The 72,089-nt window shown below is 44.1% G+C and overlaps 1 protein-coding gene across 1 annotated transcript; it reads right to left on the bottom strand.

Moving 5' to 3' along the window:
• Window positions 1–13,755: 13,755 nt before the first annotated feature.
• LOC122920749 (3-galactosyl-N-acetylglucosaminide 4-alpha-L-fucosyltransferase FUT3-like) lies at window positions 13,756–29,452 on the bottom strand. The gene is made up of 2 exons (XM_044270463.1): window positions 29,351–29,452; window positions 13,756–15,829 (listed from the first exon to the last, which is right to left on the bottom strand). The coding sequence occupies exon 2, from the start codon at window positions 15,820–15,822 to the stop codon at window positions 14,770–14,772; it is 1,053 nt and encodes a 350-aa protein (XP_044126398.1). The 5' UTR covers window positions 15,823–15,829; window positions 29,351–29,452; the 3' UTR covers window positions 13,756–14,769.
• Window positions 29,453–72,089: the final 42,637 nt, after the last annotated feature.

Below are 72,089 nucleotides of genomic sequence, written 5' to 3'. Positions count from 1 at the left end.
AGTTTAAAGGAATGTAAAGGTAGAGCACAGGTAAGACTTTCTGATATAAAATTCATTTTATGGTATTAGGAACTGCAATAGGGGAAGAGTTTGTTCAGTTCTGTCAGTCTCATATCTACAGCCAAATTTATGTAGGTGTTTGCCGACCATGTTATAATGCAGTTTATATTACAAATGCAAATACTCTTCTTACAGTTAATAAAGTGTGTATAATCCCTTTGACTGCTCAATAAAAATGTGTGATGGGGTTTATAAATGACAGAAATCTATAGAGAAATAAGGCCATAGATTCTGGTGTGTACATGGGACACTTCTTTACCAGTATCTGTGTGTTATCACTGCTATGGCATTAATAAAGTCTTTCAGATCCTTGATATTGTGTTGTTGTCTTAATTCTAGCATTTGTGTTGTTGTCTTGATTCCAGTAATTGTGTTGTTTTGATTCCAGCATTTGTGTTATTGTCTTGATTCCAGCATTTGTGTTATTGTCTTGATTCCAGCATTTGTGTTATTGTCTTGATTCCAGCATTTGTGTTGTTGTCTTGATTTCAGAATTTGTGTTGTTGTCTTGATTCCAGCATTTGTGTTGTCTTGATTTCAGCATTTGTGTTGTTGTCTTGATTTCAGCATTTGTGCTGTTGTCTTGATTCCACCATTTGTGCTGTTGTCTTTTTTTTTTTTTTTTTGAACATAATTTTTATTGTTTTCAGAAGAAAAAGAACTTGTGCTGTTGTCTTGATTCCACCATTTGTGTGGTGTCTTGATTCCAGCATTTGTGTTGTTGTCTTGATTTCAGAATTTGTGTTGTTGTCTTGATTCCAGCATTTGTGTTGTTGTCTTGATTTCAGAATTTGTGTTGTTGTCTTGATTCCAGCATTTGTGTTGTTGTCTTGATTTCAGAATTTGTGTTGTTGTCTTGATTCCAGCATTTGTGTTGTTGTCTTGATTCCAGCATTTGTGTTGTTGTCTTCATTCCAGCATTTGTGTTGTTGTCTTCATTCCAGCATTTGTGTTGTCTTGATTCCACCATTTGTGCTGTTGTCTTGATTCCACCATTTGTGTGGTGTCTTGATTCCAGCATTTGTGTTGTTGTCTTGATTCCAGCATTTGTGTTGTCTTGATTCCAGCATTTGTGTGGTGTCTTGATTCCAGCATTTGTGTTATTGTCTTGATTCCAGCATTTGTGTTGTTGTCTTGATTCCAGCGATTGTGTTGTCTTAATTCATTTTTGCTGTTATGATAAAGGTTGTCAGATGAATGGGAATAGCCGTTTTGATTATAGTGGTATTTGAACCAGAATCATTTATGGTGAATTCATAAGAACATTGTTACAGGAGTCACATTGGGGACTATGAAGCTGAGGGCAAGAGGAAACCAGAGTTTTAGTTGCTCTTAAGAGGATACACTTCTTTATACTTTATGAGAGAAACAACCAAATGCCCATATACTAAAATGGAGAGTACACCGACTGATTTTTGGTCCTTCTCTTACTGATGCGTACAATGGGATTTCAATTCTAGTTGTAGGTTGGAATCCCAACTGTTGAACCTGTCAAACATTTGTGGCATATCATATATTCATGGACAAAGAAATGGTGCTCTAAATCGCTTGAATTGTCACTATTTACTTCTTGCTGGTGTGTGTTTACAGTTTTAAGACCCTCTCACTTTTTTTCACCTTTTGTTATGTTGTGGCCTTGTGCTAAAATACAAAAAAAAAGTTCCCCCATCAATCTGCGCTCAATACCACATAATGAGAAAGTGAAAATGGCATTTTACAAATGTTGGCAAATTTATTCAAATGCAAAAACTAAAGTTTCCCTGGAGGCATTCAGACCCTTTGCTAGGACACTTGAAATTAAGCTCTGGGGACCTCCCATTGCTCTTGATCATCTTTGAGATGTTTCTACACCTTGATTGGAATCCACTTGTGGTAAATTCCAGTTTGGAAAAACACAACCCTGTCTATATAAGGTCTCACAGCTGACAATGCATATTGGAGCAAAAACCAAGCCATGAGAAGGAAGGAACAGCCTGTAGAGCTCAGAGACAGGATTGTGTGGAGGCACAGATCTGGAGAAGAGGACAAAAAAATTGCTGCTGCACAAAAAATTCCTAAGAGCTCAGTGGCCTCCATAATTCTTAAATGGAAGAAGTTTGGAACAAGCACTTTCACAAGTGTATTCCACGGACCAAAGTAGATTACACAGTTATTCATAAATCCATTTGATATTCCATAAAATGATAAAAATCAGTAATACGTTTCATATTCTTTTCTGCCATGTTTAGACTACTGCGTCTCCGTCCGTTACAATCCATGTGCACTCAGTCGGCATTTCTACTCAGATGTTTGGAACAATCAGGACTCTTCTTAGAGCTGGCCGCCCCACCTAAGTAATCTTGGCTCTCTGTCTGAGCTCCAAAGATCCTGTGTACAGATAGGAGAATCTCCTAGAAGATTGACCATCACTGCAGCACTCCACCAATCTAGGCTTGATGACAGAGTGGCCAGAAAGAAGCCTCTCCTCTGTAAAAGACACAGGAAAGTGCAAAAAAGCACCTAAATGACTCTCAGACTGTGAGGAACAAGATTCTCTGTTCTGATAAAACCAAGATTGAACTTTTTGGCCTCAATTCTAAGCGTCATGTGTGGATGAACTGCTCATCCCCTTCCCAATACCATCTCTACAGTGAAGCATGGTGGTGGCAGCATCATGGTGTAGGGGTATTTTTCAGCATCTGGCACGGGGAGACTTGTCAGGTTTAAGGGAAAGCTGAATGGAGCAAAGTTTTCTTAATAAAACTCTGATCCAGAGTGCTTTGGACCTCAGACTGGGCAAAATATTTTCCTTCCGAGAAGAAAATGACACTTAGCAGACATACGGTACCCCAGACCTGGGGGTCTCTGCAATGTCTGGTTTGTTATGCAATGTTATGTAATGTTTTGTAACGTTAATGTAATGCATCTTACTTCCAGTGTGTCTAAGCATGAGACAGTCATGGTCAGAGTTAACTATCCTGGCCCAGTCCTTTGCAGAGCTCAGGGTGCGGGCTGGCTCCACCCTCTAGTTCTCTCCTCCTGACTCCATTTCAGAGCCCCGGAACCCGGTCACCTTCACTAGCTCCAAAAGTTGAAACCAAGCAAGAGGATTTGCATGGCTACAGAGAGAGAGAGAGAGAGAGAGAGAGCGCAATATTATCCAGTTTGAAGAGTTTCAGACCCTGCTGCTGCAAAGGGGAAACAAGGCACCCTATGCACCCCGACTAGTGGACCCTACAGCCATGGTGGCCAGATTGTAGTTGTTAACCAGAGATCCCAGTAACAGGGACTTTAGCAAGAGAAGGAGTCGCCAGAGGCTATTGCTGCAACAACCTGTCCAGCTCATGCTTGGACTTCTGGGACGAAAATTGCACTTTGCACAAATAACTGCTGGATATACTACAACTCCTATTATGCTCACAGTTAAGAGAGACTTTTGTTAAGTTCATACTGGCCTAGTTCCTGACTCTCTTAACACAACAGGCTGGCCATTTCATTTCTATCACGTGCCCTGCCTAGTACCCACATGGGTGCTAACACCATAGGCACCCTTGAACTACCATCAGGCAGGGTGCTCATGGTTACAGGGAGTGCCCTGAGGGAACATAGGGTGCCCCTCCTTCACTGCACCGTCCCCAAAGAACGACGGCCTGAGGGAGTACACCATGACACTTTATGGTCATCAGGGCCACTCCCACCCTCCCGCTCCTCAGAAAATTGAATGATGAAGATTACTGTATAAGTGATACATGTCTAGAACTCAATACACTGCTAAGAACTCATTACCAGCATTTACAGTGAGCTGTACAATGATGATAATTAACACCAAAATAATCTAATCCAGGCATGCTCAACCTGCGGCCCTCCAGCTGTTGCAAAACTACAACTCCCAGCATGCTCGAACAGCCTACAGCAGGGCATGGTGGGCATTGTAGTTTTACAACAGCTGGAGGGCCGCAGGTTGAGCCTCCCTGTTCTAATCTAATCTACCACCAGCCTCAAAATAATCATGGACACGTCAAACTTTTTTTGGGAAGGACACAGGAAAAAAGTTGACACAACAAAGCAGCAGCCAATATATACCCTCGGGTGACAGGTTTCTCTTTATTAATTCAGCCGACAGAAGGGGCGCTGCAGTAGACAGCATCTTATCTATTATCTATGGAAGTGAAGAACTAATATTTGTTACATTGACTCTTTATATTTCTTTGCTGACTTTCACACAGTCAGCATTATTTATTAGTAATATTTATAATCCCAATCAGGAGCAGGTTCAAACCACAGAAGAGGCTCAAAGCTTTCCATTATACTTTTCTTACTCCTGGTTTTGGCTGATAAAAGTTACTAACCAAACACTGACCTTGTGAAAGTGACCTTTTGGAGAAATCTTTTCACTTTGATTATCAGTAAAAGCAGTTAAAAGGTTTCGAGTAACTTTATCTCGCTTTTATAGACTGATATGACTCCTACACGTTTACTTCTAAGGTGATCAGTGACAAATGATCACACCCTCTACTGTAAAAGTTCCACAATAAGCAGCAATAGTTGAATAAAAACTCCTGGACACACTCTATGGTTTTATCCTTTTTGTGAGAAGTTTTGCTAAGCATGCCTTAAACACAGAAATCAGCCCCAACATTAAACCCTAACACTATGTGCAGGTGGGTAATTTTTGGGATAATCCAAACGAAAGATGATCCCCCAGCACTCCATGAAAACGTAGAAAACTTATTGTCACATCCCTAAAAATTTCACAAGAAGAAGCAGTAGATACTCACGCGTTCCGGACAAAGAAAGACACTCTTAAAATGTACCTAAACTTTTAAATAACTTTCTCTATATTACTCTAAATAACCTATTTTTTTCAGGTTTTCCTTGCAAAATAGACACCAAGTTCAGGTATCTATTGTGTTTTGGAATCCCTACATTCATACATGTCTGACATGTCAAAGGTTCTCTGGTGTATGGATTCCACTGGAGCCGCAGCAAGCGCTGTACAGGCAGGAGCACACATCACTGCTCCTGCCTGTGCCTGCCCTGCTAAAGCTTGGTATACATTATCTCACAAGTAGTCCACCTCTCACATTTTTGTAAATATTCTATGCTATCTTTTCATGGGACAACACTGAATATATGACACTTTGACACAATGTACAGTAGTCAGTGTACGGCTTGTATAACATTGTAAATTTGGTGTGCCCTGAAAATAACTAAACACACAGCAATTAATATCTAAACCGCGGGGGGAAAAAGTGAGTACATCCTTAAGTGAAAATGGCCAAATTGTGCCCAATTAGCCATTTTACCTCCCCCGTGTCATGTAACTCAATAGTGTTACAAGGTCTCGGGTGTGAATGGGGAGCAGGTGTGTTAAAATTGGTATTATCGCTCTCACACTCTGTCATACTGGTCAATGGAAGTTCACTATAGTGCCTCATGGCAAAGAACTCTCTGAGGATCTGAAAAAAAGAATTGTTACTCTACATAAAGATGGCCTAGGCCAGTGATGGTGAACCTTTTAGAGACCGAGTGCCCAAACTGCAACCAAATACCCACTTATTTATCGCAAAGTGCCAACGCGGCAATTTAACCTGAATACCAATATAGTATATCTTCCATGTACTTTATCATTTAGCTATAATAGCTTAATAGCCTACATTCAGTGCGCTGCCCGTGCTGTTCATAGTGCGTCCTGTGCTGATGAATGGCAGGAAAAGTCTAAAGCATATTGGTACACCATAGACTTTTCCAAGGCGCGGGTGCCCACAGAGATGGCTCTGAATGCCGCCTCTGGCACCCGTGCCATAGGTTCGCCATCACTGGCCTAGGCTATAAGAAGACTGACAGCACCCTGAAACTGAGCTGCAGCATGGTGGCCAAGACCATACAGCAGTTTAACAAGACAGGTTCCACTTAGAACAGGTCTCTCCATAGTTGATCAAAGAAGTTGGGTGCACGTGCTCAGCGTCATATCCAGAGGTTGTCTTTTCAAGACAGACGTATGAGTGCTGCCAGAATTGCTGCAGAGGTAACAGGGGTGGGGGGTCCGCCCGTCAGTGCTCAGACCATACGCCGCACACTGAATCAAATTGGTCTGCATGGCTGTCATCCCAGAAGGAAGCTTCTTCTAAAGATGATCCACAAGAAAGCCCGCAAACAGTTTGCTGAAGACAAGCAAACTGAGGACATGGATTACTGGAATTATGTCCTGTGGTCTGATGAGACCAAGATACACTTATTTGGTTCAGATGGTGTCCTGTGTGGCGGCAACCAGGTGAGAAGTACAAAGACAAGTGTGTCTTGTCTACAGTCAAGCATGGTGCTGGGAGTGTGATGGTTTGGGGCTGCATGAGTCCTGCCGGCTGTAGGGGGCTACAGTTCATTGAGGGAACCATGAATGCCAACATGTACTGTGACATACTGAAGCAGAGCATGATCCCCTCTCTTCAGAAACTGGGCTGCAGGGCATTATTCCAACATGATAACAACCCCAAACATACTTCCAAGATGACCACTGCCTTGCTAAAGAAACTGAGGGTAAAGGTGCTGGTCTGTCCAAGCATGTCTCCAGACCTAAACCCTATTGAGCATCTGTGGGGCATCCTGAAATGGAAGGTGGAGGAGCACAAGGTCTCTAACCTCCACCAGCTCTGTGATGTCGTCATAAAGGAGTGGAAGAGGATTCCAGTGGAAACCTGTTTAGTTCTAGTGAACTCCATGGTCAAGAGAGTTAAGGCAGTGCTGGAAAATAATGGTGGCCACACAAAATATTGACACTTTGGGCACAATTAGGCCATTTTCACTTAGGGGTGTACTCACTTTTGTTTCCAGCGGTTTAAACATTAATGGCTGTGTGTTGAGTTATGTTGAGGACACACCTAATTTACACTGTTATACAAGCCGTACACTGACTGCATTACATTGTGTCAAAATGTCAGATCTTCAATGTTGTCCCATGAAAAGATATAATAAAATATTTACAAAAATCTGAGGGGTGCACTCCCTTTTGTGAGATACTGTAGATGTGTTATGCCAGGCTTCAGAGGAGTGGGCAGGAGCAATGATGTGCTCTAGAGAGCTCGCTTGATGAATAACATTACCACATGATCAGTGGTGCAGTTATTGAATGATTTAACTATATGTTTTTGGCCAGTTCTGAAAGGGACTGGGACATATTTACTATTGAAAAAAAGGCACCATTTTTGCATCACATTTACCAACTGTTTTACACATTTCGAAGGTTTTTACAGCTCGCCCAAAAAGGGGACATGGCTTTGCCTGAGAGGGGGTATGGGCTATGTACAACTCCACGAGCCAAAAAATAAAGCTGAAAAATTATACCCAAGGAATGTAATTGCATTTAGCTAGAAATGTAATATAGCCAGTGAGGTATTTAATAAAATGTATCAGTATAGCGCCACCTGCTATTTGTTCTTTTCATTTTGTTTCCATTCGTTACATTTTTCATTTGATGCTACTGATTTAGTGTATTTAATTTCTTATAATGGTTGTGGAGGTGTGTGTGTGTGTGGGGGGGTGCAGCACAGGGCAGCATGTAACCTAAGACCGCCCCTGTTCACTATACCCCAAATTGATTGTCCACGCCTGTTTATTTCCATATTTATGTCTTATAACTGTTGCCTATAAACACTCAAATGGTTTTCCCTCTTATGAAATATTACCAGGATATAACTCAGAATCCAGCCGTTGGGAGAATGAGCACGCCTGATCCCAAGTCTGCAAACCAAGGTGACCGGCAGCAGATAGAGAAGGAGGAGACGCAATGTAGAAATGGACACACATGGGCTGTTGTCTCTATTGAAATGTTAAAGACTAAATAAACTTTTGTATACATTTTTGTTAATCTGTCCCTAATGCCCTAATAATACTTTTTTTGTAATATAGTTTGTTAAAGTTTTTTGGGTTTTTTAATATACTTTTCCCTCCTTAAAGTGCACGTTTTGCTATGCGCTTATCTGCTCAGCGGTGAATGGGGCTGCAGCAGCAGTGTGTACGGGCAGGAGCGCACATTGCTGCTCCTGCTCGTGCCCCCCGGAGGTTTACTAAATCTTGGCATAGCACATGGGTACCCTGTAACCATGTACTATGCCAGGATTAGCTGAGCGGAGCGGGCTCCTGCTTCTGCCTGCTCCACTGAGCTAGAGTCCTGCATGTCAGCACTGAGCTTAGCAGAGCAGGCAGAAGCAAGAGCCCGCGCCGCTCAGCTAATCCTGGCATAGTACATGGGTAGAGGGTACCCATGTGCTATACCAGGATTTAGATAACCATAAGGGGGTATTGGTAGGAGTAGCAATATGCGCTTCCGCCCGTACTCACTGCTCTGCAGCCCCATTGATAAAATCTCTGTACTCTGTACACCGCTGAGAGGTCCGCAGTGTACTGAAAAGTAGATTTTAAGCGCACAGCGAAACGTGCGCCTTAGGGAGGGAAAAGTCTATTAAAAATACAAACAACATTTATAAAGTACATTACAAAAACTGTTATTATGGCATTAGGGACATATTAGCAAAAATGTATACAAAAGTTTAATTACTCTTTAAGGATATTGGATAAGAGTTGACCATTTACTTTGTATGAATACAGTACCTACCGACTACACTGGAGTGGATTGGAGGAGAATCCAATAAAATAAGATTGGATGATTCCCAGCTCGTGGATCCAGACTGCAGTCTAAAGTTTTTAAATCCTTTTTGTTGCGATCTTTTGACATGTTCAATGATCCTAACTAGTGTTGAAGAAATCAAGCTTCGGATCCTAGATCTGAAGTTGCTTCGTTCAAAACTTTGGATTAATACTGTACGGAGATCCATTTCCATACAGCATTAAAATTTATGGGCTCCGGCGAAGTGAACAGATTTATCACTGAAATCTCGTGAAGTCTAACTTCGGGCAACGATTTTTAAACTTTAAAACCATTTTAAAACATGGATCTGATGTCGGCTTCGGTATCAGCTGGTACCAAAGCCGACTTCGGATCCATGTTTTAAAACGGTTTTAAAGTTTAAAAGTCAAATCCCAAAGTTATTCACGGAAGTATCGCAAGGCTTTGGTGATAACGAATTTGCCTCGCCGGAGCCCATACATTGGAATGCAGTACGGAGACGAATCTTCATACAATCTCGAATGGATTGACTTTGGATCTAGGATCCCAGGCTCGATTCTCTCAACGCTAATCCAAACGTGCATGGGAGCTGTCAGACACCATTATCTGCCCCTGTGTCAAGATGGTGGGCTTAAATGTTGTCTGAGAACATATGGGTGGATAAAACAAGACTGCTTTTCAACAGTTTTGGAATGCTGTTGTTTTTTCTTTATCAAAATTTTTAGATAAAGTCTGAGCCAGATCCAGTGCGCGAACACCCTGGATTATATAATTTGTTGCTGCTTATATTTTTCTGTTTTTGCCAGCTAGATTGGCACTGTTCCTACTTTCTTATCCTCTTTTTATTACCACTAACTTGTGTGAAAGTATACTTTGTGGAAAGTTAAATAAAGGTCTGAGCTGGTTTAGGCAATGGATGATGAGAACCAGATGTATTCTTGTCGCACCCAAGCTAAACTAATTTCTGTGGCCAGCCCTTCCATTGGAGCTTTGACGGACAGGACCAGACAGTGGCAAAACAGTGAGAGAGGGGCTGGTCACAGAAAGGAGCCGCGCTTGGGTACAACAAGCACAAGACCGACAGGGTCACACAAACAGAGGTCCCCGAATGCCCCATAAGAATAAAGCATTGGTGCGATTTGTGCAACCATTACTCATCTTGCTTCTATTGGACTGCTGAGTACAGTACTTGCAGCAGTCCCATAGAACTGAATAGAGCAGTGATCACGCATGGGCACCATCCCTCCATTCTCATGGGGCACCTCTGCTTCTTAGTTTCAGCTCTGTTACGTGCCAGTATTCTGTGTGTTTTAGAGTTTATTCTTTGAACCCTTTCAGAACCCCCCAGCAATGCATGGATTATTCCCTCTTGCTCTGTGTGCAGGTGCTAGGCTGTGTGGTGCTTATTTGCTCTGCTGTAAATGTTTGGCTGTTTGTTCCACCCTTTGCCTGTGCCACCTTACAGTTACTCAGGTTCTGACTGGTCTTTCTAGTCTGCTTGATCCTGTGAAGTTGTTATAATCCATTAGTCTGTCTGTGAAGTGTGTACTGCATGACTCCCGGGCCGAGTCTGTCTGTCTGTCGCCTCACCTGATCTGTGCCAGTTACGCTGATCTGTTTGTCTGCCTGTGCTCTGTCTTGTGCCTGTTACCTGGATTCTGACTTTATGCTACCTGTTCTGATCCTGGGACTGTTTCTCGGATTTGTATGTACTCTGCCTGACCTCGGCCTAGTTCTGTGTGTGAGTATTGCCTGATCCCTTTGGTGCATTTCACCAGTGTCTCTAACTCCCTTGGATCAGCTGTGAACTACACTGAGACTATTCCAAGAGGTAGCAGCCTGGTGGCTCCCCTGCAGCGAAGACAAGATTAAACCAGTTTGTTCCACATCCATTGTCTGTTTCAAGCTCCTTCAGTTTGCTGTGCTCTGGATACCTCCTTATCAACTTCTGGAGTGGAGAGGGGTCACGTGTCACTGCAGCCAGTGACTGGCTGTAGCAGTGACATGTCGCCCTAAAGCAGTGGAGCTGAAAGTGACCTCCTTCGATAATAACTACATTGACACTTAAGCTGACCATACACTTCAGATAGCCAATTGAATGCTTGTTTGGCCAACAGTTATCTCTTCCAACCCTAAACCTCATCATCTGAATAAATCGCCCATAGATCTATAAACATAGACTAAGCAATGGGAAAGTCTTTATCAAACATCCATAATATTGATCAGGTATTAGAAGGAAAAAGAACACAATGGAAATACAATACAGAAAATATATAATGTGCCCAGATTACCAGACAGAGTAATAATCATCCATCAAAATCATAATAATATGGCCCTAACACTGCACTATCCATGAAAAGCATATCCTATAAATATAAGGGAATTATCCCTCACTATAATTCTACCTCAATATCAATAGATAGTGCAAAAAGACCATAAGTATCAATAGCTGCCAAAATTGTAGACAGATGACAAGCAGGTGTACTTTTTAGAACAAGAGTACGAAGCCTGGTGAGGCGAAACACGTGTCGAGGTGTCAGTACGTGGGGCGACATTCCAGTTTCTGCGAACCATGTCCCTGGGTATGTCTTATTATAGTCAGTCTTATACAGTATCTATAGATGGACATAAAAGGGCAATAAGTGTATTTATGCTGCGGAATTGGAGAGATGTGTCTATTGACATTATATTTAATTTATTACAATGACATTATATACTGTGACAGTATACACAGTGACATAACATACAGTATATACATGTAGGAAACAGATGAAATGGCTGCCTGACCTGGTCTGCAAGAACTTTCTTGACCATCCACAGGAGTGAGGGTTGCACGGGAGGGGAGGATTGCTGGGGAGGGGGTCATAAAAAAATTTGCTTTGAGGCTCAGTCACTTCTAGTTACGCCACTGCTCCCAGATACAGACTGGGAAATTAAAACCAGTGGAACTCATAAAGGAAACTGGTTCAGGATCAGACTGGAGGGGCGGCCATACTGGACTTAGTATTAACCAATAGACCTAACAGAACAAGAGGTGCAGGTTTGGAGAATAGTGACTATAAAATAATAACCTTCCAATTATCATTCAAAAGGGTGTTTCTTCAGGAAGGCACAAAAACCAAACTTCCAAAAAGCTAAATTTGACCGGCTAAGAGGGGCCATTAGTCTCACTAGCTAGGACAATGTCCTCAAAAATAAAAATGCAGACACAAAATGGGATATTTTTTATTGCCCATTTTATATCTCATTTACATCATAAACTCTAATTGTGAGAGGTACATACCTTATAGGAACAAAAGGGCGAGGAACAAGAAGAAAATAATGTGGATACATAGAAATGTAAATGGCCAATAAATAACTAAAATAAATTATTTAAATCACTAAAACAGGAAGGTAGCAAAGAAGCATTGAAAAAATATGATATGTAAAAGACTAATAAAAGCAACCATGCTGAAGACAAAGAGACTCATTGCCAAAGAGAGTAATTATAGGTATCGGACCGCACTGCTCAGAATCCACCGGAGGTGCTCCTCTTTAGTTTGGAGCCATATGCACTTTCAGACATAGAGACACATTGGTATCCACATAAGACGCTCTCTTTATCCTTGAGCAACTCTGTGAATTAGCAAAGGAGTCGCACAAGTGGTGAAGCATCGTCAGCCAGGGACAATTATAAAACGGTTTATTATACTTACAAACGTGAATGAATTTAAAACATCTCATAGAAGATATATGCCCTCTTGTTCTTGCCCGACCCAGGTTTCGCTTGGCGCTTCGTTGAGGCGAACACTCCTTCCTATTTTGGGCTGTCTTTTAAATCCACTTAAATCCCACACCCCCATTGCTCAAAATTAGCATAAACATCATTAATATCCAAATAGTTAAAACATTGGTTTCCCAATCTTATTAAATCACAATTACACACAAATAAAACATAGAAATAGTACTTTGTAGGTTAACTAATTTAAACTGTATCCGACTCGTAGCACTTACTTTTATATCGAACTCTTTCCCTCCATTACTATCCATTCATAAAAGCTACACCCCCGTTACCCATTTAGCCGCTGGGTTCACACCACGTGCTATCCCTCAGCGAGTGAAAGGTTACAACCTTTGGGGGATAACACGTGACGTGGACCCAGCGGCTGAATGGGTAACGGGGGTGTCACTAGTGGGGTACAACAGTGGTCAGTATTGGTAGAGTCACTGTCACCAGTGGGGTACCACAATGGTCAGTATTGGTAGAGTCACTGTCACCAGTGGGGTACCACAATGGTCAGTATTGGTAGAGTCACTGTCACCAGTGGGGTACCACAGGGAGTATTGGGCCCAATTCTCTTCAATATTTTTATTAATGATATTATAGAAGGCTTGCACAGCAAAATATCAATTTTTCTAAATTGTGTAAAGTAATTAACATGGAAGAGGACAGTATACTGCTACAGAAGGGTCTCGGTAGATTCGAGGCTTGGGCAGAGAAGTGTCAGTTATGCACATGGGAAGGAAAAATACATGTCATAGGTACATACTAAATGGTAAAACACTGGGTAACACTGACATGGCAAAAGACCTGCCAAGGCCAATAAGATAAAGGGTTGCATCAAAATTGGCATAGATGCCCGTGACGAGAACATAGTCCTGCCACTTTACAAATCACTAGTCAGACCACACATGGAGTACTGTGTACAGTTATGGGCTCCTGTGAACAAGGCAGACATAGCAGAGCTGGAGAGGGTTCAAAGTAGGGCAACTAAAGTAATGGGAGGACTACAGGACCCAGAAAGATCGCCAAAATTAAATGTATCCCTCCTATGATCTATTTATCCCCAGGGCTGTGACGAAGGGACATCCTCTGCGTTTGGAGGAAAGAAGGTTTGTACACAAACATAGAAGAGGATTCTTTATGGTAAGAGCAGTGAGACTATGGAACTCTCTGCCCGAGGAGGTGGTGATAATATTACAGGTTATAGTTACTAGAGATGGATTGTTGATCCAGGAGTCGGGAAATAATTTCCCCCCTAAAGTGAGTAAAATTGGCTTCGACCTCACAGGGGTCTTTTTTTTTTTTTTCCTCTGGATCATCTTTGCAGGATAATAGGCTGAACTGGATGGACAAATGTCTTTTTTCAGGATTAAAAACTATGTTGCTATGTTTCTATGAAAGTTATGTAGTCAATATGGATAAAATGAGACATAAGTCCATCAAGTTCAACCAAGAGATGCGTTGGGTATGTGACTTTTAGAAAAAGAAGCGAGACCCAGATTTCTACACATTTTCATAAGCATTAATGCTGTTTACTTTTAAGAATACATTTATGGTTCAATCAGTTTTTATTGATTTATCCAAGCAGATTAGCAATAATAATTACCAAGCATTGTAAGAGGCAATTGTGAAAAACACATGAAAGATGTAATATATAAGACACTAGTAATGTTGATTAGTATCAACCTATGAAACATTTGAGAATATGAGTATAATAAGGAGAACTAAAAAAATTATAATAAATAAACAAATATCAAAAATGTAGGAGTAAGGAAACAAGAAGGAGGATAGAAGAGGAGACAAGACACATACATTAGGTAAGGAACACGGATATCGGGAGAATGCATGGAGACAAGATATACCATATCTAAACTAATAACATCAAGAGAACTTAAAGATCATGAAAGAGAGCCATCTCTCAGCCAAGCCGAGAAGCGCGAAGAGGATTAAGAATACATTTAAACCTTATTATACTGTCCACTGTGACCACGTCCTGAGGTGATTATTCCATAGATTCAAGGTTCTTACAGTAAAGAAGCTTTGACGCTTCTGGAGACTGAACTTTTTCTTCTCCAGTCGGAGGCAGCACCTTTTAGGGGATTTTACATGGAACAGCTTTTCACCAAGTTTTTTTATACGGCCATTTATATATTTGTATAGGTTAATAATGTCCCCTCTTAAATGTCTCTTCTCAAGACTAAATAAAGGTAATTCTTTTAAGTTGTAATCATGAATAAGTTTACAAGGATATTCTTCCATCAGCCATCAGGTCCATATAGAGTGAAATGTTCCTTTTTCACCCGTCAATCACTTCAGCAGTGCGGTGTAGATGTTGGCGCATCCATCATGTGTACCATTTAGAAAGACTTGGAATAGTTCGGTATGATGGAGCCTTATGCAGAGCTAAACAGGCTTTGCAGTAATGGATGTTCCATCTGGCATCCCCAACCGGCTGTAGTCTTGACCTCCACCTAAAATACTGTTCATATTTAAGGGGCTGTTTATCCAGTTCTAGCAGATAATCAGCAAGGTCCTTTGCAGTAGGAAAATCATCAACATGAATAAAAGAATCTGAAGGAATAAATTTTTCATAAATCTTTCTAGGTGGGCCTAGAACTACTGGCACAGTTCCAGATTGTAGAGCATTCATCCAGAGTTTTTCAGTGATATAGTCTGTATGTATGGAGTTCTCAAATGACAAGTAGAATTTATAGCTTGATAAGACTGCATTTAACTTGTCCATAGATAAATGTTTGTGTTCTTGACCATAAATTTCTACACTTATGTGATTCTTTAGTTCCTTATAAAACTTAACCCGCTTAGATGTAGGATCCCAGTTACTTATAGTCCATGCTACTAATTTAGACTTTTCTGGAATGGTAAAATTTTGAGATACATCTTTCTTCTGTAGCCAACCATAAGGAGTGAAGATGTCAGAGTCACTTCTGTAGGACATAGTGAGGTTGATGAGATTGTCCATCAAGTCCAAATTTGGACTATGTCTTGGAGATTCCAAGTTAAACCACACCCAGTACTGTCCTTCTGGTCTCGGTATCTGTGGCATTTGACTTTTGGAGCGGCAAACATCTCTGTGGTGGAAAATGACAGCATTTGCTTTCAAATACAGGCTGCGGTCATCGGTGAAGAAGCACCGAGGATTATTAAAGGGTTTTGGACACTGATTTAAGGGGAAGTGATTGCCGAAGGGCAATGTCCATAGCAACACAATCAAATCTGCTTCTGTTTGGGATGGAAGAAGTTGACTGGAACAACGGGATTCAAGGGAACCATATTTATAAATGTTATTAAAGGTAAATAGCAGAAGGGCGAGTAAAGCTAATGTGGGGAATGTTATAATATATTTATGATTCAGTGTAGATTGCAGCACAGGCTTCATATCACATCTGAAACAGAAAGAAAAAGAAAAAATTAACGATACATGTTCTTTTTAGTTTGCAATGTATGGACAATGTATGGTTAGGTAACTTATCATGCAATTCAGATGGCTATGGTTATCGGTTTACAACTGCCAATATTGTGGTCAGTGGGATTTGTATAGTATTTTTTATACAACTTTTTATACTATCAACTCGGCGTAATGTGGTGGTTATCATACTAGGAGGAGAAGTCGATCCCTTATCTGCTACTGTTTGTACATTCTCACTATGATGGTCATGTTCATCTCTTCGCATAAGCTCTCCTCTCGCACTAAGGGCTCATGCACACGACCGTTGGATGTTTTGCAGATCCGCAAAATACAGGTACCAGTCGTGTGCATTCTGCATTTTGCAGAACGGAATGGCTGCCCCTAATAGAACAGTCTTATCCATAATGCGGACAATAATATGACATGTTCTATATTTTTTTTTGCAGAACGGCCATGTGGACATACGGAAAATGAAAGGTGAAATCTGATTGGTTGCTTTGGGCAACTAAGCCAGTTCTACTTTACACCAGTTTGACAAATCTCCCCCTATAGATATATATATATATATATTATTTTTTATTTTTTTATTTTATTTATTTAGCTATGGCAGTTGAAGAATGGAACGGAGCATGTGCGACCACCTCAGTGGGTGGATGCGCAATTATACAGATTAAATACCAGAGGGTGCCAAAATAATGACGTAAAGAAAATATCTCACAACTGGAGTATTTTTGTAACCAAAAGTAAATTAAAAAAGTAACTAGTTTTTCATGCTAAACTATGTTAAACTAACATTTAGTGGTGGCACCACCCCTTTAAAGAGGACCTTTCACCTGAAAATGAAAGTTAAACTAAAGATATAGCCTTACTTACATGCCCCCGGTATTGCTTATTCAGTCATTCATTTTTCAATCAGTGACCCCGTTTGTCCGCGCTGCCCCCCGAAATATTTGCCGCCTTGAATGCTAATAAGCCATTCGGCTCAACTTGGTGGGCCTTCAAAAGTTCTCCTGGGCGTGTCATTCTTCTCCCTGGCATGGAGCGCATCCAATCAGCGCAGGGGGCAGCGCGGACAAACGGGGTCACTGATTGAAAAATGAATGACTGAATGAGCAATACCGGGGGCATGTAAGTAAGGCTATATCTTTAGTTTAACTTTCATTTTCAGGTGAAAGGTCCTCTTTAAGCTTGCATGATGTACAGTTATGTGATAGTGATTGCAGCATTGACTGCCAGCTTGGCTCTTTCTGTAATAGTCAGGATTGGAGATAATGTAGATCCCAACACTTTAACCCCATAGCAACACTGGTTGCTGGTTATAATGCTTTGGTATACTGGATAAACAAATGCATTATATCAGCATTAATCGCTGATTAAATACATTCAATTATGAAATAAATGTTATTAAAGGTTTATTCAAAAAACAAAATGACAGTTAAAAAGTAAAAATGGGTTTATTTTGTAAAAATAGTAAAAATAACGACACACATACACACCTAGTGACCTGGTGGTTCACTGGTAAAGAGGTTAATGGTATTATGTAATGCATTGTATTCCTTAAAAGCTGTATATGGAGTAAGGAATTAATTTACTAACCCTGGATTAAGTTGCTAGGTGTGGGCTGGTCCTACCCTTCTTATCTGGGGGCTACATGTAGCAGCTTGTGAGAATGGTAAGAGGCACAGTAGCAGGCAGGGATACACCAGCCCTGTGAGTCAAGAAAAGGTGACTATAGTAAGTGACAGCCTCTGAGGGAAAGAAGAACTGACACTAATAGAAGGTAGTCAGGCCATTTAAAGGGAGAGTGCATGAACAAGAAGCCAGTGAAGGTAACACATGTGTCAGGCTGTGGACTTCACTGCATTTTGGTTTGGTTCATAGCTTTAGGCACACTTCCATACCCTAGCAACAGACTTGCCACCTTTTACAGGACTACACCCGATATTTGGGCATTGCAAAATTATTGATAAGAAGATAGAGAAATTGCATTGTTTATCTGGAAAAGGACTCAGAGATGGCCTTACCTATCTCCTCCACCTACTCTTTATGCTGGCTTGGAAAAATCAACACCATGGTCACCCCAATTGCCACTAGCAGGACATCCCAAGCCAGAGTTTTCCCCCAAGCAGAAGAACAGGTGCACCACTCCATCCACTGCACAGCTCAGGGACTGTCAGAGTGAGGTCCACCACTGTGAGTACTACTACCACCACCATTATTGCCGCTACCACCATTCCCACCTTCTTTTTTCCCCCTCCCTGGCTTGCTGCACACATACACTCACAGTTGCAATCGTCATGACTCATATAATAAAGTTAGTATGATAATTAAACTGCGCAGTAAACAGCGTAAAACAATTATATTCCTATTTTTCCTATTCCTGCCCCCCCCCAAAAAAATAATTAATTAATTAATTAATCTGTCAGCAGATTTGTAGCTATGAAACTGGCTGACCTGTTACATGTGCACTTGGCAGCTGAAGACATCTGTGTTGGTCCCATGTTCACATGTGCCCGCATTGCTGAGAAAAATAAAGCTTTAATATATGCAAATGAGCCTCTAGGAGCAACGGGGGCGTTGCCGTTACACCTAGAGGCTCTGCTCTCTCTGCAACTGTCACGCCCTCTGCACTGTGATTGACAGGGCCGAGCAGTGTAAATGTGATCACCCTGGCCATGACTTCTCCTAAAGTCAATAAAGTGGAGAGGCCATGACAGTTGCAGAGTTATGAGGAGGCTTATAGGCCATACTTTACACCTCTGGAAAATTGTGTCATTAAAAAATACAACTCATCTTGCAAAAAACAAGCTCTGATACAGCTATGTCAACAGAAAACTAAAACAGATACAGCTGTCTGAAGGGGCCAATTTCAAAACAAAACAGATTTGGACCTTAATGGCAAAATAGGCTTGGTACTCAAAGAAGTATTCCCATCTGGGACATTGATGAGAGATCAGTAGAATAATCCAGCAATGACAGATAGGTGCGGGTCTCACCTCAGGGACCCATTCTTATCTCCAGAACGGGATCCATGAAGTGAAGAAGAGGACACGTTGTGGTGGCCTCCCCATTCACTGCTATGGGACTTCAGAAAAAAACAGCAAGTGTGCTCAGTTATTTTTGGAAATCTCATAGCAGTTAATGGAGAGCAAGACTCCCCACCGTGGCCGTCTTTCTATTCACCACCATGAGACTGCTGGAAAATTAGCCGAGCCCACTCTCAGCTATTTTGGGATCTCCAATCCTAGTGAACGCTCCCACTTCTTTTTGATGGCCCATTTATACCATAAATGTTGAGATGGGACAACTCCTCAAAGAGGTTAGGAAAAGTTTACTTTACTATAGGACAATCTGTCACAAAGACCAGGATTGTCAAACGGTGTGTAGCTCTCATAGTGCGGATTGGGTTGATAGATTACTGGGAGGGGCCAGCGGTTTTGGTACAGATTGGCACCAATGACAAAGTTAGAAGTAAGTGGAGGATCCTTAAAGTCCTTCTGTCAGCAGATTTGTACCTAGGACGTTGGTTGACCTGTTGCACAGTAAAATATAATTTTACTGCAGGCCAGTGGACTAGAGGCACCAAAAATTATTAATTCACCGGACAGAAAAGAACAATTGATAATGTGGCTGGAGGTATTTTTATATGTGACCGCCTAATATACCTTCAGCCACATAATGACTTGATCTTTTCTGTACGTTAAATGCATAATTTTTGGGGCCTGTAATGTAACTGGCCAACAGTAAGATTGCTATACAGTGACCTCCTAATGTACCTCCAGCCACATAATCACTTGTTCTTTTCTGTACGGTCAATGCATAATTTTTGGGGCCTGTAATTTAACTGTTGGCCAGTTACATTACAGGCCCCAAAAATTATGCATTCAACGTACAGAAAATATCAAGTCATTATGTGGCTGGAGGTACATTAGGCGGTCACAGTATAACAATTTTACTGTTGGCCAGTTAGATTACAGGCCCCAAAAATTATGCATTCACCATACAGAAAAGAACAAATGATTATGTGGCTGGAGGTACATTAGGCGGTCACCGTATAAAAATACCTCCAGCCACATAATCACTTGTTCTTTTCTGTACGGTGAATGAGTGATTTTTGGGGCCTGTAGTCCACTGGCCTGCAGTAAAATTGATATCCATTGACCGTCTAATATACCTCCAGCCACATAATCACTTGTTCTTTTCTGTAAGGTGAATGAATAATTTTTGGGGCTTGTAGTCCACTGGCCTGCAATTAAATTGATATCCAATGACCGTCTAATATACCTCCAGCCACATAATCACTTGATGTTTTCTGTACGGTGAATGCCTAATGTTTGGGGCCTGTACTCTACTGGCCTGCAGTAAAATTGTTATCCACTGACCGTCTAAGGGTACTTTCACACTTGCGGCAGAGGATTCTGGCAGGCAGGTCCGTCGCCGGAACTGCCTGCTGGATTAAGTAATCCGGATGCACACAGATGCATTTGTGAGACGGATCTAGATGCGGATCTGTCTCACAAATGCATTGCCATACCGGATCCATCTCTCCGGTGTCATCTGGAAAAATGGATCCGGTATTCATTTTTTTTGCATTTTTAAAGGTCTGCGCATTCCGGCAAGTGATCAGTATTTTTGGCCGGAGAAAAAACTGCAGCATGCTGCGGTATTTTCTCTGTCCAAAAAATGTAAGGACTGAACTGATGCATCCTGATGCATCCTGAATGGAATGCACTCCACTCAGAATGCATTAGGATAAAACTGATCCGTTTTTTTTCCGGTATTGAGCTCCTGTGACGGAACTCAATACCGGAAAACTAAAACGCTAGTGTGAAAGTACCCTAATATACCTCCAGCCACGTAATCGCTTAATGTTTTCTGTCCGGTGAATGCATAATGTTTGGGGCCTGTACTCCCGTGGCCTAAAATAAAAATCTTCTAGGCTTCAACAGGGCACATTTTTGAGAGTTTCCCTTTAAGACGCATACAAATGGCCCCTGATTAAAATACATATTTTTTGTGGGAATTTATGCCATTGATCCCCCTCTGGTATGTCACTGTCCATGTTGTGGGATGATTTGTGCACTTCTAGTATTTGGTGGCTGCAAATATGACCTTAAGGCTTTTCAGGTTTGCCTGCCATTAAAGTGAATGGGGCCTGCCGCGAACTTGCGGTTCGCGAACATTTGATCATGTTCGCGCGATCGTGTTTGCGAATCGTCCCGGCCGATGTTCGTCCATCACTATGGCAGATGAGGTTTAACACTGACAAATGCACTTAGGAATTTTAGTGAACAGCAAACTAAGGGTACTTTCACACTTGCGGCAGGACGGATCCGACAGGCTGTTCACCATGTCGGATCCGTCCTGCGGCTATTTCGCCGTGCCCGCGGACCGCCGCTCCGTCCCCATTGACTACAATGGGGACGGGGGCGGAGCTCCGGCGCATCACGGCGCTGCACGGAGAAAGGCCGCCGGACTAAAATTACTGCATGTCAGGCTTTTTAGTCCGGCGGCTTTCTCCGTGCACCGCCGTGCTGCGCCGGAGCTCCGCCCCCGTCCCCATTGTAGTCAATGGGGACGGAGCGGCGGTCTGCGGGCACGGCGAAATAGCCGCAGGGCGGATCCGACATGGTGAACAGCCTGTCGGATCCGTCCTGCCGCTAGTGTGAAACTAGCCTTAGCTGTAGAAACCAGTGTCAGGCAGCTGCTGCCAAGGCCAATAAAATAATGGGTTGCATCAAAAAGGGCATAGATGCCAGTGATGAGAACATAGTCCTACCACTTTACAAATCACTAGTCAGACCACACATGGAGTACTGTGTACAGTTCTGGGCTCCTGTGAACAAGGCAGACATAGCAGAGCTGGAGAGGTTACAGAGGAGGACAACTAAAGTAATAACTGGAATGGGGCAACTACAGTACCCTGAAAGATTATCAAAATTAGGGTTATTCAGGGGAGATCTAATAACTATGTATAAATATATCAGGGGTCAGTACAGAGATCTCTGCTATGTTCTATTTATATTCAGGTGTGTTGTAAAGGTACTTTAATTAAGAACAATTTTTTATTAGCACATTTAGTAAATGTATTTATTCACTTAGCCTGGGTAAGCTTATTTATTCTCAAATCTTTCGAATTCACATTTTAAAACACCAAGACTGTCATGAGAGGAATTTTTCTACTTCTAGAGGAAAAAAGTTTTTTACACAAGTATTGAAGGCTGCTTGCAGCCTGTATTTGTGGGAGGGGCGCGCTTACCTCATTTAAACCCCCTCCCACAAGCAGAAGGGCGCCCGGCTTCTTGCTTCTGCAGTTTCCAGCGCCTTGACGTCACTTCCGGTCGCGGCTCTGTCGGTTCGTCGTCCCGTTCGTGCGTTCCCCATCATCACCTCGGGAGTATCGTGAGTATCACTGCTGCGGCCCGGCCAGATGCGCCTTGCCACCGGCACCTCGTATCATCAGCAGCCGCCGTCTGACCCGGCGCATCGGGGGGGCGGGGGGGTTGGCTGAACTGACAGCGCGGCGGCTGCCGGTTCCCGCCTTGCGGCTGCGGCAGAGCCACCTGAGCACCACGCGGCACGCCAGGTGAGGCGCCTGCGGGCAGCATGTGGGTTGGGGGGGGGTTTACAACGCAGCGGCGGCCCGGTCCCCGGTATCCATGCGGCGGGGGAGGGGGGCCGGCAGCGGCTGCGGTCCTCCTCTGGCTGGCGGTGTGTGTGTCAGGGGGGATCAGAGATTGAGGCAGTAGGCCTGATCTCCCTGGGTCATACACCTCGGTCCGCAAGTCAAGGTGCCACTTCATAGTATGTGCATGTAAATCTGAGCAATGGTGCTGGGGCAGTATGTCACACATAAGCAAACCAGGATATGATAATCAATGGTGACACGTGCAGGTTGCTTCCAAAAACAGTTACAGTAAACTCTGTCTCAAGTCCCAAGACTAGGATGGCAGAACATGTAGAGACAGGAATGCACTATCCACCTTGTTAAAAAAAAAATAAAAAAAAAATTTGGTCCTAAATCACCCAGACGTGTCTTCCAAAAAAAAAAACGCTCAAGCACAGATGTCTTCCTGAATCACGCAGTCGCTAATGTCTTCCCTGATTCGCTCAGGCGCAAGGTCTTCACCGGAAGCCCTCAGGCACAATGTTCTTTCCTGCATCACCCAGGCGCAATATCTTCCCTGTACCACTCAGGCGCCATGTCTGCCCTGAATCGCTCAGGGACAATGCCTTCAGGTACCACCCAGGGATGTCCCTTCCATTCACCCATGTGCATGTTCCTGATTCACTGATATGCAATGTTTCTTGTTTCTCACGTGCAATGTTGGCGGAGTCACTCAGGCGCAATGGTTCCCTGAAATCGCTCGGGTGCAATGGTTCCCTGAAATCGCTCGGGTGCAATGGTGCCCTGAAGACGCTCGGGTGCAATGGTTCCCTGATTCGCTCAGGTGCAATGGTTCCCTGAATCGCTCAGGTGCAATGGTTCCCTGAATCGCTCAGGTGCAATGGTTCCCTGAATCGCTCAGGTGCAATGGTTCCCTGAATCGCTCAGGTGCAATGATTCCCGGAATCGCTCAGGTGCAATGGTTCCCTGAATCGCTCAGGTGCAATGGTTCCCTGAATCGCTCAGGTGCAATGGTTCCCTGAATCGCTCAGGTGCAATGGTTCCCTGAATCGCTCAGGTGCAATGGTTCCCTGAATCGCTCAGGTGCAATGGTTCCCTGAATCGCTCAGGTGCAATGGTTCCCGGAATCGCTCAGGTGCAATGGTTCCCGGAATCGCTCAGGTGCAATGGTTCCCGGAATCGCTCAGGTGCAATGGTTCCCGGAATCGCTCAGGTGCAATGGTTCCCGGAATCGCTCAGGTGCAATGGTTCCCTGAATCGCTCAGGTGCAATGGTTCCCTGAATCGCTCAGGTGCAATGGTTCCCTGAATCGCTCAGGTGCAATGGTTCCCTGAATCGCTCAGGTGCAATGGTTCCCTGAATCGCTCAGGTGCAATGGTTCCCTGAATCGCTCAGGTGCAATGGTTCTCGGAGTCGCTCAGGGGCAACGGTTCCCTGAATCGCTCAGGTGTTTGGTTGGTTCACTGACCAGCAGGTAGCGGCCCTCGCCGTGCAACGGTAAAGCACGGCTTATTTTATTTATTTTTTCATAAGCAGGGCCGCAACCACCAGAGCTTCTAGCAAACCACGGTCGTTGCGCCTATTTTCCCGGTTCAGGTAAGATACAGCCGCAAGGCTGTGCTACGACCTATTACCGCATTTAGCTATTCGTGGTCATAAGCTCCCGTTCATAGGTCTCTGCCTCATACAGAAGTCTGTAACGTGGTTCCTTTCGGTCAAGGTAAGTAGCAGGCAACGCCATTCGGTCAGGAGAACTATTTCCCCTGTAGCTCTCGGTCGGGCTCCCGGGGGGGGGGGGGAAAGGAAGTCTTATATGTCACCTTCATACCTCCTCCATGCAGCTTGAAGATGTCGCAGGTCCCTGAGTCGGAGGAGAATCTGTCCTTGGCCGGAACCTCCGTGTCAGGCCGCGCCAGCAACCCCTCCCTGAGGAGCTGGACCATTCCAAAACTGATAGCGGAGCTCAGACGGAGAGGGATTCACCATCCTGCCACCGCAAGAAAAGCGGAGCTGTACCGGCTCCTGATGACGGCTCCATCAGGGTCAAACGAGGAGCCTTCTCCCTCATCAATCCAGCTGACCCTCCTGCAGCTGCAGGCCACCATCGCCAGTCTGGCAGGTTCGGTGGCAGATATCCAGACTAGGATGGGGGAGTGGGAGTCCCGGCCTCCTCCGGCCCTGCCTTCTCCAGCATGTCCGGTCTTGCCGTCTACGTCCCAAGAGTTGACGCCAGGTACGGTCCGTGTCAGACCCCAGATTGCCCCCTCGCATTACATTCCGGAAAACCTTAAAAAGGACATCCTGGCGGGGAGGGACGTCAACCTGGCGTCCATTCTCATTGCGTCGCAAGACGTATCGGAGAATAAAATCATCAACTGCGGGGAGGTCTCGGTGGTCACGCGTGCCAAGGATTCCCGCCTGAACCGGAAACTGTCGGTTCCCGAGTTCGTCCTGGCATTCAGCCTCTACCGGGATACCATCTGCAGCGTCCAGCCACACAGACGTGAGGAGCTGGACTCCTACCTGTACCAAGTCACCGACTTAGGGTACAAATACGGGGGAAAGAACTTCTACGATTATCACAGGTCTTTTTCAGCCAAAGCGGCAGCCGCCCTCGCTCAGTTCCAGTTCATCACGGACTGGGCGAGCTTGGACATGGAGCTGTTCTGCCGTCATTTTGCTGGGTTGCAGGCCCCCACGTGCGCTTCATGCCAATCCATCCAGCACACGGCCGACTGGTGCCCTAATCTTCCCACCCCGGCCCGGGAAAGCTCCCAGCCAGGCCCCTCTGGCGCGCAACGGTCTCAGGGTTCCACCGACAAGCTGGGCAGGCCCATCACCTTCTTAGGCCAAAGTCAGGTTTGCAACAACTTTAATGCCGGGGGCTGTGGTTTCAACAGTTGTAGAGCTCTGCATGTGTGTTCCCTCTGCTTCAGGGCCCACCCCCGCTCCAGCTGCCCGAAGAGGCAACGTAAGGCTCTATGACTATCCGACATCAACGTCGAGCTCTTGGGCATCCTGTTACGGGATCACCCGGATCGCCAGTCAGTGGAGTTCCTCATCACCGGTTTCGAGAAGGGTTTCAACACAGGATTCATTACCCTCCCGCAAAGTTCCTGGGAAGGAGGGAACCTGCAGTCAGCCTTACAGGATCCAGAGGCGGTGGCCACTCTGTTGCGGGACGAGGTCCGCAAAGGGTTCCTGCTAGGCCCGTTTGAAACCATTCCCTTTTCCGAGTGGAGAATCAACCCCATTGGTCTAGTCTCCAAACAAGCTTCAAATAAAAAGCGTCTGATATACGACCTGTCTGCTCCACACATGTCGCCGATCCCCAGTCTCAACTCCCTGATTCCATCGGGGGAGTTCTCAATGTCCTATTCGTCCATTGACGAGGCCATTCAGTTCATCCTGCTGGCTGGGGAGGGGGCTTGGTTGGCCAAGGCCGACATCGCGGATGCCTTCAAGCTACTCCCCATCCTTCCTCGGTTATGGCAGTACTACGGGTTGCAGTGGGCAGACAGGTTTTATTTTGCTAACCGCCTTACATTTGGGTCTAAAAGCAGCCTGTGGTTGTTCAACAAGTTTGCCTGTGCCTTACATTGGATCCTTGTCCATCATGGGGGGATGGAAATGGTCATTCATTACTTAGATGACTTCCTAATCGTCGAGAGGCCCCAGAGCCCCCCATCAGGTTTGGGGAGCTTGCTCCAGCTATTCGCCAGGCTCAAGGTCCCGGTGGCAGCCGCCAAGACAGAGGGTCCAGGCACGGGGGTTACCTTCTTGGGCATTACTCTGGACTCGGTCCGCATGGAGGCCAGCCTCCCCGCGGCCAAGTTGGCCAAGATCAAGTCCGCCGTTGCCTCCGCGGCCTCTTCTGGAGTTTTGTCCAGGCAGGAGCTCCAGTCCCTGTTAGGATTCCTTACATGTACCTTCAAAATCATGCCACAGGGGAGGTCCTTCATCTCGCGGCTCCTCAATCTCCTCCCGGCTGCTCCTGATCAGGACTCCACCGTCCGGCTGGACGGTCCTGCCATGGCGGATCTTAAGATGTGGCGAACCTTCCTGACCGGGTGGAATGGCATTTCTTTGTTCGTGCCATCCCCGAATGCGGCTTCCCCCACGGTTTACACCGACGCCGCGGGCTCCCGCGGGTTCGCGGCGATCTTCTATCCGCACTGGTTGGTCGGCAGTTGGCCGGTGGAGCTCCTGTCCGAGGCGGGGGCCATGAGGTCCTCGCCACTATTGGAGCTATACCCCATTGTGGCGGCAGCCCACGTCTGGGGTCCGCTCTGGGCAAACAAATCGGTCATCTTGAGAACGGACAGTCAGGTTCTGGTGGAAGTGATCTCCAAGGGGAGGGCCAAAAATCTCAGGATTATGTCTATGTTGCGTAGGCTTGTCTGGCTGTCCCTGGAGTGTAACTTCCACATCTTCGCGGTCCATATTCAGGGAGCGCAGAATGTGGCAGCTGACGCCCTGTCCCGCTTTAATCTCAATACTTTCTTCCAGGAACTCCCAGAGGCGGATCCTGTCGGCGTTCCAGCTCCACCTTACAGCGCCCTCCTGCTGGACTAGAACCCCTGGTCGCAACCGCGCAGTCATTGATCCGGCGGTCGCTAGCCACCAGCACCGCCAGGAATTATGATACCGGGTTCAGCATGTTTAGACGCTTTGCTGACACTCACCCGCAGGGGAACGTAGACGAGGTCACTTTCATCATGGCGTTCATAGCCCATTGCCACTCCCACCGCCACCTCTCATACAATACCATCAGGCTGTATTTGGCAGGCATCCAGCACCACCGGATGCTCAGCGACCCCTCTGCCAGGTCCATCTTCTCGAATCAGGCCATCAAAGCCACCCTCAGGGGCGTTCAGAAGGTCAGCACGGCAGTCCAGGTGCGCAGGCAGCCGGTCTCAGGTGAGCTTTTCCGCAGGTTATCCATAGCCCTGGATGGGCTTCCTTTTGGCCAATTTGCAAGCATCGTCACGAAGGCAGCCATGTATCTCGGGTTTTATGGGTTCCTCAGGCCCGGGGAATTCACCTGCAACACCATCTCCCGAACGACCCTGCTAAGACGGCATCTCGCATGGCACTCCGACCACTTTGTCTTGTCCATTCCGTTCTCCAAGACCAGTCAAACCGGTCCCCCCACGGAGGTGGAATTTTACCCCACGTCTAACTGTTGGTGTCCTATCAAGGTGCTCCAGGAGCTCCTGGCCTCCCTTCAATCTCCCGCTTTGGACGGCCTGTTACTCCCAGTTCACGGGAAGCCCCTGTCTTCCACCATGTTCATCGCCAATATCCGCACCCTGGCCGCAGGTTTGGGTTACAACCCTAGCGCAATATCCGGGCACTCATTTCGAATAGGGGCGGCGTCGGCAGCATCCAGTCACCAGGTACCAGCGCACATCATCCGTAAGATGGGTCGATGGAGATCATCCTGCTTTTCAAGGTACATCCCAAATCCACGGACGGAAGTATCCTGAGCCTTCTGTTCTTTGGCATTATAGGCCGCACAATGCTTCAATAAATACTTCATACCCTGCAACTTGCCGATTCTCTTGCCCACTTATTCAGGCCTTACCTCGTCGCTGGCATCGGGCACACTCCAGCCAGTCGGGTAGGGACGGGGACGGTCCATAGGCATGCCTATCCTGGCTCTAGCAGCTCCTCCCACAAGTATTGAAGGCTGCTTGCAGCCTGTATTTGTGGGAGGGGCGCGCTTACCTCATTTAAACCCCCTCCCACAAGCAGAAGGGCGCCCGGCTTCTTGCCCTCCCTCCCATCCCATTCTTAAATACCTTCCTCTTGGGTGGCCCACTTATTCAGGCCTTACCTCGTCGCTGGCATCGGGCACACTCCAGCCAGTCGGGTAGGGACGGGGACGGTCCATAGGCATGCCTATCCTGGCTCTAGCAGCTCCTCCCACAAACATAGAAGATAATTCTTTACTATGGAACTCTCTGCCTGAGGAGGTGGTGATGGTGAATTCACTAAAAGAGTTCAAGAGGGGCCTGGATGGATTTCTGGAGTGTAATAATATTACATGTTATAGTTAATAGATTTCTGGAGAAGGGTCATTGATCCAGAGAGTTATTCTGAATGCCTGATTGGAGTCAGGAAGGAATTTCTTTCCCCTAAAACAAGCAAAAATGTCTTTGACCTCATGAGTAATAATCTTTTATTTATTTATCTTTTTGGCATATTAGCAGTGCACCTATTGCAGTGAGCCCCAGAGAAGCCTGAGGGGAGGATGAGAGTGCTAGTGGTCCTGATTAGAGGATATGTCACAGTGGTCTGCCTTAGGCCATCGCTTCCGAGGGCTGATTCAGTAAAAAGGAGGGAACACCCCTTCCTCCCTCGGGCACTCCCTGTAGTTGGGGCTCCTGCCTGATGATAGTTTGAGGTGCGCTTGATGTTGATGGTTGTATGGGTGCCAGGCAGGAGATGTAGTAGGTGCAATGCAACGCAATGGTCACCGTGTGGTGTAGTAGGAATCAGTAACCAGGCCAAATTTAGAACAAATCTTGAATGCAAAATAGGAGTTGTAATACATCCAACAACAGTCTGTACACAGTGCAAATCATTTTGCTAGATATATGTGCATGAATTAGGCAATGTTGGAAGCAATGGCTCTCTGTTTACACTCTTATTCAAGTGTCCCTCTTTAGAATCTCTAGCTGGTGACTGTATTCTATCAATAACTCCTGCAATTCGCATGCCGACGTGCAGGTGAAAAGATACAACTGGTCAACTTTTACTGACACATCAGTTACTGATGTGTGTAGGGTTTCTTAACTGGTAACCCCTCCACAGCAGCAGGGTCTGAAAGCTTTATGCAATTTACCTTGCTGACTGACTCCTCACCTGGTAATGCAGATTCTCAAATCTTGTATTTCTTGCTGAATCAGAAGCAGAGCATCCCATGGAGATTTATTGGTTGCTGAATTCTTGAAGCTGGTGGCCTGAGGAAAGGAGAAAACAGAGTCTGCTCATTTCCCCCTTTCAAGCTCTCCCTAAGACTAACTAGAATTCTCTGGAAAGATTGGTGGAGCCAGCCGACACCCTAAGCTCCTAAGAGGACTGGACCAGGATAATTACCCCTGGCTATATATACACCAGGCACAGATGTACTGGCGTACTGCACTATCACTTTCTTTTGCCCATGGCCACTTCACTTCCACCTGACCAAAGGTCACCTAAATTGAAGCCAATGTGGAGGCGTGGCCGGAAGCTGGTATGAGCGGACGCGTCTAGCTGAGCTCCGGACCCAAGCCCTAACTTCTTAATAATCCTGAGACTTGCTGATTGCAAACATTTCATCCAGGACGAGCAGAAGATCGGGAAGACCCCGAGGAAGGAATATCTCCCAAAATAGACCGCTAACTGCGGCAGAAAAACTAAGTGAATTGGCTTGTATTGAAAACCAAGATGGCGCTGGCTTATGTTCCCGCTCTCCAACCCCTACCGCTGAGAGGGATCCTGATCATAACGAAGAAGGGACACTACTGCGTCATGACATGCAGAACAAAGAAACTGAAAGCAGAATTTCGGCTATGGAAGACTGCGTAACACCTCTTCCATAAAAGATTCAAGAGCTGGAAAAGAAGGTCACATTTTGCCAAAAAAAGTGTGATGATTACGAGAACCGTACAAGAAGAAATAATTTGCGCATTATTGGGCTACCAGAAAGATCTGAAGGTAACAACCCTTGCGCGTTCATCACTACCTGGCTCAAAAATAAATTTATGGAGGCCACGTTCTCATCAGCCTTTATTATTGAATGAGCACATCGTGTTCCAGCTAGACCTCCCCAACCAGGGGCACCTCCTAGGCCATTGCTGGTGAGACTGCTGAATTTCACTGACAGGGATCATGTGCTAGAGTGGGCGCGCAACAAACAAGAGCTGCGATATGACAACGCTACCGTCATGATTTTCCCGGATTTCTCAGCCGAATTACAGAAACGCAGGGCTACCTTCACCATGGCGAAAAAAAGATTGAGAGAAATACAAACCGGATTCCAAAAAAGTTGGGACACTATACAAATCGTGAATAAAAACTGAATGCAATGATGTAGAGGTGCCAACTTCTAATATTTTATTCAGAATGGAACATAAATCATGGAACAAAAGTTTAAACGGAGAAAATGTACAATTTTAAGGGAAAAATATGTTGAATCAGAATTTCATGGTGTCAACAAATCCCCAAAAAGTTGGGACAAGGCCATTTTAACCACTGTGTGGCATCTCCCCTTCTTCTTACAACACTCAACAGACGTCTGGGGACCGAGGAGACCAGTTTCTCAAGTTTAGAAATAGGAATGCTCTCCCATTCTTGTCTAATACAGGCCTCTAACTGTTCAATCGTCTTGGGCCTTCTTTGTTGCACCTTCCTCTTTATGATGCGCCAAATGTTCTCTATAGGTGAAAGATCTGGACTGCAGACTGGCCATTTCAGTACCCGGATCCTTCTCCTACGCAGCCATGATGTTGTGATTGATGCAGAATGTGGTCTGGCATTATCTTGTTGAAAAATGAAGGGTCTTCCCTGAAAGAGATGACGTCTGGATGGGAGCATATGTTGTTCTAGAACCTGAATATATTTTTCTGCCTTGATGGTGCCTTTCCAGACATGCAAGCTGCCCATGCCACACGCACTCATGCAACCCCATACCATCAGAGATGCAGGCTTCTGAACTGAACGTTGATAACAACTTGGGTTGTCCTTGTCCTCTTTGGTCCGGATGACATGGCGTCCCAGATTTCCCAAAAGAACTTCAAATCGTGACTCGTCTGACCACAGAACAGTCTTCCATTTTGCCACACTCCATTTTAAATAATCCCTGGCCCAGTGAAAACACCTGAGCTTGTGGATCTTGCTTAGAAATGGCTTCTTCTTTGCACTGTAGAGTTTCATCTGGCAACGGCGGATGGCACGGTGGATTGTGTTCACTGACAATGGTTTCTGGAAGTATTCCTGAGCCCATTCTGTGATTTCCTTTACAGTAGCATTCCTGTTTGTGGTGCAGTGTCGTTTAAGGGCCCGGAGATCACAGGCATCCAGTATGGTTTTACGGCCTTGACCCTTACGCACAGAGATTGTTCCAGATTCTCTGAATCTTCGGATGATGTTATGCACAGTTGATGATGATAGATGCAAAGTCTTTGCAATCTTTCGCTGGGTAACACCTTTCTGATATTGCTCCACTATCTTTCTGCGCAACATTGTGGGAATTGGTGATCCTCTACCCATCTTGGCTTCTGAGAGACACTGCCACTCTGAGAAGCTCTTTTTATACCCAATCATGTTGCCAATTGACCTAATTAGTGTTAATTGGTCTTCCAGCTCTTCGTTATGCTCAAATTTACTTTTTCCAGCCTCTTATTGCTACTTGTCCCAACTTTTTGGGGATTTGTTGACACCGTGAAAATTTGAATCAACGCATTTTTCCTTTATAATGATACATTTACTCGGATTAAACGTTTGATCTGTCATCTACGTTCTATTACAAATAAAATATTGACATTTGCCATCTCCACATCATTGCATTCAGTTTTTATTCACAATTTGTTTAGTGCCCCAACTTTTTTGGAATCCGGTTTGTAAACTTACCCTTTTCCATGGCATATGTGGCTAGATTGAGGGTAGTAGATGGAGACACTAGCCGCTTCTTTAACACCCCGGAAGATGCCATCAGCTGGCTGGACAGCAAGAATAGGCAAGCAAGACCTCAGAGAGAAGCTAACCCCTGATGACACCCAAGTGACTGAAGAGAAGGAACAATCATTCAGAAAACAAGCAGACCTCGACCGGTGCTCACCTTGACTGAGGAATCATAATGGTGTGATTTGTCTTATTTGTTTTCATCTCTCAGCTGTCCGACTGAGTCTACTTCACATATTGGTTTTTCCCTTTTAATTTTTTCCCTTCCTTTACAATACGTATATTTTCCATAGTTTACAAAGTATTGCTCTAATGAGTAACCTGGGAATAAGTATAGTTGATATAAACCAGAAGGTTTAGAGATACTGGTAAAGGGATAGTGTAATAGTCTCAGACATGACAAAGGAGGGTCTTGTAATTTCAGATCTTATACTGAAAGTGAATAGTACATATATGTGAACCGCTATGTTGGAGTTAAAGTTCTGGATGTGAGAGGTTAGGGCTCAATTGCCCTTTATTCCCTTTCTCATTTTCCACCCTATATACGTTAAACCTGGTGAATTTACCTATCGCACACCCAGTTTTCACAAGTGCCACATGTATCATTATGTGTTCGTACCGTAGACAGTGCGGAAATAGTGGAAGTCTTACTACCGACTCCGTAAAGTTGTGTAATAACTACGACTTGTTATGTTTTAAGGTTCAACTGTTTTATGTTATGCACTGTGTTCATGAGATCAGAACTACGATGGAACATCAAAAACAATACTCAGTACTAATAGATTGGCGGGAACTGCTGGGCATGAGGCTAGAGAGTCAACACAATCGTCTCGATAAAAGAATATAGCAGAGATACGCATAATGTCTTGGAACATAAGAGGCTGTGGAAGCAATAAGAAACGTGCCATGGTTTTTTCTGCGGTCAGACGATATAATCCCCACATACTGTGTTTACAGGAAACACACTTGACCGCAGACACCATGAGAAGGTTGCAGAAACCGTGGGTCCAGGGGGCGCAGCTCTCATGCTACACTAATATGTCTAGGGGAGTGTCTTTGCTGATACATAAATCGCTCAGGTGGGAAGTAGAAACATATCAGGTGGACCCTTCTGGGAGATTTGTGTTCGTGGCAGCGTACATAAATTGCATTCTGTATGTGATCCTAGGAGTGTATATACCACCTCCCTCATCCCTTCAAATTATTCATCAAGCAATTAGTTTCGCAGCATCTTACCCTCAAGCTAAAACAATATGTCTGGGAGACTTTAACATGATGATGGATGCCGATGTGGATACATTTTTGCCTAACGAAGTTGTAGATAGGCGCATAACTCCCATGACGCACCTAGCGACATTAATGGAGGAAGTGGGATGGGTAGATTTATGGCGTCTAAAACACCCGGACACTAGACAATATTCGGGTCATTCAACTAGCCATAATACTCTATCTCGTATAGATTACGCCTTTGGGAACCCAGCTATGTGTGGGCTATGGAGAGCTCAATGGAAAGACATTATTTTAGCTTCCTTTCCAGTCAATGATAATATTGTAAATTCCTTAGCACTGAGCTCCCCCTAGTGGTGGCTGCAGGCAGCCTGCTTTGTGAAGGAAGGCAGATCTATCAACATATGTGTGCTGGTTGTCTGGTATAAATACATTGAGAAGTATGATGTTCAAAAAAAGTGCCGTATTTATGAAGCACCTATTCCACTTGTTCCAACATAGAAGTGGGTAAGGTGGAGGGTGCTTTTTTACTTTTTTAATCACAATTTTTTTTAAATAAAAAATTGTCCACTTAATAAAAAATTTAAATTAGTTAGAAATCTGTGGCATTGCCCTGTGCGTTACCTGGGAGTGATTGTCGCACACGTACTGGAAAACAGGGAGGGGGGCAGGGGGGGGGGCCATACTAATTTTGGCTTTGGGGCTTTATAAGATCTGTGTACAGCCCTGCCCTAATATTATTATGTTTCTTGCTTGTATATTTAGTCCAAAGTGTAGAGATATAGCTCTGCCTGACATGAACATTATCAGAATTGACAAGTAGTCCTAACTTCTAAATCATAGTATTAAATTCCAGGTCCAAGATCATCTTGTTGGAAACTTGAATGAGATGTCCTGTTGCAGTAAGTCACTGGATCACTGCTGAAAGGGTTAATATTGTGATTCATTGCTTAAGGGTAAATAATACTCCGGTCTACTGCTATGCTAACTGTGAATATGCACAGCGTATCCTCCATGCACACAACCATATTCTTCATCCATCTGCTATCCGCATCTTTATCTGTGGATAAAACACTGACCCGTCGATTTCCATGGGGTTGTGCAAACATCTGAATTTTCTGTGGATCCGTGTGAGCGTTCTGCAAATGATAACCTTTTCTGGTCCTTATTGTGGAAGAGTGCAGTCCTTTCTATCGGTGGGAGTGAGAAAATGCATGTATTTTGCGTATTTGTTGTTTGGGGACCGAAATACGGACACTGCCATGTGCCTGCAGCGTTGCATTCAGATCGTGTTCAATTTCGCATGGTATCCACTGCATGTGGATGTCAGGAGAATGTAGAAATATAGGATTTGTTTTTGAAGGTCCAGTGGGTGCAAAATACAATGGAGAATATTTTTTTGGGGTCCAGTGGGTTTAGTAGGTTAAGGGTAGGAGATACTATTTCTACATCACTGAGCATGGCACTACAGGGCATTGCAACTGGCACTGCATGGGGCTTTGTGGACACAGTAATATAAAAGGTACTATAACAGAACCTTAAAGGGCATCTGTCAGCAGATTTGTACCTATGACACTGGCTGACCTGTTACATGTGCACTTGGCAGCTGAAGGCATCTGTGTTGGTCCCATGTTCATATGTGTCCGCATTGCTGAGAAATATCATGTTTTCATATATGCAAATGAGCCTCTAGGAGCAACGGGGGCGTTATCGCTAGGCATGATCATGTCTATATTGCCTGGTCCTGTCAATCGAAATGCAGAAGGCGTGGAATTTGCAAAGAGAGCAGAGCCTCTAGGTCAGAGGTCAGCAACCTTCGGCATTCCAGCTGTTGTGAAACTACAATTCCCAGCATGCTCCATTAATTTCTATGAGAGTTCTTATATAAGCAGAGCCATAATGCACAGTTTCACAACAGCTGGAGTGCCGAAGGTGTAACGGCAACGCCCCCGTTGCTTCTAGAGGCTCATTTGCATATAATAAAACATAATTTTTCTCAGCAATGCGGGCACATATGAACATTGGACCAACGCAGATGTCTTCAGCTGCCAAGTGCAATGAGCTGGACCGGGGTATGCACTCTGACGCCAAATTATGCAGTGGGTCAGGATAGAGTTATAATAGTCTATTATTTGTTCGTGACGCCAATTGCATAGTACGCAGGGTACTTACGCAGGGTACTAACGCAGGGCCCGCCAAGATGTTATAACTCACGCCCCAGGTTAGGAATGCCAGAGTGGTGTAAAGTCTCTGTATGGTAGTGGTAGTTGTGTCCTACCTGAGTACGGCTGGACTCCTGGATCCTAGCTGACTTGCAATAAATTGAGTGTGGTGCTAGTAGGAGTAGTAGAGGAATTTGCAGCAGAAATTGAGATCCAGACCTTTGGTAAAGTTCAAACTTGTCTTTACTGATGGTAGCTTTTATCCAAGCAAGATACAGCTTTAGTCTTAGGTCCCAGCAGGTATTGGCAATGGTTGACAGGAATTTATGCTTCTGCTTTCTCGTGTACCTGGAGCTTGCAGGAAAGGACGTCTGCTTGTTAGCTCTAAACTGTGGCAGCTCTCTATCTTCTGCTGTATGGGGACTGACTAGCTGAGGAGGAATATGACTTCTCCTGGGTCTCTGGTCTTTACTCACAATTATTCTCACATGGTATGGTTTCTTCCTGGAACTGGAGGTGGCTGCTTTCTTCTGTCGTCCAGCTGAGGCTGCAGGGCTCAGATTGGGGATGGGGATCAATGTCTCAGCCGAGACAAGATCCAGGCTTGGTTCCCTATGCAGGGGGACTTCTGAAGACTAACACACAGCCTTCCCCAACAGGGGTGGCTGGCACACTAACTCTAACTTCCTTCTCCACCCATGAGGCAGGATGTGGGCGCAGCCCACTTTGCTCATAGAGAGGGGAGCTAAACTGGAATGTACTATTCCAGTTCAGAAACACTAAACTGGCTCTAACTCCTTGCTAACACATTGCTGCCACCTGCTGGTGAACATGGAAATTACAGCAACATACATTTAACAATGTTTACAACGCACATTTGTGAGGATATTATGTAAAATCACATTAGATGGCAATGTTATAGATCTTAAGAGATTGTAGCGGGGTTAAAGAGTTTAGTAACACAACTCTGGGGTGTTAAACAAGCGCACATGTAACAGGTCAGCCAGTGTCATAGGTACAAATCTGCTGACAGATGCCATTTAACTTCTAGTAAAGTTTTGATAAAGTATCCCCCAGTTTTGAACAGTGTTGGTTAGGACAATGGTAAGAGTCACAATGTCCACAGTAATCCATTTCTAGATTTATTTTATCCCAAAGTGATACATTGCTTTATCTAGAACCGTGCGTTTCCTATCCAGAAGAATGAAAACCTCTTCAAGCTCAACCCATCCAATTTTAGAAACACAGGCAATTTATCAGATCCCACTATCAGCAATCCAAGGTGTATAATGTGATCAAAAAATCAATCCAGCCAGCAAAGGAGGCAATATAGAGAATCACAATACATTAGTAAGTGCCTCCTGTATTAACTTCCTCTACATAATAAATGCTATTTGCTGAAGTGAGACAACACCTTTAATGTAAATAATCATTGCCAATGTCCCATATATACCATCTATAGATACCAGGCTGGCCCACAGTACCATATAAACAGATCACTGCTTGACTCAAAGAAATGCAGCTGTCACCATAAGATCTTATCCATAATATCTCCCACCAGAAGGATGCTGCTGACCTCAACATGTGTTACGTTGCTGCCTTCTCCATAGGGGTGATCTTCTTCAAACAGGTGGCCGGTGAGGGTTCCGGGAGTCGGACCCCTGCCAATCTGATATTGATGACCTATCCTGAAGATAGGTCAACAGTATGGAAAAAAGTGGGAAACACCTTCAATTGTACATAAAATAAATGTAGCAATGGATCACTGAGGCTATTGTGACCCTTACCATTATCTTAACTGACACTGGTCCCAATTGAAGGATACTTTGAGGGATGTATCAAAACTGGTGCAAAGGAAAACTGGCTTAGTGGTCAATAGCACAAATACCACCTTTAGTTTTCCAACGGAGGTCTGAGAAATGAAAGGTGAAATCTTTGGCTGCTCTGGGAAACTCTGTCAGTTCCTTTACACCAATTTTGATAAAGCTGCCCATTGAGTCAATACACAGACCAATTGTCGTATAAAGTCTCCACCAATCCATTTTTTTTGCCCACCCTTTAAGTTTAAAGTAAAACCCCCTCCTTTAGTTTGACATCCTGAAATACCTTTAAGATTTTGTGATCTCCATAAATCTCCAGTATTACTCAGTCTTGACATAAATGAACATTGATGATGTGAAAATATTCTCTGTTTACAGAATAACTAGTCCATCTACTGTACTCTGCAATTATATTTCAGTGATGATGAGCCTGGAAACAGGTTACCGGAGAACAATATATAAATTAATATTGTGACCATATAAAAGTGATTTAGACAGAGATGTCTTCTAGGGAAGGTTCATGTGGTGTCTTTTTGGAGGTGGTTTTGAGGCAGATTTGTATAAATAAAGAAGAGGCAGGGAGGCACAACCCGAATCCCCTGGTCAATACCCGCAGCACGAACAGCACAGATGAGGATCCCCCATTGTGGCGGGGATTGGCTCAGTGACTGAGCCCTTGTCAAAGTACCTGGATTGGCTTTTGAGACCTGTGCTCACGAGCGCCCCTGCTTACCTCCGGGACACTGGTGATCTCCTCCGGACACTGAACGAGTTTCAGTGGCAGGTTGGGTATCAGTTAGTTTCCCTGGACGCTGAAAGCCTTTACACCCGGACCCCCTATGATCTGGGTGTGGAGGCAGTTTGGAAGGTCCTACATAACATGGGAAAAAGCACTGGTTTGCAGCAATTTTTCTCTGGCCGAATCCCGACATCCTATTATAGTCAATGGGGTGTGGGAGGTATGTGGCACTATCTGGCTATGCCAGATCCGGAAAGCCCTGGACAGCCTGCCGGATCCACTTTGCCACGAGTTAGATTAAGTAGCCTTAGTGTAAAAATGTGTCATATTTTTCCCAGTGGCTCAGACTGGATGATAAGTTTGATGCATGGCTAGACACTAACTTTATACCACATACTGGTTGGCTTACCTTGAACTGTTGGTGAATGCTGGCGCATTTTAAGCCATGTTTTTTCTCCTGTGAAGCCATATTGCTTTTTACTAATGCTAATTTCACATCTGAGTTTTTGCTGGATCCATCACGGGTTCAGGAAAAAAGTATAAGGTATATAGTGCAATCGTCTGCATCCGTTCAGAACAAGATGGATCCGTCACTGAATCCACTGTAAGTCAATGGGCGCCGGATCAGTTTTTTTAGACATCATTCAGACTTACATTGTGTTTCATCACTAGCGTTGAGCACGAATATTCGAATAGCGAATTTTTATCGAGAATTTGTGAATATTTAGAATATAGTGCTATATACAGTGGGATGCGAAAATTTGGGCAACCTTGTTAATCGTCATGATTTTCTTGTATAAATCGTTGGTTGTTACGATAAAAAATGTCAGTTAAATATATCATATAGGAGACACACACAGTGATATTTGAGAAGTGAAATAAAGTTTATTGGATTTACAGTAAGTGTGCTACAATTGTTAAACAAAATTAGGCAGGTGCAGAAATTTGGGCACCACAAAAAAGAAATGAAATCAATATTTAGTAGATCCTCCTTTTGCAGAAATTACAGCCTCTAAACGCTTCTTGTAGGTTCCAATGAGAGTCTGGATTCTGGTTGAAGGTATTTTGGACCATTCCTCTTTACAAAACATCTTTAGTTCATTCAGGTTTAATGGCTTCCGAGCATGGAAAGCTCGCTTTAAGTAACACCACAGATTTTCAATTATATTCAGGTCTGGGGACTGAGATGGCCATTCCAGAACGTTGTACTTGTTCCTCTGCATAAATGTCTTAGTGGATTTTGAGCAGTGTTTAGGGTCGTTGTCTTGTTGAAAGATCCAGCCCCGGCGCAGCTTCAGCTTTGTCACTGATTCCTGGACATTGTTCTCCAGGTTCTGCTGATACTGAGTGGAATCCATGCGTCCCTCAACTTTGACAAGATTCCCAGTCCCTGCACTGGCCACACAGCCCCACAGCATGATGGAACCACCACCATATTTTACTGTAGGTAGCAGGTGTTTTTCTTGGAATGCTGTGTTCTTTTTCCTCCATGCATTACGTCCCTTGTTATGGCCAAATAACTCAATTTTAGTTTCATCAGTCCACAGCACCTTATTCCAAAATGAAGCTGGCTTGTCCAAATGTGCTTTAGCCCACCTCAAGCGGCACTTTTTGTGTTGTGGGCAGAGAAAAGGCTTCCTCTGCATCACTCTCGCATACAGCATCTCCTTATGTAAAGTGCGCCGAATGGTTGAACGATGCACAGTGACTCCATCTGCAGCAAGATGATGTTGTAGGTCTTTGGTGCTGGTCTGTGGGTTGACTCTGACTGTTCTCACCATTCGTCGCTTCTGTTTATCCGAGATTTTTCTTGGTCTGCCACTTTGAACCTTAACTTGAACTGAGCCTGTGTCTTCCATTTCCTCAATATGTTCCTAACTGTGGAAACAGACAGCTGAAATCTCTGAGACAGCTTTCTGTATCCTTCCCCTAAACCATGATGGTGAACAATCTTTGTCTTCAGGTCATTTGAGAGTTGTTTTGAGACCCCCATGTTGCTACTCTTCAGAGAAAATTAAAAGAGGAGGGAAACTTACAATTGACCCCCTTAAATACTCTTTCTCATAATTGGATTCACCTGTGTATGTAGGTCAGGGGTCACTGAGCTTACCAAGCCAATTTGAGTTCCAATAATTAGTTCTAAAGGTTTTGGAATCAATAAAATGACAACAACAGTGCCCAACTTTATGCACCTGCCTAATTTTGTTTAAACAATTGTAGCACACTTTCTGTAAATCCAATAAACTTTATTTCACTTCTCAAATATCACTGTGTGTGTCTCCTATATGATATATTTAACTGATATTTTTTATCGTAACAACCAACGATTTATACAGGAAAATCATGACGATTAACAAGGTTGCCCAAACTTTCGCATCCCACTGTATTTGTTATATTGAATATTCTGGATTTTGTTTCCATCTGAACACATGATTCCTTTCTGCTTCTTGCTTGTGGGCCAATGAGAAGGAAGCAATGTCAAGTTCACAACAAGACTTAGTGCACCAATCAGTAATCTGTAGTCAGACCTGCTAAAATGTGAAGTTGCACGTAGTGCGAAAAAATATTTTAATCACTGCTGATTAGCGCAATTGCGAATATATTGGAGCACTTGACTCTATCTACATATAAAGCTATTCTAATGTTCTGCCGTGCCAATCATTTTCTCCAGTCTCAGGAAAAATATACCAGCTTGAAAACTGTAGCCAAAGTGACCCACGCCTGTATTTCGCGTTACAAATTTGCATTACGTGATTTTTACATTGCCGCAAATATATGACGAATATTCTACGAAATATTAGTGAAATATCGCGAATTCGAATATAGCCCCTGCCGCTCATCACTATTCATGACGAATCTGTCTTCATCAGTATCCTATGACGCACTCAAAAATGCTGCTTGCAGTGCTTTTGTGTGCGTCATGCGAACGCAACAAAATAGAATGGAATGCATTTTGGAGAACCCCGTTCCGTTTACTTTAGTTTTGTCCCTATTGACAATGAAGGGGGACAAAACTGAAGCGTTTTCCTCTGGTTTTGATATCCTATGACGGAATTCAATAGCGGATAGGGAGAGCACAGATGTGAAAGTAGCCTAAGCCTTGTATCCTTGACTAGCAAGGTGCAGTGGATTATTGTTTTTCACTCTTTTGCTATATCTATAAAATATCTAATATGAGATGAGACACTTTGGGGGTAATGCATTTATATTTGTGCTCTTTTTTTTTTTTTTTTTTAAGTGTCTGCTTGGCTAAAATATAACAATATTTATCCCATATGGCAAATGGTGTAATGTAGAAAAATTAAAAATGGCTAATTCAACATCTTTTTGTCACTTTACCTCCTAAAAAAAAGTACAGATCACCTCACACAGCCACATAGTCGTAAATATAAACAGTTTGAATATGGCAATAAAAAGAAAAAAATTATTATTTACAAAGTTTTAATTTTTTTCAGTATTAAAACACAAGAAAAAACTGTGGTATCATTGTGATCGTACTGACCTGGAGAATCAAGAAAAGGGGTCAATTTTACCGCATAGGGAATGCCGTAACAAAAAAAAAAAACATAAAACTTTGGCAGAAATGTTTTTTTCCCAACTCCACCCCATTTGGAATTTTTTTTCCAGCTCCTCACTAAATCATATGTAATATTCAATGGTGCTTTTAAAAGTACAACTTGTCCCGCAAAAAAAAAAGAAGCCCTACAGCTATGGGAATGGAAGGAGGAGGATTTGCATGGTCAAAGCATCCGAGTCAGCAAGGTAACACAGCTTGATACATTCCAGACCCTGCTGCTGCAAAGGGGGTAACATGTTAAGACACCTATGCCCCCCCCCCCAGATTAGTGGACACTATAGCCATGGCGATCAGGCAATCAGAATGTAATTTCTAGCCAGAGTTCCCAGACACAGAGACTTTAGCCAGAGAAGGAGTAATTAGATGGCTATTGCTGTAAACTGCTTGATCAGCTCATGCTGGGACATCTTGGAGGAGTTTGCACTGTGTACAGATAATTGCTGGATATACTACAACTCCTATTGTGCACACAGTTAAAAGAGACTTCTATCTAGTCTTGTTGTGCATTTTCATACGTATGCAATATTATCTAATGACATTATAACCAAAATTAATGCTCATCTCATTGCCTTTAAGAATAAAATCAGCCTGAACCAAAGTTCTATTATGTGGCTGAGGAAGCCAAGATGAGTTCATGGCAAGTTCAGTTTATATAAAAATAATTGTGAACATGAACAGACATTGTATTTAAAAGTTATTACTAAAGATATGGTATTATCTATGGGGAGTATACCAACTTTCTAAGACATGTCTGTCTGGAGGGAACAAGGTTGTTTCATGGATAAGCCATGACATGATAAGGGTATATATCTTTGAGGCACACCTGCTGTATAAGGTTCAATGTATATATTCATAATTATATTATATATATATCTCTGTATGGTATATTTAGTTTTCAACATATGTTAATCAATAATTCATATAATGTGTTATCTATGTGTAGCAATGTATTGATTTATATAGATATTATACCATGTATTTATCATTTAGAAGGTATTGTAGAAGGAACAGAAACATTGAAGTAAGTTTATGTTTATTGGATTTCTGAGAAGCGTAAATGTTATTTCAAAACAATAGTTATTCATGGTGTAGATAAGTGAAATGTACAAGTTCCGATACCAAGCATCAAAGCCGTTATATAAAATTTTCATCAAGTCAACCTATATTTCAAAAAGTTAGGAGAAGACAGCCAACTCCAACAAGTCCATGTTATAGGTAATTAAAAGTGTCAGGAAAAGATGTACGGTATATTAAGAAGGTCAAGGAGGTCATATGAACATATTATTAGATATTTAGTTTTAAATGCTTAAAAGTTGTGATGCTCATCTGCAGTACCGCAGTGCAATCTGGAGGCAGATGGACAATATTATATTATTTCATTATTTGTTCTATGCCATATTAGGAGTTAATATGACATCATGGTGTTATTAGCATGCGAATACACCCACCTTACCTGATTGGGAATCCCTAATCTAAAGGGGATGATTCTTATATAAGGGGGGAATAATTACTTGTGTGCGGAGCAGCAAGAGAGATCCATATAGATCCAGAGATACATATTAAGCCATAGATCCATTCATCCATTATTCAATCAAAAAGAAAACTTTACCAGAAGAAACTTGGATTATTTTTTTGGATTACTATGAAAGTTCTTCAGAACTGGTCCCATCTGAACTCTGTCTACCTTTGACCCGGTAACGTATATTTTGTTTACTACTCGTGATATTAATAAGATATTTCTCTCGGTATATAGCCAAGAGTTCCCATACTGTGGGAATATATAGTATTCCCTTAGCAAAGATGCATATTGTTAATGGAAGATCTGACATTATTTGAAAAGAGGACTAAACCCTTGGAAAGTTATTTTCCTTAGTCTGATTGCCGAGCTGAATATTTTATCATATCAATATCATATATTTTTGATTGGTCATAGGAAAACAGAGTCAAGGGATAACAGTTATTTTCCTGTATAATCCATGTTTTATTGCTGTAAGCCTGTTTGATAAACAGAAGATCCTAAGTTTCTCTTGGTATATGAGCCTGTTCGTTAAAAGTATGACACTGGTCGTCATAAATCACTAAGTCACACTGTGCTGATCAGATAGGGGTGTGTTAACACCACCGTGTGGTACATTTTGGGTATTATTTTGTAACTTCATCATTTGTTTTGCAATTGTATTGATTTTATATTCTTTGTTTTATAATAAACTATTATATATTTTTGCATATACAATTGTCCCTTTGTTTCACTGCTTGCTCAAATCAAATTAAGATACTTGATAAAAAGAACTTAGAGGCGTGTTTATGTCCGCCCGAAGGATAATATAATTTTTATGTTTTTTTATTTATCCTCTCTTTTATATGAAGATTCTTTTATATAGAAGATATATGACAGTCTGGTTACTGACTCTTCTAAAACTAAAATCAACTAACTGCCCAGCCTAGCACCCACATGGGACATTAACATCAAGGGCACCCTCAAGATACCATCAGGCAGGGACTGAGCCCACTACTAAAGCGAGCTCCATAAGGAAACACAGGGTGCCCCCTATAACGGCACCAACCCCAGGGAGTGATGGCCCCATGGCACATCATTATAGGGGCCACTACCACTCCCATCCTCTGCTTTATCTCCCTCAGGGGCACAATGTCCTGAAGAACCTCTTTTTTATTGAGAGGGAGCACTACATCAGCCATTCAGTGGTTGGCGCAGAAGGTCCTCACACTATGCAAGTGAAGGGGGTTTCCGCCATCCTGTTTACATGCATAGGAAAATGCCCACAGGGATTTCTTGCAGCACTGTACCCCTTTAATAATAAAAATAATAATGTAACTACTGAAGTAATACACATTCCTTCACGGCACTTGGTTGGTACAGTATTAACCATTTCAGTACCCTAGACCCCACAGAGATACAAGAAAATAAAACTTCTTTATGTGAAGTGACACCAGCAAGATTATGTTCCAGCTGTTTACAGAAAAATACGTGACGAGTGACGACTGCAGTCACCAGTAATAAAACTGATCAAAGTTGCAATCTAGCTGCGTACAAATGCTCCACCCTCTGCCGGCATTCGTTTTATAGCATCTTAAATTCTTATTTAAATAATAGGGTCCCTTTGACAGTTTCAGCTTCACCTTATTCATTCCTGTTCCTTTTAATCTGATAATGACTGTACAAGGATGTGCACATCATGTATTATCTGTCTTATTACTTTACGTAAAGGGAAGCTGTCACTTGGACATTGTGTCTGAGCTGCAGACATGTTATGGAGCAGAAGGAGCTGAGCAGATTGATATATAGTTTTATGCAGAGGCCTAGCCATAGGGGGTCGCAGCAACTGGGCCCCTAAGCCAGTGTGGCCCACAGGGCCCCCTTACCAGTGCACCGCCAATTTCCGTGTTTTTTCCTTTATAAGATGCTCTTTTTTTCTGCAGAAATTTGTGAGGGGGGGATTTTCAGTACATCTTATAAAGCAATGGATACTGCCATCACTCGTCAGTAGAACAGTAGAATGATGATTGAGGTATCCGCACCAACAATCATTTCACCCAATGAACAATCATTTCCCCTATCACCTGCTGTGCTTCATACATCAGATTAAGCATTGATCTACCCTAAATATAGTGGAGTACCTTTAACGGAAGCAGACAACGCAACTGCTATAGGGCCCAGGGGATGGAGGCCCCGTGCAGAATTCTTTGTCCAGACAAGGAAACTCTACATTTTCATGCAGCTACCACTATGGAAAGCTCAATGAAAAGACATTATTTTAGCTTCCTTTCCAGTCAATGATAATATTGTAAATTCTACTAAGTTTGGTTTTGGGGCTTAATATTATTATGTTTCTTGCTTGTATATTTAGTCCATAGTGTAGAGATATAGCTCTGCCTGACATGAACATTATCAGAATTGGCAAGTAGTCCTAACTTCTAAATCATAGTATTAAATTCCAGGTCCAAGATCAGGTCAAGATCATCGAGTTGGAAACTTGAAGGAGATGTCCTGTTGCAGTAAAGTCACTGGATCACTGCGGAAAGGGTTAATGTTATGATTCATTGCTTAAGGGTAAATACTCCGGTCTACTGCTATGCTAACAGCGTATCCTCCATGCACACAACCATATTCTTCATCCATCTGCTATCCGCATCTTTATCTGTGGATAAAACACTGACCCGTTGCTTTCTATGGGGTTGTGCAAACATCTGCATTTTCTGTGGATCCGTGTGAGCGTTCTGCAAATGATAACCTTTTCTGGTCCTTATTGTGGAAGAGTGCAGTCCTTTCATAGAATGTGTCGGCAGATAAGAACCATTTGGCCCATCTAGTCTGCCCAATATACTGAATACTATGGATAGCCCCTGGCCCTATCTTATATGAAGGATGGCCTTATGCCTATCCCATGCATGCTTAAACTCCTCCACTGTATTTGCAGCTACCACTTCTGCAGGAAGGCTATTCCATGCATCCACTACTCTCTCAGTAAAGATAGAAACTTTCTATCGGTGGGAGTGAGAAAATGCATGTATTTTGCGTATTCGTTGTTTGGGGACCGAAATACGGACACTGTCATGTGCCTGCAGCGTTGCATTCAGATCGTGTTCAATTTCGCATGGTATCCACTGCATGTGGATGTCAGGAGAATGTAGAAATATAGGCTTTGTTTTTGAAGGTCCAGTGGGTGCAAAATATGATGGAGAATATTTTTTGGGTGTCCAGTGGGTTTAGTAGGTTAAGGGTAGGAGATACTATTTCTACATCACTGAGCATGGCACTACAGGGCATTGCAACTGGCACTGCATGGGGCTTTGTGGACACAGTAATATAAAAGGTACTATAACAGAACCTTAACGGGAGTCTGTCACCACATTTTAGCATGTTAGACCGTTAAAATAGGGTTATGTGATCCACCCAGAACATAAAAACTGTACCTTTGTTGTAGAAAACGGACTTTTCTTTTTGCCGAAAATGAACTTATAAGATTATGTTCTGAGCCCTCTCAAGTGCCCAGGGCGGTCTCTCAATCCTCGGAGCCCCAGGCAGGCACCTCCTAAACGGCTCATAACCTTTGGGGCCCTGACCCCGAAGGGGCCCATCCAGGAGGAGGACTAAAGGATTTTGTCAGGGCCCCCTCGAACAGTATTACACAATGAAATTATATACAGTGACAGTATAGACAGTGTATAAAACGGATGGAACAGCTGCCGGGCCTGGTCTGAGAGAGCGATCTTTACTAGCCACAGGAACGGGGGCGGCATGAAATGAAGGGGTTGCGAAAAAATTACTGGGGGAGGGGAGCACCATTCAAAAATTTGCTGTGGGGCCCAGTCATTTCTAGCTACGCCACTGGTTAATACAATTGTTGGCGACACACAGTACTTCAGTATTGGCGTATTTTCTGACATTCCACAGGAACCTTGGATTGGTGATAGTGGGATCTGATAAATTGCCTGTGTTTCTAAAATTGGATGGGTCGAGCTTGAAGAGGTTTTCATTCTTCTGGCTAGGGAACGCGCGGTCCCAGACAACGCATTGACTGAACTGTGAATTGTGCCCACTTCACTTTTGGGAATGGCTGCGATAAATCCTATACAATGGACTGGAACTAAATAGTTTTTTTTCAATCTATAAGTGATACACGTCTATAGCTCAATATACTGATAAGAACTCATTACCAGCATTTACTGTAAAATGATGAAAATTAACACCAAAATAATCTAGTCAAGTATCACCAGCCTCAAAAGCCTCAAAAAAATCTAAGACACATCTATTTTGTTCACGGATGCAGGAAAAAGGTCTCCTATCTTTACAGACTTGTCCAGAAATTTCCGGACGGGTGCCAACCCTGGCACTCGCACAAGAGCTGCATTTTCTTCAAGCATACATAAACCTACAAACAAACTGCACCAGATCAATGACACGATCAGAAATTATCTAAAAATGTGAATCTTTATTTGTTAACAAATAGTAAAAAAAAAAAAACACGTAAGATGTAAGCGACATCAATCAAAGGGGTGGGTGGACAAATCACAGTCTATACTAGGGATCAGCAACCAGTTAAAAACTACAACTCCCAGAATCCTCCTTTCACTTCTATGGGAATTACAAAAACAGCCGAGTAAATGTGCATGCTGGGAGTTGTAGTATCACAGCAGCTGGAGTGCCAAAGGTGGCTGATCCCTGGCTTATACAATAATTGCACCATCCATGACTATATGAAACCAATTATAATATCAATGATTACACAAAGCTACAGATGCATAAAGTGCGGTTAAAGGGTTGTCTCACTTCAGCAAATGGCATTTATTATGTAGAGGAAATTAATACAAGGCACTTACTAATGTATTGTTATTGTCCATATTGCCTCCTCTGCTGGCTGGATTCATTTTTCCATCACATTATACACGGCTTGTTTCCATGATTATGACCACCCTGCAATCCATCAGTGGATGTCGTGCTTACACACTATAGGAAAAAGCACTAGCCTATATGTGGTCAGACGGTCCCGGCCATCAGAGAGGCCAGTTCCTTTTCCCATAGTGTGCAAGCACGACCACCACTGATGGATTGCAGGGTGGTCATAACCATGGAAACGAGCAGTGTATAATGTGATGGAAAAATGAATCCAGCCAGCAAAGGAGGCAATATGGAGAATCACAATACATTAGTAAGTGCCTTGTATTAACTTCCTCTACATAATAAATGCTATTTGCTGAAGTGAGACAACCCCTTTAATGTAAAGAATCACTGCCAATGTCCCATATATACCATCTATAGATACCCGGCTGGCCCACAGTACCATATAAACAGATCACTGCCACGACTCAAAGAAATGCAGCTGTCACCATAAGATCTTATCCATAATATCTCCCACCAGAAGGATGCTGCTGACCCCAACATGTCTTACGTTGCTGCCTTCTTCATAGGGGTGGCCGGTGAGGGTTCCGGGAGTCGGACCCCTGCCGATCTGATATTGATGACCTATCCTGAAGATAGGTCAACAGTATGGAAAAAAGTGGGAAACACCTTCAATTGTACATAAAATAAATGTAGCAATGGATCACTGAGGCTATTGTGACCCTTACCATTATCTTAACTGACACTGGTCCCAATTGAAGGATACTTTGAGGGATGTATCAAAACTGGTGCAAAGGAAAACTGGCTTAGTGGTCAATAGCACAAATACCACCTTTAGTTTTCCAACGGAGATCTGAGAAATGAAAGGTGAAATCTTTGGCTGCTCTGGGAAACTCCGCCAGTTCCTTTACACCAATTTTGATAAAGCTCCCCATTGAGTCAATACACAGACCAACTGTCGTATAAAGTCTCCACCAATCAATTTTTTTTGCCCACCCTTCAAGTTTAAAGGAAAACCCCCTCCTTTAGTTTGACATCCATGAAATACCTTTAAGATTTTGTGATCTCCATGAATCTCCAGTATTACTCTTAACATTGTAACATTGATGCAACATATACAAAATGAATCAGAACACACTGTAAAACCTTACCTCCAATGTACGCTGCTGCTGTGGACACAGTACGAGCAAGTGACAGACTGGGACGCTCCAGCTAATGACAGGAGTAGAAGAAGGGTGGGGAGAGGCTGTACTTACTGAGGCTTGTACCTACAGTAGTTTATTATATCTTACCGTTGGCAATGATGATGTGAAAATATTCTCTGTTTACTGAATAACTAGTCCATCTACTGTACTCTGCAATTATATGTCAGTGATGATGAGCCTGGAAACAGGTTACCAGAGAACAATACGTAAATTAATATTGTGACCATATAAAAGTGATTTAGACAGAGATGTCTTCTAGGGAAGGTTCATGTGGTGTCTTTTTGGAGGAGGTTTTGAGGCAGATTTGCTTGCAGGTTTTTCAGTCAAAGCAAAAAAAGTAATTTCGAAAGGATGTGGCATTATGAAGGAAGAACTAATATTTCTCCTTCCTTTTGGATCCACTTCTGGCTTTGGCTGAGAAACCCACTAATCCTAGATAGTGTAAATTTAGGCTAACTTCACAATTGCGGCAAAGCTAATATGGAAGGTTGTTTCAGCAAAGAATACTGTCAGCATAGCCCGATAGTGCTGCGCACTGCTGGACCTCATTGACTGTAACAGGATCCAGTGGGGATACTGGCCGCTCACCGGCATAAATGCTGGGAGTTGGCCAGATAAAATTTGTTGTTTGCAGCAAATTTTGTTTGGCCGAATCCCGACTTTCTATTATAGTCAATGGGGTGTGGGAGGTATGTGGCACTATCTGGCTATGCCAGATCCGGAAAGCCCTTGACAGCCTGCCGGATCCACTTTGCCACGAGTTAGAAAGTGGCCTTAGTGTAAAAATGTGTCATATTTTTCCCAGTGGCTCAGGCTAGATGATAATTTGATGCATGGCTAGACACTAACTTTATACCGCATACTGGTTGGCTTACCTTGAAGAAAACTGTTGGTGAATGCTGGCGCATTTTAAGCCCTGTTTTTTCTCCTGTGAAGCCATTTTGCTTTTTACTAATGCTAATTTTACATCTGCGTTTTTGCTGGATCCATCACGGGTTCAGCAAAAAATTATAATATAGTGCAACCATCTGCATCCGTTCAGAACAAGATGTGCAATGGCCAGGATACGTGTGGATAATATTCTGTATTTGTCGTGACGCCAATTGCAGTGTGCGCAGGGTAACATCCCAGGGCCCTTCCAAGGTGTTATAACGCACGTCCCAGATTAGGAATGCCAGAGAGGTGTAACGGCCTATAATGTCTCTGCACGGTGGTGATAATTGTGTCAACGGTGTGTCCTACCTGGGTACGGCTGAACTCCTGGCTCACTTGCAATAAATTCCTAAACTGTGACTAGTGCCTTGCCAATGTGTTGCTGGTAACCAGGCAAATTACATGAACAATAGTATTTAACATAGATTTGTATGCACATTTGTGGAGGACATAACCAAAATCATATCAGATGACATTATAAAGCTCTTAGAAGACAGTATCTGGGTAGAGGCGTGTAGTAACACAACTCTGGGGTGTTACATTTCCCCTTACTTTGAGTCAACCCGCCCTCGGCTTGTGCTTAGGATAAGAGTATTAAGCTCTGGAGTACCCAATTTAATACAAAGTGCTGCATGAAGTACACATAAAAACATACAAAGACAAACATATAACGGCTACCCTAAGGATCCTGCCCGCATGAGTAGGGTGTTTTATTAACAGTTTCCCTCTCGGTATACCCAGTGAACCAATGGTCTGCACTAAGCAATTATTACTGACTAACTTTGAAGTGTTCTGAGCTCTGTAAACACCAAAGGTAGCATAGGGGTGTCTTTACTCTGTAGTCCCACCATTGTGTAATGAAATGCCTGCAAATAGAAGGGTGGCTTTATCCTGTATTCCCTTCCCAGCACCAAAGTCAAAATTAAGGCTTATAGCACGATCACTATGGTGACTATGGGTAGCTAAAATGGCTCTAAGGTAGAGGCGCCATACCTTAGGCAAAGGCACAGAAGGGGGAGGTATCAGCTTCTCCAAACACTTCTGGCAGTCACAGGAGGAGGGTATAATAATCCCATGAAACTTCTGGAAGACAACGCAGGATGGGGGTTTAGTACTCCCATTACCAATCCTGGCACATATAACAAACAGGAAGGAGGGGTATATTACTCCCCTAGCCATCCCCGAAGCAGCAAGGTTACCCTTGTAGTTGCTGGACCTGCCTGGGACTTACCACTTTTCCTGCCTGAAAACCTAGAATACATGACACCAGATGTAGGCCATTAGTATTAAGCGTCCGCAGAGGCAGTCCGTTTAAAGAGAACAGAGGTGTAAAGCAAAGTGACCCAAAATAAAGGTGCTACTGATCTGGCTAAATGCAAAAATAAAGTGCAGTTTCACAAAAAGTGCATGAATTCACATTGCGGCATCTGTACAAGAGTCCATACAATGGGCATGAGTACTTGAACGTTGCTCAACCTGTAAACATTTAAGCAAAATTAGTGCAAGATTAGAACAGTATAAGTCAGAAAGAGCTCAGGTACACGTTTGAGTCTTTTCTTTGGGTGCAGGCTTATAACGTTGCATAACCTGTAAACATGTTGGGAAAAACAGTGCAAATATATTATGCATTTATTATATTGCAATCAATACTATCATAATATGCTCAAATATGACTTGAATCCTTTTACTTAGAGTGCTTTAAAGTTAGAATCCTCTGGAAACACACAAAAGTCACTTGTAATCCAATAGGAGGTATAATTGTAATCCAAGGAACAGTATAAAATGTTATATAAACACATAAAATAGCAGCATGATGAAAACCATAGTTCCATGAGGCTCTCAAGTAACCTGAGAAAGGGGATAAAACAATGCACAACCTTGGCACAAACTGGGATGTAAAGGGTTAAACTAGTTGGGTGGAGTCCTGACAAACGTGGCCATCCAGCTGAGGCTGTAACTAACGGCAACGGAGTAAAACAAAACTGGCCAACAGTCTCTCAGTTTTCAAGACCAGTCCACACTGTGGCTCCCAGTAGTTCTTATTTTTTAAGGTTAAGACGGCATTAAAAGAAGGGCTTGCAGGTCCTCCTCACTGCTTGAGCTAATGAAGCTCGTTAGAGGGCGCTCCTGCCTTTGGTAACTCAGCTTTGCGGCTGTAGTGGTGCGGCTGTAGTGGTGTCTTTTGGTAGTGGCTGAGCAGTCAGCCTGGAGAAAGCTGTTGTGACCTGCTGCAAGCCGGTGCAGAAGTAGGTAAAGCCTCTGGCTGAAGGGGTCCTGAAAGTTTAACCAGGTGAGACTGTGGAAGCTTCCATGGTAAAACATTGAAAGTTAGTACTGAGTTATTGATCTGGCCCACCCGTAGTATTGGGGGTGGAGCCAGCTCAGGGATAAGGGGCTCTGAAATGCCATTGTCCATCCGGGGTCTCTTGTAAGCACCGGACCCTCCCAGCAGAGCCTGGGTCTTCCTGCCAGGTCTCTGGGGTAGTAGCAGGGGTTAAAGGTTTGGCCAGAAGGGTCACTCCTGCGGCAAATAAACCCTGAACAGACCGCATCGGGGTATTTTCTACTTGATCCCTGACAAAGAGATTGTGGCTGGCCTGAGGCAGGTAAGTTCGCTTAACGGAGCGGGGGCCCACAGATAATTTGGCTCCCGAATAATTGTCCTGGAGGAATCCCACTCCTCTCTCTACGGAAAACCATAGCACCGTTCCGGTGCGCCGGGCGAGTTTAGGATCGCCGGGCCGGGGGGTCATCCAAGACTTGCTTAACCCACTCTTCCAATGCTGTCTTGTATTCCCACTGGCTTTGGAGACATGACAGGTAGTTTCAAGGAACACTTTGGGATTAAGGTGACTTGGTTTTGGGATGTCCGTTCTGGGAGGCTGAGTGGAAACTCCAGCCGCCTACGTCGCGCCAGCAGGTGTGCGGAGCGGGGCCTCTCTGGGCCTAGTGGATAAGTCAAGTACCACCGGGCGCGGTGCAGGGGCAACTACGGGTTGGACTGGGCCCTAAGGGAGCGAGGTGGCTACTACATGATGTTGCAGCCGGGCGGCCGGTTCCGATGCCTCCTGCTGGTGCGCGGGATCCTCTTGGGTAAGCAACACGATCACGGCTGTCTTGGAAGCTGAAGGCGACTCTGCTTCTGGGTTGGGACGTCGGTCGCTGGAGGTGGCGATGTCATCGGTGACGTTGATGTCTCCGGGACTTGCATAGCCTTGTCGATGGCTTCCGCGGGAGCAGGCTTGAGGGTGGCGGCCATCTTGGATGACATCTGAGCTGTGGGTTCCTTCGGGATCTGGACTGCTGGGCGGACGTCAGCTTCCGCGGCCATCTTTAAATCAGTGGTGGCCGCCGTCTCGCCGTCCGACGAGGACTCCACAGCCTCTGGGGGTAATCCAAAGATGCTGGGGCCTGCTCTCTTCACGAGTTGGAAGACCCGGATCTCTGGTGGGTGAGTCTCGTAGACAGGTTCTCCTTTTACGGTCATTTGGTCCCACTTTGGCTTTAGGAGCGCCATCTTCCTCTGGTTCTTAGTCAGGCTGAATGCAGGAAGTGAGGGTGGAGCCCATGGGGAGGAGTCTTCACTCCCTTGGCTCACATTGCAAAGTTCTTGGTGGGCAGGCTTTAGTTTTCCCACTTCTAGGTGGGCGTAGTCATCATTTTTGCACTCTTGAAGGCCATGAAGACACTGTGCCATTAGGGAAAAATTGCAGATTAACCCTTGTGGTGCTGATGGGCACAATGTGGCGTTTTCTGGTTCCGCAGCAAAAGTAATAAAGTCAATTTTTTAAGGGTTTTTTGACACAATTCTTAGGCCTCGCAGCAGTATTAGACACACAATTCGATCCTGTGAGACACACAATTCGATCTGTTAGGCACACAATTCGATCCTGTTCCTGTACGTGTGGATAATATTCTGCATTTGTCGTGACGCCAATTCCAGCATGCGCAGGGTACTATCCCAGGGCCTTTCAAAGTTGTTATAATGCATGTCCCAGAATAGGCATGCCAGAGCGGTGTAGTGGCCTATAATGTCTCTGCAGGGTGGAAATTGTGTCAATGGTGTCTCCTACCTGGGTACGGCTGGACTTCTGGCTCCTGGCTCACTTGCAATAATTTTGAGTGTAGTGATAGTAGGAGTAATAGAGGAATTTTGCAGAAGAAATTATGTCCAGACCTTGAGATGAAGTTCAAACGTTTCTTTACTTGAAATAACTTTCATCCAAGCAGTATGCAGCTTTGGTCTCTGGTCCCAGCAGGTTTTGGAAATGATTGGCAGGAATAAATACTTCTGCTTAAAATTTGGAGCTTGCAGGATAAGACGTCTGCTTGGTAGCTCTGTAATTATGGCAGGATTTAATCTTCTGCCCTTTCCTGTAACTTCTGCTGTGTGGGGACAGACTAGCTGAGGAGGAATGGCTTCTCCAAGGTCTCTGGACTTAACTCACCGATAGATTCTCAGGGGATGCTTTCTTCCTGGAATTCTGGAGGTTGTTTGTAGTTTCTGCTTCTCTCCATCCAGCAGAGCTGAAGGTGCTCAGACTGGGAATATGACCAAGTCTCAGCCAAGACTAGGTCCTTGCTGTCTTCCCTATGCAGGGGTACTCCTCACACACACACCCTACCCCTAGCAGAGGGTGGGCTACACTACCACTAACTTCCTTCTCTACCCATGCTGCAGGATGTGGGAACAGCCCACTTCACACACAGAGGGGGATCTAAGCTGGAATAATCCATTCCAGCCTAGATTCACTAAACTGTGAGTAGTACCTTGCCAATGTGTTGCTGCCACCTACTGGTAACCAGGCAAATTACATGATCAATAGTATTTAACATAGATTTGTATGCACATTTGTGGAGGACATAAGCAAAATCACATCAGATGACATTATAAAGCTCTTAGAAGACAGTAGCGGGGTAGAGGCGTGTAGTAACACAACTCTGGGGTGTAACAGATGGATCCGTCACTAAATCTACACTGTAAGTCAATGGGCGCCGGATCCGTTTTCTTAGACACCATTGACTTACATTGTGTTTCATGACTAGTGAGCACGAATAATCGAATAGCGAATTTGTATCGCAAATATCGCCACTTCGAGAATTTGCAAATATTTAGAATATAGTGCTATATATTCGTTATATGAAATATTCAGCATTTTTTTTCCATCTGAACACATGATTCCTCTCTGCTTCTTGCTTGTGGGCCAATGAGAAGGAAGCAATGTCAAGTTCACAACAAGACTTAGTGCACCAATCAGTAATCTGTAGTCAGACCTGCTAAAATGTGAAGTTGCACGTAGTGCGAAAAAATATTCTAATCACTGCCAATTAGCGCAATCGCGAATATATTGGAGCACTTGACTCTATCTGTATATAAAGCTATTCTAATGTACTGCCGTGCCAACCATTTTCTCCAGTCTTAGGAAACATCTAGCAGCTTGAAAAATGTAGCCAAAGTGATCCACGCCTGTATTTCTCGTTACGAATTTGCATTACGTGATTTTTACATTGTCGATTTTTCGCATTCAATAAAATATTCGAATATTGTACAAAATATTAGTGAAATATCGCGAATTCGAATATAGCCCCTATCGCTCATCACTATTCATGACAAATCCATCTTGATCGGTATCCTATGACGCACTCAAAAACGCTACTTGCAGTGCTTTTGTGTGCGTCATTGGAATGCAATGAAATGGAATGGAATGCATTTTGGAGCACTCCGTTCCATTCACTTCAGTTATGTCCCCATTGACAATAAAGGGGGACAAAACTGAAGCGTTTTCCTCTGGTTTTGATATCCTACGACGGAATTCAATAGCGAGCAATAGCAAGGTGCAGTGGATTATTGGTTTTCCCTCTTTTGCTATAGCTAAAAAATATCTAAAATGAGATGAGACACTTTGGGGGCAATACATCTATATTTGTGCTCTTTTAAAAAATAAAAATAAAATTTGAGTGTCTGCTTGGCTAAAATATAACAATATTTATCCCATATGGCAAATAGTGTAAAGTAGAAAAATTCAAAATGGCTAATTCAACATCTTTTTGTAACTTCAACGCCTCAAAAAAATTGGATAGAAAGTGATCAAAAAGTCACACACTCCAAAATGGTACTAAAAGTACAGATCGCCCTACATCAAATGAGACCTCACAGCCACATAGTCATAGTAAATATAAACAGTTTGAATAGGGCAATAAAAAGAAAAAAAGATTATTTACAAAGTTTACATTTTTTTCAGTATTAAAACACAAGAAAAAAATTGATTTGTGGTATCATTGTGATCGTACTGACCTGGAGAATCAAGGAAAGGGGTCAATTTTACCGCATAGGGAATGCAGTAACCCATAAAAAAAAACATAAAACTTTAGCAGAATTTTTATTTTCCAAACTCCACCCCATTTGGATTTTTTTTTCCAGCTCCTCACTAAATCATATGTAATATTAAATTATGCTTTTAGAAAGTACAACTTGTCCCGCAAAAAAAAAAAAAAAAAAGCCCTACAGCTATGGGAATGGAAGGAGGAGGATTTGCATGGTCAGAGCCTCCGAGTCAGCAAGGTAACACAGCTTGATACATTCCAGACCCTGCTGCTGCAAAGGGGGTAACATGTTAAGACACCTATGCACCCCCAGATTAATGGACTCTATAGCCATGGCGATCAGAATGTAATTGCTAGCCAGAGTTCCCAGACACAGAGACTTTAGCCAGAGAAGGAGTAATTAGATGGCCATTGCTGTAAACTGCTTGATCAGCTCATGCTAGGACATCTTGGAGGAGTTTGTACTGTGTACAGATAATTGCTGGATGTACTACAACTCCTATTGTGCACACAGGTAAAAGAGACTTTTATCTGGTCTAGTTAGTGACTCTTCTAAAACTAAAATCAACTAACTGCCCATCCTAGCACCCACATGGACATTAACATCAAGGGCACCCTCAAGATACCATCAGTCAGGGACTGAGCCCACTACTAAAGCGAGCTCCATAAGGAAACACAGGGTGCCCCCTATAACGGCACCAACCCCAGGGAGTGTTGGCCCCATGACACATCATTATAGGGGCTACTACCACTCCCATCCTCTGCTTTAGCTTCCTCAGGGGCTTGCTGCCCAATGTCCTGAAGAACCTCTTTTTTATTGAGAGGGAGCACTACATCAGCCATTCAGTGGTTGGCGCAGAAGGTCCTCACACTATGCAAGTGAAGGGGGTTTCCGCCATCCTGTTCACATGCATAGGAAAATGCCCACAGGGATTTCTTGCAGCACTGTACCCCTTTAATAAAAATAATAATGTAACTACTGAAGTAATACACATTCCTTCACGGCACTTGGTTGGTACAGTATTAACCCTTTCAGTACCCTATACCCCACAGAGATACAAGAAATTAAAACTTCTTTATGTGAAGTGACACCAGCAAGATTATGTACCAGCTGTTTACAGAAAAATACGTGACGACTGCAGTCACCAGTAATAAAACTGATCAAAGATGCAATCTAGCTGTGTACAAATGCTCCACCCTCTGCCGGCATTCGTTTTATAGCATCTTAAATTCTTATTTAAATAATAGGGTCCCTTTGACAGTTTCAGCTTCACCTTATTCATTCCTGTTCCTTTTAATCTGATAATGACTGTACAAGGATGTGCACATCATGTATTATCTGTCTTATTACTTTACGGAAAGGGAACCTGTCACTTGGACATTGTGTCTGAGCTGCAGACATGTTATGGAGCAGAAGGAGCTGAGCAGATTGATATATAGTTTTATGCAGAGGCCTAGCCATAGGGGGTCGCAGCAACTGGGCCCCTAAGCCAGTGTGGCCCACAGGGCCCCCTTTCCAGTGCCCCGCCAATTTCCGTGTTTTTCCCTTTATAAGATGCACTTTTTTTCTCTTTATACAGCAATGGATACTGCCATCCCTCACAAATTCATTGTTTCTGGGCAGTAGAATGATGATTGAGGTATCCACACCAACAATCATTTCACCCAATGAACAAGCAGGAGGGGGGGAGGGGGGGTGTTCAGTACGTCTTATAAAGCAAATACTACTGAGTGCCTCCATTATGGAAGCGCTCACTAGTATGCAGGAGGCACAGGGAGAGGTGAGTGAAGTGCTGCACTGTCGGTACTCACCCCTCCCTGGTCTTCTCTGGGTCTATGTCAGGATGTCACAGTGCAGCGCAGGCCGGAGAAGACCAGAGAGTGTGACTACAGGAGAGAATGCCTGACCTGTAGAGTGGCAACAGAGCAGGGGAGGTAAGTTAATTTGTTTTTGTTGGGGTCTGATCTGAGGTCTGATAGGAGTCTGAGATGGAGGTGTAAAGGGGGTCTGATATGAGAGGTCTAACATGGAGGTCTGATGGGGGTCTCATCTGAGGTCTGATATGGGGGTCTGGTTTGAGGTCTGATGGGGTTCTGATCTGAGAATCTGATTAGATGATATGATATGGGGTTCTGATTTGAGGTCTGATATGGGGTTCTGATTTGAGGTCTGATATGGGGTTCTGATTTGAGGTCTGATATTGGGTTCTGATTTGAGGTCTGATATGGGGTTCTGATTTGAGGTCTGATATGGGGTTCTGATTTGAGGTCTGATATGGGGTTCTGATTTGAGGTCTGATATGGGGGTCTGATCTGAGGATCTGATATGGGTGTCTGATTTGACGTCTGGTATGGGGGTCTGATTTGAGGTCTGATATGGGGGTCTGATTTGAGGTCTGATATGGGGGTCTGATCTGAGGATCTGATATGTGGGTCTGATCTGAGGTCTGATATGGGGGTATGATCTGATATAAAGGTTTGATCTGAAGATCTGATCTGAGGTCTGATATCGGGTCTGATCTGAGGATCTGATATGGTGGTCTGACCTGAGGCTCTCATATGGGGGTCTTATCTGAGGCATAAGGGGGTATGTATATGTGTATTTTTTCTATTGGCGCACATTAGAAGGGGGTATTTTTTTTGCTGGGACACATTAAAAGTAGAATTATTACTACTGGAGGACTATAGGGAACATGATTACTAGTATGGGCACAGTGGGGACATAAATATTCTTGGGGGCACTGTAAGGCCACTATTACTTCTAAGTGCACTCTGGTAGATAATTATTTCTACTGGTTGGACTTGGTTGGGGAGCACTATTACTGTGGGGGGAACCCTGGCACAGCATGAGCTTAGCACAATTATTTTTAGGGGACATTATGTTTACACCATAAGGCTGAGTTCACACGAGCGTGACAGATTAGGTCGGATTGCGTTCAGTTAAACTCGCACCATTTTGCAAGCAAGTTCAGTCAGTTTTGTCTGCGATTGCGTTTAGTTGTTCAGTTTTTTCCGCGCGGGTGCAATGCGTTTTGATGCATTTTTCACGCGCGTGATAAAAAACTGAAGGTTTACAAACAACATCTCCTAGCAACCATCAGTGAAAAACGCATCACACCCGCACTTGCTTGCAGATGCAATGCGTTATTCACGCAGCCCCATTCACTTCTATGGAGCCAGGGCTGCGTGAAAAACGCAGAATATAGAACATGCTGCGATTTTAAAGCATTGCAGAAGTGATGCGTGAAAAAAAAAAACGCTCATGTACACAGCCCCATTGAAATGAATGGGTCAGGATTCAGTGTGGGTGCAATACGTTCACCTACTGCATTGCACCCGCGCGGAAATCTCGCCCGTGTGAACGCAGCCTAAGTGTCAGAGAAACTACTTGCAGGGTGCAGATTTTTTTTAGGAAGGGGGCACTATGTGTGTGGTAGTAGTATTTTTAGGGGGATTTTTTCTGACGTATAGTATTTGGAAACACAGCAAGCACAGTATTGAGGGTGGTAGGATGGGGTGTTTAGAAGGTGGGAGGATGATGGCGAAGTAGCAAACTAAGATGTCTGTTTGTCAAACTCTTCAGAGACAAGAAATGGCTAAAATAAATCATCATGGCGGTCTGGTACGAATGTAAAAGATGCGGAAAGAGAACCTCTACATCAGAGAAGACGCCATTAGATGTAAGAAGTGTGTGGTGCTGTCCTACCCTGTATGTTTTCTAGCTCTGTATGTAATGTTTTCTAAATGTGTCTTTAACAGTAGGGCTGGAGGGAAGGGGTTGAGAAGAGGTTGAGAACTTGGCATGGGGGGGATTGCTGTTACAAGCAGCATAAAGGATAGCTGCACCCCTGCCCCTTGCCACAAAGCACTGGGAGAATTGGGCTATACTCTTGCACCAGGGCCCATGAACCTTTAGAACCTTTAGCTATGCCCCTGGTATTATAGAAAAAGATTCAGTAAAAATTGAAATTTATTCTTTTCAATTCATGCTCATTCTGGGTTTTGAAATCAGAGGTGGTCCTATCAGTGATTGACAGCTATCTGTATATACAGTCTAAGGCTACATGCACAAAAAAAAACGGAAGCCGCCTGTGTGCCCGGATTGGGCGGCCCATTGTAGACATGCCTATTCTTGTCCGCAAAACGGACAAGAATAGGACATTCTATATTTTTCTTGCGGGGCCATGGAATGGTGCAACGGAATCGGACAGCACACGGAGTGAATGGGTCTGCATGCGAGCCGCAAAAACGGCGGCTCGGATGCGGACCCAAACAACAGCCGTGTGCATGAGGCCTTAGAGGGACAATCACAGATAGGACTGCATCCTTGACTTCAAGCCCAGAATGTGCAGAAATTTAAATAAATAAGTTACAAGATGCATTTTCATAGCGAAAGGTTCATTTAAATGCATAATGGTGTACAATTGTAAAATTTGAAACTTTTGAACAATTTGCACAGATCAATCAAATTCATGATTAATAAACATATTTAGAGATAAGCGAATCGAATCCCACGAACTGGAATTCGATCCGAATTTCAGAATAAATTCGATTCGCCTAGAAACCGAATTTCCTCGTGCTTCGTGTCAGCGAATCGGTTTAACCTGAAATTGTATAGAAAACCAAAAAAAATAAAATCAAACTTATCTCCTCCACTGGCCGCCAGCCTCTATCTTGTTTGAAGATCTCGGCCAAAATTCCGTGCGGTGCAAGATTACATCACGCCGACCGGCGTGATGACGTCATACGTAACCACGCCAGCCGGCGTGATGACGTAATCTCGCGCCGCCCAGGATTTTAGCCGAGATCTTCAAGCAACATGGCAGCGGCCGGTCCGTTGTGAGCAAATGGAGGCAGTAAATGGAGGCAGAGTTTTATTCTTAATTTTACACTCAGATGCCGCGATCATGTATGAACGCAGCATCTGAGGGGTGCAATGACGGGGGCGGCGCTATCGCAGCTCCCTGTCATTGCACCTGCTACCTACAAAAATTGTAATTTATCATAAAGCAAATTATTTTTTGAAATTCGCCGAATCAGCCGAATCGGTCTTTTAAGAAATTCGCTCATCTCTAAACATACTGTCCCAGTTGTCCTTTAAAATATCATATCTTCAGTAAGTAGCACAATGCAGAAACTGAAGACTCTCATGGTGGTTCCCTTAGGAATTTGCTATTATTTTCTTGATTACGAAAATCGGCAATGTAATATGTGCATAATGTGCATGCGCACTGCGCAACACAGACGTGGTCTAGTTTTGGTAACTGCCAGAAGTTTCCTGATTCTGGAGAAGATGGTTGGCAGCAACTTTCGCGAATGTGAGGATGAACTCCTGATCACTGTAATTTTACATTACAAGACTGATTTTCATTACATTTCGGATGCATGACAGAATAATAGCTTTATATGCAGATAGAGTATTTCAATATATTTGAGATTGCGAATATTGCACATATTTTTGCGCAATACATACAACTTCACATTTTATCAGGTCTGAGTAGTGTTTTAAGGTACGAGTAATCGTCGTGGATGATAGGTACGTGTCACTGAGGTTCCTGACCTCGGTGGAGTAAGACCCGGTTTTTATGTGTCAGCAGCAGTTTCTGTTTGACACCTTAATACTTAGTATGGCTGTATAGCTGATCTAGGACGGCTCTTACTGGGAGTAATCAAAGTGCTGAGTGGGTGACTACTCCCCATGTTCCAGGCCAGGCTGTGCCAGACTTAAAAACCAGCCAGCACTGCCAGGTGAGGAGGATTACCTCAGTCTGACAGTGGAGCTCAGGAGGTGTGTGTGCTTGGATCTGAGTCTCGTGTCGTGCTGGAGGGCCAAGACCCATCTGTAAGTGAAACGGGCCCCCTAAAAAGCCTGCTATGGACTGCTGGAGGCAGAACTGCCAACAAGGTGATTTTTGCTATGTGGACTTTCCATTGTGTGTGAACTAACACCAAGACTGCAAAGTGACATTTTGTTTTTGCTTTATTTGTGAATAAACACTGTGTTTGATTTAAGAACAGTGATGTGGCAGTATTCGAATTCAAAATTTTTCGCGAATATTTGGGCAAATAATCGTGCGAGAATTCGTGATCTCCAGTCATTATTTTCTTGACTGCGAAAATCGGCAATCGGAAAATTTGCGATATGAAAATTTGCGATCAACACTACTCCTGAAGTCAAAGATATTGCAGCCTTCTCATTGGCCCACAAGCAAGAAGCAGTGAGGGATCATGGGTATTGATGAAAAAAAATCTAGAATATTCGCGATTACGAAGATTTGCGATTAGAATATTCACGATCAACACTATTTAAAGGAAACCTGTCACCGGGATTTTGTGTATAGAGCTGAGGACATGGGCTGCTAGATCGCCGCTAGCACATCCGCAATACCCAGTCCCCATAGCTCTGTGTGCTTTTATTGTGTCAAAAAAAACTATTTGATACATATGCAAATTACCCTGAGATGAGTCAGAGCTTGAAAATATGACTCTTCTCTGGTCACACAAGTAAGATATGACTCTTATTTTAATTTGCATAAAAGGCGGGAAGTACAAAATTGCATAATACTTATTGAATTCGTCTGCAAATGAAATTAAAAGTGTAATTTATATGTTTAGGGTAACACAATGAACATTGAGAAACGCTCAGTGAGGGTAGCATAGTAGAGGTGACAGGTTCCCTTTAAAAACTGGCAATTTGCCTCTGTACTGCGTCCGCACACACTGTCTACCAGAGCGAATCCCCGCAGTAGTTATTACTGATTGGTGCACTAAGTATTGCTGTGACATCACAGCAATATGTCTGTAGCATGTATGTGTGAACAGCAGAGAAATATCTCTCACATGCACATTGCACATCTATTTTCCTGCCACACACTATATACCACACACACCCACCCACCCACAAACACAGTCTATAGATTAGAGTTCGTGTCCTGTTGGTCAGGAGAAAGGGTGCACCACGGGGAGGCGAACCAGCTTTACACCCCATACCGTACCGTCACTTCACTAGACAGGTACGTCTCTGCTCAGCTGGCCAATATCTGATTGCTCAGAACCCACACACATAGAATTGCAATGCAATACGATCTTATAACGGAAACATTAAATCTAATATTTCCCATTCAAGGACTTAAATACTTTTTGCTCTTCAATACTTGTAGTTAAAAAATTTGTGATTATATACTTGCATCTTGCAGCGCATGTTGGAGCGGGGATATGATCGGACCAGGGTCCAAGAAGAGAAGCAGGCCATTGTGCGGGGGATACGGAAGGTTACTGGTTGGTTACCTCGGATGCGGGCATATCAAATCTCTCCTTTCTCATTGGCAAATTTCTGTTGCGCACTTAACACACGTATAGTCTGTTGTATCGCCTTTTCTGAGGCAGGTGCGGCGGTAGGCATAGATTTGTGTAAAGCTTCAAGCATTTCAGCATAATAGTTCCCAAGGATGTTCATCCTTAGGACTACCGGAGGGTTATTATCTTCCCTGACCTGCACAACAATGATACCTTGCTGGGGCAGTGTAGTTCCTCCTACTAGGAGAGTTGGCTCCCAGTAACCATGCACTGGCACAGGTTTGCCGTTGCTGGCTATAAGACTCAGCCAGGATTCTGGTGGTTGTGTTAACTGGTCCTGATCCGAGTATTTCTTGAATGCAGACTGTTGAATAGTTGTGACTTGAGACCCGGTGTCTAATAAAGCAACAAAGGGAACCCCATTTATTTGAAGACCCACTTCTGGACGAGATCCTACATATCTAGGCATCCACCGGGGAGCTTCTGAACCTACTGGTTCACCTCCCAAGAGGCGGTCCTTGACCTCGAGGGTTGCCCTTTTTAACTGCCAGCACATTATTTCTGTATGGCCTGGCTTGTGACAGTATGTGCAAGTGGGTCGACTCCGAGCACTGAATCGGTCAGGAGGGCGTCTACCAGAATTTCTGGGAAATGTCTCTTTACAATCCGGAGGGAAAAGCCTCCTTCATAACGTTGTCTCATCCTCCAGCACCAAGGGTTTTTCCCACTGTTCTATTTTTTTGCATACTTTCTCCAGACTTTTGGTCAGAAAGTTGACTTGCTCTGTCAAGGCGGCAACTGCATGTATATCGCAGCCCTCAATCAGTATTTTGTGGAAGCAGGTATATCGCAACTCTCAATCAATATTTGGTGGAAACAGGTATATCGAACCCCTTAATCAGTATTGTGGAAGCAGGTATATCACACCCCTCAATTATTATTTTTTTCCACAACAGTTATATGACACCACCCTGTTTATTTGTGGCAACAGGTATATCGCAGCCCTCAATCAGTATTTTGTGGAAGAAGGTATATCACACCCCTCAATCTGTTTTTTGGGGGGCAACAGGTATATCACACCTGTTGCAAATAGTTGTTACAATAGTGCTTGTCCCTTTATATAGCTTCGGTATCGCAGCAGAACTGCACACAACTGCTGCACAATACAACTATGTTATAAAGTATATTATAAGTATATCACACCCCTCAGTATATCACACCTATCGATAGCACACCTATACCAGTCCTTAAAAGGACTTTTGTGGCCCTATTAGCTAGCGTTTGGCAACACTGGCAAAACACAGAATGTAAAATGGCTGCCAGATCGTGTTCTTTTCTGGGTGGGGGTGTGTCCATGTGCTGAAATGTCTCAATTGGCTGCCCTGTCCCACCTGAAGGATGTGTCATGGGTCAAAGTTCGGCACAATGCAAATGAAGCAGGTTCGGTGAATCGTGAACGTGCAAAGTTAGCAGCAAAACGACCACCAGGCGAACCGCCAGGCCGTCTCTACCTGAAAGTTACCATCAAATCTGGGGCTTTTTCTTATATTTCTTAACACTGAATCACAAGGCTTGATGAAATGGTAAAGTCACTGAATCCAGATCTGGAAGGAAATCATACACACAGTTATATGCAGCAATTAGTTGATTTTGTAGGACTTCCATACAGGTGTCACACTGGCAGCCTGTCTCCTCTCTAAAAGAGCTATCATTCTGCTTGTCTGCTATATACTAACTTCTAGACTGTATTACATATCTGCACAAACTCTGCATAAAACCTCAACCTGTTTCTTGTACAAAGTATAGCATGCTTCCCTGTGTGAGATGGCAATTTTGGCAAAAATCGGGAGAAGGCGCTCATAGGGTAGTAAGTCTTAGGTATCAGTTTTTAGCAGTATGCGGTGTCAATTGTTATGCTCACCTTCTGGTGTTGTGCATACGTGGGCACAACACTCGTAAGTGCGAAGGGTCAGTGCTGCTGGTATCTTCTCAGTCCTTATTGGTGGAGTTGCCAGGTTTTCAAAGGAGTGATATGAAGTGCAATAGGATGCTGTGTACTGAGATCGTACACAATATGATACCTCTTGGTGCAAGACCACGACTGTGATAGGGTGACTCTTTTTAAATAATAACCATTTTAAAAAGAGTCACCCTATCACGGTCGTGGTCTTGCGCCAAGAGGTATAACATTGTGTACGATCTCAGTACACAGCATCCAATTGCACTGTGTGAGATGGGGAAACAGCTCTGCTTATCTGAACACTGTGATTAAATTAAATGTTCTGGACTGACATTCTGCTGTTTGGCCACAAGATGCCACTGTTTCCTAACACAGCTACAGACTGCACATACAGTACAGACCAAAAGTTTGGACACACCTTCTCATTCAAAGAGTTTTCTTTATTTTCATGACTATGAAAATTGTAGATTCACACTTAAGGAATCAAAACTATGAATTAACACATGTGGAAATATATACATAATAAAAAAGTGTGAAACAACTGAAAATATGTCATATTCTAGGTTCTTCAAAGTAGCCACCTTTTGCTTTAATTACTGCTTTGCACACTCTTGGCATTCTCTTGATGAGCTTCAAGAGGTAGTCACCTGAAATGGTTTTCACTTCACAGGTGTGCCCTGTCAGGTTTAATAAGTGGGATTTCTTGCCTTATAAATGGGGTTGGGACCATCAGTTGCCTTGTGGAGAAGTCAGGTGGATACACAGCTGATAGTCCTACTGAATAGACTGTTAGAATTTGTATTATGGCAAGAAAAAAGCAGCTAAGTAAAGAAAACAAAGTGGCCATCATTACGTTAAGAAATAAAGGTCAGTCAGTCCGATAAATTTGGAAAACTTTGAAAGTGTCCCTAAGTGCAGTCACAAAAACCATCAAGCGCTATAAAGAAACTGGCTCACATGCGGACCGCCCCAGGAAAGGAAGACCAAGAGTCACCTCTGCTGCGGAGGATAAGTTCATCCGATTCACCAGCCCTAGAAATCGCAGGTTAACAGCAGCTCAGATTAGAGACCAGATCAATGCCGCACAGAGTTCTAGCAGCAGACACATCTCTAGAACAACTGTTAAGAGTAAACTGTGTGAATCAGGGCTTAATGGTAGAATATCTGCTAGGAAACCACTGCTAAGGACAGGCAACAAGCAGAAGAGACTTGTTTGGGCTAAAGAACACAAGGAATGGACATTAGACCACTGGAAATCTGTGCTTTGGTCTGATTAGTCCAAATTTTAGATCTTTTGTTCCAACCAATGTGTCTTTGTGCGACGCAGAAAAGGTGAACGGATGGACTCTACATGCCTGGTTCCCACCATGAAGCATGGAGGAGGAGGTGTGATGGTGTGGGGGTGCTTTGCTGGTGACACTGTTAGGGATTTATTCAAAATTGAAGGCATACTGAACCAGCATGGCTACCACAGCATCTTGCAGCAGCATGCTATTCCATCCGGTTTGCGTTTAGTTGGACCATCATTTCTTTTTCAACAGGACAATGACCCAAAACACACCTCCAGGCTGTGTAAGGGCTATTTGACCATGAAGGAGCGTGATGGGGTGCTGCGCCAGATGACCTGGCCTCCACAGTCACTGGACCTGAATCCAATCGAGATGGTTTGGGGTGAGCTGGACCGCAGATTGAAGGCAAAAGGGCCGACAAGTGCTAAGCATCTCTGGGAACTCCTTCAAGACTGTTGGAAGACCATTTCAGGTGACTACCTCTTGAAGCTCATCAAGAGAATGCCAAGAGTGTGCAAAGCAGTAATCAAAGCAAAAGGTGGTTACTTTGAAGAACCTAGAATATGACATATTTTCAGTTGTTTCACACTTTTTTGTTATGTGTATAATTCCACATGTGTTAATTCATAGTTTTGATTCCTTCAGTGTGAATCTACAATTTTCATAGTCATGAAAATAAAGAAAACTCTTTGAATGAGAAGGTGTGTCCAAACTTTTAGTCTGTACTGTATATCTCCATATCCATGAGAGAGGTGAGGTTTTACACAAGGTCTGGAGAGGAAGAGAAAGGACAGAGCGGCCATCTTAGAGGAAGGTGAAACTAAAGAGCTGTGTGAGCAGAGAGTCTGATGGCATCCAGGTGTGAGAGCAACCCTCAGATATCAGAGCTGCAGCTGAGTGAAGCTGATCGTGTCCAAGACCCTGATCCTGTCCAGACGAAGGAAGATTGCGGCCAGTAATGCTGATGAGAGCAGAGGAACAAAGCTACATACACTGTGGTACCACATGCTTGTTGGAGAGACGTTTGTTCTGTTCAGAATCACCAGTTGATGCAAAACAGACTCGGGTCGGTAAGATCGTGCAGCCCCTCATGAAAGTGTTGGCGCCTAGAGACTGAAACCAGGCCTGTAGTTAGTTAGTTAGTTAGGGTTTCTGCTTGTGTCAGGTCACAAGTGTTACTCCTGTTCATTTCAAGGACTTCATAACTTAAAGCAACATTTCACATTGGGCAGCTGATAACATTTTCACGAACTCAAGCCAGGCTGGAGATTTATTGCTCAGGAGGAATACTCAGGCATGTGCTACAGGACCAGTTATGGGAGGGGGAATACTGTAGATCTGTGTAAGATTGTAAGCTGTTGTGCTGCACCGCAGGCCAGCCCAAACCACACACCCATACAGTGATTCTTGTTTTTTTAGGGTAATAACAGGTAAGGTATTGCCGGTTTAGTTGTGCCCACCAGTAGGTAAATTACTGCTCTTTCCTCCTGCATTCATCGGAGGGCGCCGTGCTGTGCAGCACAAGGATCTCAGCCTTCGGCCTGGGTGTATGTAAATTTATTGTATGTTCTCAGCATTTGTAGTTGTGTTTATTACCACATTTAAGTAAAATTCTGTTTTGGCAAAGGCTGGTGTTGGGGTTGCTTTCCTCGTTCTTGACTTTACTGTATCCTGGGGAGCCTACCCTGGTACACGGCTTACAACTTGGCATAGTCGGCAGGATACAGCGACCATTATGGACGGGAACACGGCAGGAGATTTTCCCCCGGCACCAATGGCGCCGGTCCAGGACCCAGCTCAGTGTGGGCCAGTGCAAGACCAACTTTCCCCAACACTGCTGATACAGCTTGCCCCGCCATGCATGTACCAGTAGGATACGTCATCTGCCAAAATTTGACGGTAAAAATATGACGTTGGAGGACTGGACTGAAAGGGTGCAAAGTGCGGTTAGAATGTGTAACCTGACCCCTAAGCTGCGGGCAGATGTTGCCTTGGGAGCTCTAGAGGGTGATGTCAGATGGACAGTGATGGTAAGGCCCGAATCCGAGAGAGACACCCTAGAGAAAATATTCTACCTGCTAAAGAGAGCCCAGGGGGGGCGTGCTAAAGCAGTGCATCTGCGGAGCCACTTCTTCAAAAGACCACAGCGAGAGGGCGAGACCCTGATGCAGTCTTCCAATGCCCTACAGGAGATGCTAAATTAAATACAGCGGCGAGATCCAGAGGGCATGGGAGCTTTCTGGGAGGTGGACCGGCTACTACGAGACCACTTCATAGTGGGGCTCTCCAACAAATTTTTACAGGACAAATTGCAAGAGATGACCCGGACGACGCCTGACATGACATTCTACAGCGTCTACCTAGCTGCCGTGGAGAGAGAGGAAGAGTACATTCTTGTGGCGGAGAGAGTAGTGAGTACCCATTCTACAGGAGGTCGGCCTGAATCTAAAGAATCAAAGTCTTTAAAAAATGTGATCCAGGCCTTTGCGGACAGAATTGAGAGAACTTCGGCTGGAAGTGTCCCAGATGAAGGCATGATCATTTAGGCCTCCAGAAATGACCCCAGTCCCCCGCGCCACTCCACCCAGGATGACTCAGGTGCGGGGGCTCATCAAAAGAGGGCCCCTCTGCTGGGCTTGTCGACAGTACTGCCATATGGCCAGAGAGTGTCCCAAACAGATGAAGTCTGCTCGGGGCACTTTCTGCGGATTGAATAGTCGTTGTCCGCCCTCTGTCTTGCGAAGTTTTTCTCGACTCTTGACCTGGCCAGTAGGTATGCAGGTACCAGTGGCTAAGAAGGACAAAGTGAAGACAGCCTTCATCCTACCTATGGGACTCTACGAGTTCAACCTGATGCTATTCGGCCTTTCCAATGTCCCAGGAGAGGGGGTCCGCTGCGCTCACATGTAATGGGAGTGCTCTAACAGGGCCCGGCATGAAGTACTGTGACAATCCCAGGCCCCGTCAGAGTGCTCTTCAAACATGTATATTATGCGGCTCGGGCAACAGATGGCGCAGAGGCAAGTGGGGGTGGGTGCGCAGTTCTTGTCACTGCTGGGCTGTCATCTCCAGAGTGAAGCAGGGAGCTCTCTCGTCTCCTTGCTTCACTTTTCTTCTGAGCTCAGGCGCTCCCCCTGCTGGCCGCACATGGCGATGCTGGCTGTGGGAGGAGCAGTGAAAGCCAGGGAATCAGTCTCCAGCACAGTCAGCAGAGCAATATGAGTGTGGGAGTGTGTCATCAGGAAAGAAGGTAAGTATGTGTTTTTTGTTTTTTTTCATAAAGCTGCAGACTGGAGGCAAAATGGGGGCACAACAAGAGTGAGGGGGCACTAAAGTGGGCATTTTTACTGAGGGGGCACCTAATCTGCCATAACAACTTTGAGAGGGCACCTAATCCTGTATAACTACTGTGAGGGGCACATATGTGGGCATAACTGCTGTGAGGGGGCACATATGTGGGCATAACTACTATGAGGGGGCACATAATCTGGCATAACTACTGTGAGGAGGCACATAACGGGCATAACTACTGTATGGGGGCACATAACTGGGCATAACTACTGTGAGGGGCACATATCTGGCCATAACCACTGTGAGGGGGCAAATATTTGGCCATAACTACTGTGAGGGGGGCACATATCTGGCCATAACTACTGTGAGGGAGCACATATCTGGGCATTACTACTGTGAGGAGGCACATATCTGGGCATTACTACTGTGAGGGGGCACATATCTGGCCATAACCACTGTGATGGGCACATATCTGGCATATCTACTGTGAGGGGGCACATATCTGGCCATAAATACTGTGAGGGGGCACATATCTGGGCATTACTACTGTGAGGGGGCACATATCTGGGCATTACTACTGTGAGGGGGCACATATCTGGGCATTACTACTGTGAGGGGGCACATATCTGGCCATAACTACTGTGAGGGGGCACATATCTAGGCATATCTACTGTGAGAGAGGCACATATCTGGTCATAACTACTTTGAGGGGGCAACATATCTTGTATAACTACTGTGAGGGGACACATATCTGGGCAAAACTACAGTGAGGGGGCACAAAAGTGGGCAATAACTACTGTGACAGGAACAAAGGTGGACCTTGTTCTGGATCACGCCAATGCCAGCGACACCCTGGATGAGGTAGGACCAGCTTTTATTAGTTAGGACTGGGTTAGTGTAGCCATGCGTTGGGGTTAGTATAAAAAAAAAATGCTGCCTCTTTGTACAAATTGGGGGGGGGGGGGGAATCCAAAGTTTGCATCGGGGCCCATAACAGTCTAGTTACGCCACACTGTATCTGAGGGTTGCTCTCACACCTGGATGCCGTCAGACTCTCTGCTCACACAGCTCCTTAGCTTCACCTCCCTCTAAGATGGCCACTCTGTTCTTTCTCTTCCTCTCCAGACCTTGTGTAAAACCACACCTCTCTCATGAATATGGAAATATATGTGCAGTCTGTAGCTATGTTAGGAAACAGCGGCATCTTGTGGCAAAACAGCAGAATGTCAGTCCAGAACATTTATTTAATCACCAAAACAGTGTTCAGACAAGGAGAGCTGTTTCCCCATCTCACATGCCACCCCAAATAAACTCATCCAGGGCCTAACGCTGTGGGGGCACACCAGCATTGGGCCTCGTTGCCCTTAGTAGAGTAACAGGCTCAGAAGCACTGGGGACGTCAGGCACATTTAATGGGAGAGAAGCTGTTGACCGCTCAACACTTTCCCTGGGTGGCAAACTTGCCACGGCTGGAGCCTCTGCAGGTACCTGGGCAGGGACAACCCACCATTCCTCCTCCTCCTCTAAGGGAATTTCCTCTGTACTCTGAGCAGGAGGAGGCATCTCCTCAACGCACACTGGCTCATCAAAATTACAAAGCCTCAACATGTTACGGTGCAAGTGTCGTGAGAGCCCCCCAGTCCCTATTGGCTCTACCTCATAGACCGGGATGGCAGGGTCTACCCTCGTCTTTTCCGTGTATAGGACTGCCTGCCACCGCCCATCCAACTTCCCAGATGGCCACTTGGCTTTGACCTTC

The sequence above is a fragment of the Bufo gargarizans genome, chromosome 10, assembly GCF_014858855.1.
Source record: "Bufo gargarizans isolate SCDJY-AF-19 chromosome 10, ASM1485885v1, whole genome shotgun sequence".
In the NCBI taxonomy this organism is placed as follows: Eukaryota; Metazoa; Chordata; class Amphibia; order Anura; family Bufonidae; genus Bufo; species Bufo gargarizans.
The sequence above is the reverse complement of the archived record's forward strand: the minus strand, read 5'-3'. Positions and strand labels throughout refer to the sequence as shown.

Coding starts and splice junctions, on each gene's coding strand:
- LOC122920749 (XM_044270463.1), bottom strand. CDS start 15,822: ATGAAGCCTGTGCTGCAATCTACACTGAATCATAAATATATTATAACA.